This window comes from Sparus aurata, chromosome 8 (assembly GCF_900880675.1).
Source record: "Sparus aurata chromosome 8, fSpaAur1.1, whole genome shotgun sequence".
NCBI lineage: Eukaryota > Metazoa > Chordata > Actinopteri > Spariformes > Sparidae > Sparus > Sparus aurata.
Window position 1 is genome coordinate 33,885,500 of NC_044194.1, and position 71,557 is coordinate 33,957,056.

At 46.7% G+C, this 71,557-nt stretch overlaps 2 protein-coding genes, 5 long non-coding RNA genes and 1 pseudogene across 8 annotated transcripts; all 8 read right to left on the reverse strand.

Moving 5' to 3' along the window:
- Positions 1–5,322: 5,322 nt before the first annotated feature.
- LOC115586884 (uncharacterized) lies at positions 5,323–6,311 on the reverse strand. The gene is made up of 3 exons (XR_003984924.1): positions 6,204–6,311; positions 6,049–6,137; positions 5,323–5,444 (listed from the first exon to the last, which is right to left on the reverse strand). It is a non-coding gene; the product is annotated as an uncharacterized LOC115586884 (long non-coding RNA).
- Positions 6,312–6,494: 183 nt separating this feature from the next.
- Positions 6,495–17,442, reverse strand: LOC115586597 (uncharacterized). Its single transcript, XM_030425753.1, has 4 exons — positions 13,539–17,442; positions 10,756–11,535; positions 8,361–10,693; positions 6,495–7,514 (listed from the first exon to the last, which is right to left on the reverse strand). The coding sequence occupies exons 1-4, from the start codon at positions 17,440–17,442 to the stop codon at positions 6,495–6,497; spliced, it is 8,037 nt and encodes a 2,678-aa protein (XP_030281613.1).
- LOC115586882 (uncharacterized) lies at positions 12,121–13,403 on the reverse strand. Of its 2 annotated transcripts, none has more exons than XR_003984922.1 (3): positions 13,135–13,403; positions 12,980–13,068; positions 12,121–12,900 (listed from the first exon to the last, which is right to left on the reverse strand). It is a non-coding gene; the product is annotated as an uncharacterized LOC115586882 (long non-coding RNA). The 2 variants fall into 2 exon arrangements; XR_003984921.1 differs by having other exon boundaries at positions 12,124–12,375.
- A 2,246-nt stretch (positions 17,443–19,688) lies between the features above and the next one.
- Positions 19,689–20,172, reverse strand: LOC115586885 (uncharacterized). The gene is made up of 3 exons (XR_003984925.1): positions 20,065–20,172; positions 19,910–19,998; positions 19,689–19,830 (listed from the first exon to the last, which is right to left on the reverse strand). It is a non-coding gene; the product is annotated as an uncharacterized LOC115586885 (long non-coding RNA).
- A 183-nt stretch (positions 20,173–20,355) lies between these two features.
- On the reverse strand, positions 20,356–31,289 carry LOC115586598 (uncharacterized). The gene is made up of 3 exons (XM_030425754.1): positions 27,386–31,289; positions 24,617–25,396; positions 20,356–24,554 (listed from the first exon to the last, which is right to left on the reverse strand). The coding sequence occupies exons 1-3, from the start codon at positions 31,287–31,289 to the stop codon at positions 20,356–20,358; spliced, it is 8,883 nt and encodes a 2,960-aa protein (XP_030281614.1).
- Positions 25,883–27,089, reverse strand: LOC115586883 (uncharacterized). The gene is made up of 3 exons (XR_003984923.1): positions 26,982–27,089; positions 26,827–26,915; positions 25,883–26,222 (listed from the first exon to the last, which is right to left on the reverse strand). It is a non-coding gene; the product is annotated as an uncharacterized LOC115586883 (long non-coding RNA).
- A 1,577-nt stretch (positions 31,290–32,866) lies between the features above and the next one.
- On the reverse strand, positions 32,867–33,953 carry LOC115586886 (uncharacterized). The gene is made up of 3 exons (XR_003984926.1): positions 33,900–33,953; positions 33,745–33,833; positions 32,867–33,665 (listed from the first exon to the last, which is right to left on the reverse strand). It is a non-coding gene; the product is annotated as an uncharacterized LOC115586886 (long non-coding RNA).
- A 2,770-nt stretch (positions 33,954–36,723) lies between these two features.
- On the reverse strand, positions 36,724–52,619 carry LOC115586602 (uncharacterized; annotated as a pseudogene).
- Between the last annotated feature and the right edge of the window lie 18,938 nt (positions 52,620–71,557).

Genomic DNA, 71,557 nt, shown 5'->3' on the forward strand with positions numbered 1-71,557 from the left:
TGTGTGTGGAAGGTATATGAAAGTTGTGTGGTTCTGTAACAGAGAATAAAAAGCAGTTATCAGAACAGCAGGTACATGGTTAACTATACAGTACCAGGAATGGTAAACAACCAATAGAAATAAGAATGAATCATTCAGCTTAATTAACAACAGCCAATATGCAACAATAATACAAGCACATGTAGGAGAGTTCTTACTATTAGCAGCTAATAAGCATTAACGAGCTAACTGATTAGCAGCACTAACAATATAAATGTTCCACCTGCTGCATCAACCCACTCTGCGGAGGCTCTTTTCGACAGCAGGGAGCGCAGTTCTGGTGCTTAATACCTTATTATCTTGTCTAAGGCACAGAATGAGTTTTATGAACCCTGTTAAAAGGTTGAGTCTTGAGTTTTTTGCCCAAAATAAACGCTAGACTTTTAAAAATGAAACCCGTCTTAATCATCACCTGGCTTCTAGTCCTGTGTGGTGGCTTTGTGTAGCCCTCCCGTTAGCCCCACTAGCTGTCTCTGATGCCGCTGAGCGCTAGGCATGGATCTATTATAACAATACATCCATGGTGCTAGCACGTCTCTCTCTCTCAGCAGCAGCAGTCAGGACGGCAAAGAAAAAGAAATATAGCCTGAGTGCAGCGCTGGAGCCGCGGGCCGATTCCCATCACTGACAACTAAAGCCTAGACTGTAGACTGTTGTGAGGGTGAGCTAACTCGATGCTAACTTTGGCTAGCGGTAGCGGTTAGCATTCGCCGCTAATAACGTCTTTCCAGCTGACCACAACGGCAACATAACACCGGAGGCTCCCGGTGTTGGTGATGGAGGCACCAGCGCTTCTCTCGGACTGTATTTCCTTACCTTTGTGGTCCCGGTAACTGCTGCTGTCAGGGGCAGGAGGCTAACGTCATCGATTTACCGCCATACACACACACACATACACTGCGCATACACACACACACACACAGAGTGTGCTAAAAGTATGTACAATGTAGGAATGGGTCTAACATTAGAACGATGTAGGTAGGAACAGGTTGAACAAGTCTCTAGAACAAGGTAGGAAAAAAAAAAAACACACACACACCACAGAAACAATAAAAATCTTACAAATCTCTATCTGGGTCTTCTTCCACCTCACTCACAAGCAGATAGATAGATTTTCTATCTGAAGTAGGGGGAAGCCTTTTTGAAAAGTGTCCACTGTCTGTGCGTAGGTGAGTGGATCTTGGCTCGACACCCTTCTTTCTATTATTGTCCAGTGCCTTCTGGCAGGTTTCCATTATCTCGGACAGCCGTGCTGCTCGCCGCTTTGGTGAGGCAAATTTGTATACTGTTTTGTCCTCGTCACTATCCTCATCATTGACAAAGTTGGCATCTGCCCCACAGAGATACCCCCAGTCCTCTGGAGAGAGGATCCTCTGTCCCACTTTGACTAGTTTCTTGAAAAGCTGTGTGACAGATGTGAAGACGAGGTTAGCTTTTAAAGCGCTCAACAAAACATGTTGTATACGCAAGTTAATTTACAAAAGCAAAACACACGTGGGCAACTACCTTCACTTAATGTGGCCCACAGGTCAGTATCCTGACAATTTTTATTTCAGCTGTTACAATTCCTAACATGCACACATGACCCACTTGAATTACTTCAGTCTACATTAGTATTACAATGTATCCTCTTTTGTATCAAATGTGTTTATTTAAGTTTATAAAGTTAACATGACGAAATGCATTCGGAATTCAGCCGATCTACAAACACAAAACTTTTTGTATGACATAGAATGACGAAGAAGGGCATTCATTACCAAAAAAGTTAAAATATGGAGATAAGAGGTTTCTGCCTGACAGTACAGTATATGCAATGTGGCACTAGAGTGAGTGTGGAAATATAGTGACCCTCTTCATCATCAAAGTTGCACACCTCTGAAGTAGAATCTTGAATTATTCTGGTCCAGCTAAGACACTTATTCAAGGTCACACAGTAATCTGATACGGTTCTTGGCCAACACAATGTTACAAAACAATTATGGGTAATAAACTTATGACAGTAAATGATAACAGAAATGAATCCATTGCTGTTATAGATTGTTGCATCAGTTGGTTTACTGATGCATTAACCTCAGCTCAACAGGCGCAGGCAATTAAAAAGTCTTAAAATTTCTTAAATTGTCACTTTAATAATAATAGATTTAATAATAATAATAGATGTTATTTATATAGCGCCTTTCAGGGTACCCAAGGACACTTAACAAAGTGGAACAAACGTATATGAAAACAAACAAAACAGAGAATAAATGGAGCGCCTGTCAGTCAGGACGGAGGGGACAGCCGCACAGCCGTCAATACCACCGTCTGCACCGCAGGGAACAGCATCCTTCGTCTAGATGTGAACTTGCGTCTGGAGGCTCCGTGCACACAGCGGGGCGCGACACAGGAGACCCAGAGATCCAGTCCCAGCTACAGCGAAGCGACAGCAGAAGTCCAGGAGCTCCTGCGCTGAACACCCACAGACCCCACCAGCAACGGCGGAGCAGCGACCAAACAACATCGCCGCGAGCCGGGAGAGACCACAGCACCAGAGGAGAGCAACAACGGATCCAGGTGGTGAATAACCCCAAGGTTGTGGTGGAGGGAGGACCAGCGGAGCAGCGATGGACAGCCCACAGAACGTAGAGTATGTCTGCTTATAAGTTAGCGTTGTTATGCTAACAGCTGATCGGTGAGGCTAAAAGCTGAGCGGTGAAAGTGAGTCCATGGAGCCAGTTATTCAGGTGTGCGGGTTTCGAAGGTAGTAGCAAAGCCTTAGAGCTTGTAAAGACAACTTGGCTCTCTTCTTTTACCAGAAAAAAAAAATAGCCTGTATTTGTCTACAGTCAAATGAAAAAAACAATGTTGCTCTACTAAAGTTATCATGCAACCCTCCAAAATCATTTGGGACCCCCCTGGGAACCACTGAGTGTATGATAACTACACTTGAGTAAACTTAATAATTATTATAATCACTGAGAGGCAGTTTTCTGATGCTGAAAGCCTATTGCCTTTAGTGGGAATCCTCTCAGAACTCCACCTTTTTGTGTAAACTCTACTTTTTGGACATGAACTAAAATATTTCCAAACAGAGAATCTTTGATTCACAAGTGTGACACCTATCTGGACTGACAATAAAAAATTATATTGACCATATCTGTAGAATAGGCTTAAGATCATAAACCATGCCATTGTTTTGGTGAGAAGTGAAACTATATTGCTTAGTACTAAGCTCTGGACCACAGAGCTATATATGCTCTGCCTTGTCTCCTGCAGCACATTTTTCAGTAGTGACCACCTCTTATACCCCTTACATAAAAAAGGTAATTGATAATTATCATGATCAATAAATGCAACAGTATGGAGCAGGGCAATAACTCACTTGCCTCTTCACATCCTCCTTGATCCCCTCCAGGTCCTGCTTCTTATTGGCCTTGTAGGACTCAAAAGCCCTGTTGCAGGCTCCTAGTGAATGAAAATTACAACACAAATACCATTTCATGAACTCTGTTCCGTTTTCTTTCCGCTTATCCGTGAGGGCCGTGGGGATGCTATGTTGCCACTTTTTTTCCCCCCTAAGGGGTTGCGGGGCTTACTGGGGCCAAATCCAGTTTTTCTCAATGGGTGAAGGCCAGAGATAAGACGCCAGCTCATCGCAGGACCCTTACTGATGGCAGCTACTACCACACAAGGTGCCAACTGCACTTCGAACCAGCGACCTTCTGATCACTAGTCCACCAGCTCTACCCACTGAGCTACAGCCGCCCCTGCAGCTCAAAAGGATAGTGATCACTCAAAGACATTAGCAGACAATTACCTATTAGGTCCCCAGATTAACGTGATGAGACTTACTTCTAACTTGGCTTGTGCTCCAGTGTGCCTCAGCATCTTTAATGGCCCCCCATGTTACCAAAAAAAAACAAAAAAAAACTAACTGTGTTTTGTCATTTTCACAAACAGTGGCAATTCAGAGGGAAAGAGGCACAAAAAACATACATACTTGTCCTCTGGGTGGAACTGCCATTGCAGCTCTATGAGGCTTCTATATGTATGACGGACCAAGGCCTGTAGGGATATAAACACAGTGGTGTCCAAATGTGTGCAATGAAGAGGAGAGACAATAAATACATGCTTGGACATACAAGCTAGCCATAGTACATGGATTCTTGGACATACTGTACACCAGTGGTTCTCAGTCTGTGGGTTGGGACCCCTCCACATGATTTTGGGGGGTCCCCAGATGACAGTGAAGTGACAAAAAATACAATTACTGCATCAAAAGTAATCAACAAACTATACTATAATAAAAACTGGTCAAACATTGCCAAACTGGCCAAATTGTCAAGGAATATGAGAAAGAGGCAAAAGTTGTGAAAATAGCCGATCGATAGCCGATAGCCGAAAGCATTTGAGCTTCTAGATCAGCTATTTTCACAATATTTATCTGTGGAAACAAGTCAAGCGAAATGTAATGCCTCAACCCCTACAATTTCAAGTGTTTTTCAGGAGGTGGGGTCCCCCAATTCATTTATGATTATTTTGGGGGTCACAGACTGAAAAGGTTGAGAACCACAGCTGTATTCTAACCATAATACATGGGGGGTCTCCTGATTGTCTTTATGTGAATTGTGTTCTGTAATTTATTTCTCACTCAACAGTAAACAAACCAATGTACAGTATAAGTGTACAGGGTATCTGGTATTAAAAGGTCTTGAGAGTAACTTTATAAATGAGCAAATTATTGGCCAGCCTCCATCAGTGAAATCTATGGAAGTATAATCTGCAACACAATTTCATACAATATGTAGTGGGGGGTCCCTACTTCATTTCTCTCAGATAAAGTGTCGTTGGCCTAAAAAATGTTGGGTGATAGAAAAGTACATACCGTCAACTCTGGTGGGATCTTTGTGGTGTTGGTAGAGTTGGTAGAATTAGCCTCGATTTTTTTTCCTGCCTCTCCATCACGTCATCAAACTTAATATTTATGGTGTTGTGGCGAGCGATAGGCGAGAGAAAATTAAACGAAATAATCTAACAAAAAAAAACAAGAAACGGAAAACCAACAACGCTACCCTGGGAATTTCACCCAAGGAATTGATTTAAAGTGCAAAGGCACACAGGTAAGGTCACTCATTAAAAGGCATGAGACGTGGTTTAAATGTTGTAGAAAAATACAATTTTATTACATAAGTTCTCTTTTTAAAACAAAGTCTTTTTGACATTCATCCCAGGATAAATAAGGGCTTGGAGGCAAGTGAGTGGACAATGACTAGTGCAAGGGGGGGGGGCCACCAAAAAGAAAACAAAAATCACCCAACATGCGGGGCACACACACTGAAGACCCGCTCCCAGGACACAGCAAACGAGACAAAGGGGGGGGGACACCGCCACCAAGACACCAGCACGCCACCACCAGTCTCCAGCCACTAAAAAGAGAAACAAACAAATCAGTGGGCAAATGACCCAACAACATGAAACAAAATGATTTCAAAAATTAACAAAATTATAACTAGTGGGCAAATAAACTTAACCAATATCAACTGCCCACTATTAACTTATATGGTCATAAACAAAAGAATATGAAAACAAAAAGAAAAACACAGCCAGCTAAAATAATTACATAAGCTAGATAGGACTACATAAATAGTCAAACCAAAATAATTACCAAATCGTTCAAATAATCAGAACACACTTAACACACATTCACACATCGAGGGGAGGGGCAAGCCCCAGTTAAAACACACACACATACACACTGAATGAGCGCCCCTGGTAGGGCTACTCGGGAAGTGTGCGCCGCAAGAGACAGGCGGCTACGGACACAATGTGCCAGCCGGAGCAAAGCGCATGGGGCAAACAGCAGCGTCAAGCAGCAGCAAGGCAAAGCAGCGTGGAGACGAAGTATCGGCAAACAAAACAGCAGTGACCCCAATAAGCTGATTGCGTTAGTCCTAATCAGGAGAAAAGACTGTTAATGTCACTACGTTAGCAAGAAATGCTGCGATTGTTCGCTATGCTACAAACACATACCTGTTTACGACCAAACACGGACACACACACACACCCGTTCACACAGGAGGAGGGAAGGAGAGAGGACTCCGGCCGCTGTCGGCGTTCACCTGAGACCACACCAGCGTTAGCCATCGGACAGCATCAACTACATTGCCGAAAGAGAGAATACTTACCAAGCAAACAATGCACCATAGCGCACACAGGAAACCCAGATCAGCAACAAGCAGTCACCCTGTCGGACCAGACAACCTTTGGCCCGGAAGTGACGCACCAGTGACAGGTGCGCAAAAGGAAGAGATGGTGGAGGATGGCTGCTTTTATACCAGCCCACAGCATGACGGCCACTAGTGGCGCTAAACAAACAGTAGCACTAGACATGGATGGCACATCTATACTGCTACATTCTACCCCACCTTCTTAGATCGTCGTCCCGACGATCAACAAAGTAAGATAAATACAACAAGCTAACTCCAAGGTCTAAACAAAGCAGACACTGAGTTGGACAAAGAAGTAGGAGGGTTGGCCGCTTGCGCCTCTCCAGCAGGTCGTGGAAGATGATGCACATTCGGGTGCTGACCAGCCGTTTGACGTAGGGTCCGGCGTGGGCCCATGTTGCTGGAATCAGGGCAAGTGACCAAAGGAGGACATGAGGATGCCCCCGGAGCTGGAAAGGATGAAGGCACTTGGGACGTAGTTGGTCCAGCAGCTGGCGTGGCAGAATTGGCCACAGAAGGTTGTTGGTCAAGGACAAACAGATCATACTCAAATGAAGGCTCCTCTTCTGGGGGTGGTTCGTCCCTGGGGGACAAGTTGTGAGAAGAGGCATGACGAGGTGAGTCCACCCCTATGACCGCCTTCAGCATAGTACGGTGGACCTGTCTGGCCTTTGTCTCATCATCCACTGGCACAATAGTATACACTGAGCCACCCTCCTTAGGCATCCTCAATACTCGATACTTCACTGAGCTCCACCGATCGCGGGTCTTCTGGGGCCCCCTGGCTCTGAAGTCGCGCAAGTACACCAACTGCCCTTCCTGCAGTGGCAAATCTCTTACATGCTGATCATGGGCTCGCTTTCGCCGATCGGCAGCATGTTTCAAGCGCCCCTGTGCACCTTCAAAGGCCACCTGCAAGCGGGCTTGGTGCTCTTGCACCCACTCATGGATTGACCCACCAACCGGGTTCTCAACCCTACCCAACAAGAAATCGAGTGGTAGCCTTGGTTCCTGCCCGAACATCAAGAAAAAGGGAGACTCTCCTGTTGACTGGTGGGGAGTCGTGTTGTAACAATAAAGGACGTGAGGGAGACACACGTGCCAATCCCTTTTACGAGACACTGGCAGAGTTCGCAGCAGATTGTGGAGTGTCCGGTTGAACCGCTCGCATTGACCATTTCCTTCAGGATGGTATGGAGTGGTACGTGATTTTACGATGCCATACAGGTTACACAACTGTTGAATGAGAGAGCTTTCGAAGTTACGGCCCTGGTCAGAATGCAAACGAGCGGGGACACCAAACTTATAAAACCACTCTGACACCAAAACCCTGGCTACAGTGGCCGCACGCTGATCCCGAGTAGGGACCGCCATGGTGTACTTACTAAAAACATCAGTAAGCACCAAGACGTTCTCTACACCATTCTGGGCCGGCTCTAGAGACGTGTAGTCGATGGCAAGAATTTCATTAGGGCGGGAAGCCAAAAGATGTCCCATGACTCCGTGCGCCCTTGGGTGAACATCCTTGGCCACTTGACACCTCTCACATTGCTGACACCAACGAGCTACATCAGAAGACATAGCAGGCCAGTAGCATCGAGACCGGAGGAGCGCCAGTGTGCGCTCCACCCCCTGGTGACCATGCTCCTGGTGCACTTGGGTCAGGACCTCATCTCTCAGTACAGTGGGCAACAACAGCTGGTACATGGCTTCAGCGCCATCCGGTCGAAACACCTTTCGGAACAGGACACCATCCCTCTCAAGCAGGCGGTCCCACTGCCGCAACAACACTAGCGTAGTTTGGGAGAGCCGTGCCCGCTCCTCACGACTAGGACGCTGCCTCCTGCTCCAAAACACCAACAGCTCCTGTATCACAGGATCGGTCTGCTGAGCGAGACGAAGTTCAGATAGAGTGAGCTGTGGCATGGCGGCGATGGTAGCTTGGGTGGCCTCTGCCTTTCCCAAACCCAGCGCTTGCTGCAAAGACTTCGGCATGGCTGTACCTGGAAGCATTGCCACCACATCCTGGGGGCCAGATGGGTGCTGACGAGAGAGGGCATCGGCGTTAGTGTTGCTCTTCCCTGATCGATACTTGATCTCAAAATCGAAAGAGGCTAGCTGGGCTGCCCACCTCTGCTCAGTAGCAGCAAGCTTAGCAGAAGACAGATGACTGAGGGGGTTGTTATCAGTATACACGACACATCTATTACCCAACAAATACTCTCTGAACTTCTCTGTCATGGCCCACTTAAGGGCCAAGAACTCCAGTTTCATAGAGCTGTAGTTTGCCATGTTCCTCTCTGGGGGTCGCAGGCCCCTGCTAGCATATGCTATTGGCCTCACCTTGCCCGCCTGAGCCTGAGAAAGGACTGCGCCCAAGCCACCATAGCTTGCATCGACCTCCAGAATGAATGGAAGAGAGAAGTCTGCATAAGCCAACACCGGCGCGGTGGTGAGCTTAGCTTTCAGTGTGTCAAAGTTCTTGTTACACTCGTCAGTCCAACACCTGGAAAACCGCTGATCAGGCTTCTTGGTGCCTCCACATTCAGCCACAGCCCTATGCAGAGGAGCTGCCAACTTGGCAAACCCCTCCACAAACCGCCGATAATAGCTGGCGAAACCAAGGAAAGAACGAAGCTCCGAGGCAGTAGTGGGACACGGCCAATTGGCCACCACTTCAATCTTTCCTGGATCTGTGGAGACCCCATCAGCCGATATCACGTGGCCCAAGTAGTGCACCTCTTTACGAAAGAACGAGCACTTACTGAGCTTGGCTTTGAGGCCTTCACTTTGAAGCCACTCCAGCACCCCCTTAAGTCTCTCCAGATGCTGTTCAACAGTGGAGGAGAACACAACAATATCGTCAAGATATAACAATACAGACTGACACTGCTGGTCACCAAAGATGCGTTGCATCAACCTTTGGAAGGTGCTGGGCGCATTACAGAGCCCAAAAGGCATTCTGTTCCACTCAAATAAACCGAAAGGTGTACAAAATGCGGTTTTTGGCCGGTCGGCCTCAGTGACTGGCACCTGGTTATAGCCACTGGTCAAGTCCAAGGTCGAAAACCAGCAAGCACCGGACAATGCGTCCAAAGACTCTTCTATGCGTGGTAGAGGGAAGGCGTCTCTTCGGGTCTTACGATTGAGCAGCCGGTAGTCGACACACATGCGCAGGTCGCCACCCTTTTTCCGTACCAACACAATCGGGGACGCATAGGGGCTGCTACTCTCACGAATTACTTGAGACGAGAGCAGTTGTTTGATGTGCTCCTTCACAACCTCATACTCGGAGGGTGGAATGCGCCTATAGCGCTGCGCCACTGGAGTGTCATCAATCAAAGGAATATCGTGGGAGATGAGGTTAGTACAACCCAGATCGGTGTCACTGGTGGAGAAGACCGAAGCGTAATGTTCAAGTAGTGACCTCACCTGACCCTGTTCCTCCACAGACAATGGTGACAAATCCACACCCTCCACCTGCTGCTGCATGCTGGGGGAAGCTGTCTGGGAAGACACAGTGGCCACCTCTGATGGCACCTCGGTGACTCCTGCAGGAAGGCTGACCACGTTCACAAAATCCAGTGTGCCGACAACAGTGCGGGGGTACAACATAACATCGTTGCAGCCAACATTAATAACAGGTATATAGGCTGTGCCCCTTATAACACGAACTAAAGAAGGGGAGGCAAGCAACCCTGCAGGCAAACCAGCATTCAAAGGCTCAAACAATACTGTAGAACCTGAATACTGCTCAGAACATGTGGCGGCCACAATTCTCATCACACCACCAGGAATCTGCCAGCCCCTCTTACCCCTGACCTTCACTGTCCCTGGAGTGTCTGAAGAAGCTAGACCACTAGCATGGTGACACTGTTGCAGTGCCTGCACAACTGGCTTGGGGGCCTCAGAGATGCAAACCTGAGAAAACAAGGCTACACCATGTTGGCCAAAAAGGTCCTGGTAGCACTTACGAATCACGTTCATCCCCAGAACACCAGGCACTCGAGAAGGTACACCACCAGGCGGGTCCCTCACCACCAAAACACCGCATTGCGGCATTAGTTTGCCACAAAGCTGCACGTTAAGTTGCAAGTACCCAAGGTAAGGAATAGTCAGACCGTTGGCAGCTCTGAGCTCCAACCAATGACAAGAACGGAGGCGCTCCTGGCCCCAAGGCTCAAGATGTTGACGAAAGAAGCTCTCAGAAATGGTAGACACCATGGAACCGGTGTCTACCAGACAAGGGACCTTCACGCCACCCATGTCGACATCCAAATGGGGGCAGGACGAAATCAATCCAGAAGCATCCATATTGCGTGAAACAGCTTGCGAGCCAGTGTCAGCCCCACCCAAACTGTGGCTCTGCAGTTCGGTGGGCACTAGTTTTCCGACGTGGAATGAGAGCGAGGTTGTCGACCAGCATTCAAGGGGGGTCGTGAGGGAAACTGCGAACGAGAGGCAACACGCTCTCCATCACACTCATGTGCAAAGTGTCCCGGCTGGTTACAGCGCCTGCATATTAAAGGGCCAGGCCGTGGTGGACGACGGTACTGGTTGGAGCTTTGTAGCTGAGCAATGCTTCCCACAAGCTGGTCAAGCTGCTCTTGCTGACGCTTCAACATCTCCCTCATCTCACTCATCTCAGACACTGAAGTAGGTGAGACAATAGCCTGGGGGGCACCATGAACACCGTACTGGACACCATAGACTGAGGGGACTGATTGGCTGCGACCTCTCACACCACCAGGCAAACCCTCGCGCTCCCATCGAATTGCCTCAGCCCTCACCTCAAGCAAGGTGCAACCAGGCTGGCGACGCACCAACTGCTTCAACTCACGTCTCAAGGAACTATTCAAGATGTGCTCGACAAACTGGTCTCTCAAAAGGGCCCCAGCGTGTGGCATGTCGGCGGGGGCGCACCGCTTCACTTTCTCCATAAGGCCCATTAAAGCAAGGGAGAACTCCTGAAGTGTTTCTCCTTCTTGCTGACCTCTGGAAAAGAAAGCTTGCTGCACAGCAACATACGACTCAGAGCACCCATACAGCTCGTCTAAGATGGCAAGTATTCTAGCGGGGTCCTCCCTCTCAGCGGCAGAGCGATACTTTATTTCCTCTTTGGCCTCTCCCTCTAGGTGGTCGAACAGAAAAAACGCCTGGTCGAACCGGGACAGATGCCGAGCCCTCATACTCGCCTGCACCTCCTCCACCCACTCACTCAATCCCACGCCTGTCCTTCCCCGAAAGATTGTACATCTCCTATCTCTAGGCACAAAAATTAGTCTCTCCGCTACAGAGGGAACAGAAGTGGGAGAGGCAGCAGGTACTGCTGAAGAGGTAGACGGTAGACCACTTGGGCCAGCCTGTCCTTGTCGTAACCGCTCATTATCTGCTTTTAACTGTGCAATCAGCTCTCTAAGTTCCTGAGTTTCATCCTCCATGATTACTACAAACTCACTACACCAGTAATTACAATGATGCAAAAAGCACCACAAAAGTCAAATCTATAGTATGCACCTCACAAAGATCCACAAGGAGCCACTGCTGCTTTGTCCCCGATCTCTCCAATCTGCATGCACAAAAACAAAATTAGGTCACATCAATAAAGTGAGCAACACAAAACAATATGTATACAAGGGAACACACGTCTCAGCCGTTTGGAAAAGAGTGATCCTGCCAACAACGCCAAGTTTGTGGCGAGCGATAGGCGAGAGAAAATTAAACGAAATAATCTAACAAAAAAAAACAAGAAACGGAAAACCAACAACGCCACCCTGGGAATTTCACCCAAGGAATTGATTTAAAGTGCAAAGGCACACAGGTAAGGTCACTCATTAAAAGGCATGAGACGTGGTTTAAATGTTGTAGAAAAATACAATTTTATTACATAAGTTCTCTTTTTAAAACAAAGTCTTTTTGACATTCATCCCAGGATAAATAAGGGCTTGGAGGCAAGTGAGTGGACAATGACTAGTGCAAGGGGGGGGGGGGCCACCAAAAAGAAAACAAAAATCACCCAACATGCGTGGCACACACACTGAAGACCCGCTCCCAGGACACAGCAAACGAGACAAAGGGGGGGGGGACACCGCCACCAAGACACCAGCACGCCACCACCAGTCTCCAGCCACTAAAAAGAGAAACAAACAAATCAGTGGGCAAATGACCCAACAACATGAAACAAAATGATTTCAAAAATTAACAAAATTATAACTAGTGGGCAAATAAACTTAACCAATATCAACTGCCCACTATTAACTTATATGGTCATAAACAAAAGAATATGAAAACAAAAAGAAAAACACAGCCAGCTAAAATAATTACATAAGCTAGATAGGACTACATAAATAGTCAAACCAAAATAATTACCAAATCGTTCAAATAATCAGAACACACTTAACACACATTCACACATCGAGGGGAGGGGCAAGCCCCAGTTAAAACACACACACATACACACTGAATGAGCGCCCCTGGTAGGGCTACTCGGGAAGTGTGCGCCGCAAGAGACAAGCGGCTACGGACACAATGTGCCAGCCGGAGCAAAGCGCATGGGGCAAACAGCAGCGTCAAGCAGCAGCAAGGCAAAGCAGCGTGGAGACGAAGTATCGGCAAACAAAACAGCAGTGACCCCAATAAGCTGATTGCGTTAGTCCTAATCAGGAGAAAAGACTGTTAATGTCACTACGTTAGCAAGAAATGCTGCGATTGTTCGCTATGCTACAAACACATACCTGTTTACGACCAAACACGGACACACACACACACCCGTTCACACAGGAGGAGGGAAGGAGAGAGGACTCCGGCCGCTGTCGGCGTTCACCTGAGACCACACCAGCGTTAGCCATCGGACAGCATCAACTACATTGCCGAAAGAGAGAATACTTACCAAGCAAACAATGCACCATAGCGCACACAGGAAACCCAGATCAGCAACAAGCAGTCGCCCTGTCGGACCAGACAACCTTTGGCCCGGAAGTGACGCACCAGTGACAGGAGCGCAAAAGGAAGAGATGGTGGAGGATGGCTGCTTTTATACCAGCCCACAGCATGACGGCCACTAGTGGCGCTAAACAAACAGTAGCACTAGACATGGATGGCACATCTATACTGCTACATTCTACCCCACCTTCTTAGATCGTCGTCCCGACGATCAACAAAGTAAGATAAATACAACAAGCTAACTCCAAGGTCTAAACAAAGCAGACACTGAGTTGGACAAAGAAGTAGGAGGGTTGGCCGCTTGCGCCTCTCCAGCAGGTCGTGGAAGATGATGCACATTCGGGTGCTGACCAGCCGTTTGACGTAGGGTCCGGCGTGGGCCCATGTTGCTGGAATCAGGGCAAGTGACCAAAGGAGGACATGAGGATGCCCCCGGAGCTGGAAAGGATGAAGGCACTTGGGACGTAGTTGGTCCGGCAGCTGGCGTGGCAGAATTGGCCACAGAAGGTTGTTGGTCAAGGACAAACAGATCATACTCAAATGAAGGCTCCTCTTCTGGGGGTGGTTCGTCCCTGGGGGACAAGTTGTGAGAAGAGGCATGACGAGGTGAGTCCACCCCTATGACCGCCTTCAGCATAGTACGGTGGACCTGTCTGGCCTTTGTCTCATCATCCACTGGCACAATAGTATACACTGAGCCACCCTCCTTAGGCATCCTCAATACTCGATACTTCACTGAGCTCCACTGATCTCGGGTCTTCTGGGGCCCCCTGGCTCTGAAGTCGCGCAAGTACACCAACTGCCCTTCCTGCAGTGGCAAATCTCTTACATGCTGATCATGGGCTCGCTTTCGCCGATCGGCAGCATGTTTCAAGCGCCCCTGTGCACCTTCAAAGGCCACCTGCAAGCGGGCTTGGTGCTCTTGCACCCACTCATGGATTGACCCACCAACCGGGTTCTCAACCCTACCCAACAAGAAATCGAGTGGTAGCCTTGGTTCCTGCCCGAACATCAAGAAAAAGGGAGACTCTCCTGTTGACTGGTGGGGAGTCGTGTTGTAACAATAAAGGACGTGAGGGAGACACACGTGCCAATCCCTTTTACGAGACACTGGCAGAGTTCGCAGCAGATTGTGGAGTGTCCGGTTGAACCGCTCGCATTGACCATTTCCTTCAGGATGGTATGGAGTGGTACGTGATTTTACGATGCCATACAGGTTACACAACTGTTGAATGAGAGAGCTTTCGAAGTTACGGCCCTGGTCAGAATGCAAACGAGCGGGGACACCAAACTTATAAAACCACTCTGACACCAAAACCCTGGCTACAGTGGCCGCACGCTGATCCCGAGTAGGGACCGCCATGGTGTACTTACTAAAAACATCAGTAAGCACCAAGACGTTCTCTACACCATTCTGGGCCGGCTCTAGAGACGTGTAGTCGATGGCAAGAATTTCATTAGGGCGGGAAGCCAAAAGATGTCCCATGACTCCGTGCGCCCTTGGGTGAACATCCTTGGCCACTTGACACCTCTCACATTGCTGACACCAACGAGCTACATCAGAAGACATAGCAGGCCAGTAGCATCGAGACCGGAGGAGCGCCAGTGTGCGCTCCACCCCCTGGTGACCATGCTCCTGGTGCACTTGGGTCAGGACCTCATCTCTCAGTACAGTGGGCAACAACAGCTGGTACATGGCTTCAGCGCCATCCGGTCGAAACACCTTTCGGAACAGGACACCATCCCTCTCAAGCAGGCGGTCCCACTGCCGCAACAACACTAGCGTAGTTTGGGAGAGCCGTGCCCGCTCCTCACGACTAGGACGCTGCCTCCTGCTCCAAAACACCAACAGCTCCTGTATCACAGAATCGGTCTGCTGAGCGAGACGAAGTTCAGATAGAGTGAGCTGTGGCATGGCGGCGATGGTAGCTTGGGTGGCCTCTGCCTTTCCCAAACCCAACGCTTGCTGCAAAGACTTCGGCATGGCTGTACCTGGAAGCATTGCCACCACATCCTGGGGGCCAGATGGGTGCTGACGAGAGAGGGCATCGGCGTTAGTGTTGCTCTTCCCTGATCGATACTTGATCTCAAAATCGAAAGAGGCTAGCTGGGCTGCCCACCTCTGCTCAGTAGCAGCAAGCTTAGCAGAAGACAGATGACTGAGGGGGTTGTTATCAGTATACACGACACATCTATTACCCAACAAATACTCTCTGAACTTCTCTGTCATGGCCCACTTAAGGGCCAAGAACTCCAGTTTCATAGAGCTGTAGTTTGCCATGTTCCTCTCTGGGGGTCGCAGGCCCCTGCTAGCATATGCTATTGGCCTCACCTTGCCCGCCTGAGCCTGAGAAAGGACTGCGCCCAAGCCACCATAGCTTGCATCGACCTCCAGAATGAATGGAAGAGAGAAGTCTGCATAAGCCAACACCGGCGCGGTGGTGAGCTTAGCTTTCAGTGTGTCAAAGTTCTTGTTACACTCGTCAGTCCAACACCTGGAAAACCGCTGATCAGGCTTCTTGGTGCCTCCACATTCAGCCACAGCCCTATGCAGAGGAGCTGCCAACTTGGCAAACCCCTCCACAAACCGCCGATAATAGCTGGCGAAACCAAGGAAAGAACGAAGCTCCGAGGCAGTAGTGGGACACGGCCAATTGGCCACCACTTCAATCTTTCCTGGATCTGTGGAGACCCCATCAGCCGATATCACGTGGCCCAAGTAGTGCACCTCTTTACGAAAGAACGAGCACTTACTGAGCTTGGCTTTGAGGCCTTCACTTTGAAGCCGCTCCAGCACCCCCTTAAGTCTCTCCAGATGCTGTTCAACAGTGGAGGAGAACACAACAATATCGTCAAGATATAACAATACAGACTGACACTGCTGGTCACCAAAGATGCGTTGCATCAACCTTTGGAAGGTGCTGGGCGCATTACAGAGCCCAAAAGGCATTCTGTTCCACTCAAATAAACCGAAAGGTGTACAAAATGCGGTTTTTGGCCGGTCGGCCTCAGTGACTGGCACCTGGTTATAGCCACTGGTCAAGTCCAAGGTCGAAAACCAGCAAGCACCGGACAATGCGTCCAAAGACTCTTCTATGCGTGGTAGAGGGAAGGCGTCTCTTCGGGTCTTACGATTGAGCAGCCGGTAGTCGACACACATGCGCAGGTCGCCACCCTTTTTCCGTACCAACACAATCGGGGACGCATAGGGGCTGCTACTCTCACGAATTACTTGAGACGAGAGCAGTTGGTTGATGTGCTCCTTCACAACCTCATACTCGGAGGGTGGAATGCGCCTATAGCGCTGCGCCACTGGAGTGTCATCAATCAAAGGAATATCGTGGGAGATGAGGTTAGTACAACCCAGATCGGTGTCACTGGTGGAGAAGACCGAAGCGTAATGTTCAAGTAGTGACCTCACCTGACCCTGTTCCTCCACAGACAATGGTGACAAATCCACATCCTCCACCTGCTGCTGCATGCTGGGGGAAGCTGTCTGGGAAGACACAGTGGCCACCTCTGATGGCACCTCGGTGACTCCTGCAGGAAGGCTGACCACGTTCACAAAATCCAGTGTGCCGACAACAGTGCGGGGGTACAACATAACATCGTTGCAGCCAACATTAATAACAGGTATATAGGCTGTGCCCCTTATAACACGAACTAAAGAAGGGGAGGCAAGCAACCCTGCAGGCAAACCAGCATTCAAAGGCTCAAACAATACTGTAGAACCTGAATACTGCTCAGAACATGTGGCGGCCACAATTCTCATCACACCACCAGGAATCTGCCAGCCCCTCTTACCCCTGACCTTCACTGTCCCTGGAGTGTCTGAAGAAGCTAGACCACTAGCATGGTGACACTGTTGCAGTGCCTGCACAACTGGCTTGGGGGCCTCAGAGATGCAAACCTGAGAAAACAAGGCTACACCATGTTGGCCAAAAAGGTCCTGGTAGCACTTACGAATCACGTTCATCCCCAGAACACCAGGCACTCGAGAAGGTACACCACCAGGCGGGTCCCTCACCACCAAAACACCGCATTGCGGCATTAGTTTGCCACAAAGCTGCACGTTAAGTTCCAAGTACCCAAGGTAAGGAATAGTCAGACCGTTGGCAGCTCTGAGCTCCAACCAATGACAAGAACGGAGGCGCTCCTGGCCCCAAGGCTCAAGATGTTGACGAAAGAAGCTCTCAGAAATGGTAGACACCATGGAACCGGTGTCTACCAGACAAGGGACCTTCACGCCACCCATGTCGACATCCAAATGGGGGCAGGACGAAATCAATCCAGAAGCATCCATATTGCGTGAAACAGCTTGCGAGCCAGTGTCAGCCCCACCCAAACTGTGGCTCTGCAGTTCGGTGGGCACTAGTTTTCCGACGTGGAATGAGAGCGAGGTTGTCGACCAGCATTCAAGGGGGGTCGTGAGGGAAACTGCGAACGAGAGGCAACACGCTCTCCATCACACTCATGTGCAAAGTGTCCCGGCTGGTTACAGCGCCTGCATATTAAAGGGCCAGGCCGTGGTGGACGACGGTACTGGTTGGAGCTTTGTAGCTGAGCAATGCTTCCCACAAGCTGGTCAAGCTGCTCTTGCTGACGCTTCAACATCTCCCTCATCTCACTCATCTCAGACACTGAAGTAGGTGAGACAATAGCCTGGGGGGCACCATGAACACCGTACTGGACACCATAGACTGAGGGGACTGATTGGCTGCGACCTCTCACACCACCAGGCAAACCCTCGCGCTCCCATCGAATTGCCTCAGCCCTCACCTCAAGCAAGGTGCAACCAGGCTGGCGACGCACCAACTGCTTCAACTCACGTCTCAAGGAACTATTCAAGATGTGCTCGACAAACTGGTCTCTCAAAAGGGCCCCAGCGTGTGGCATGTCGGCGGGGGCGCACCGCTTCACTTTCTCCATAAGGCCCATTAAAGCAAGGGAGAACTCCTGAAGTGTTTCTCCTTCTTGCTGACCTCTGGAAAAGAAAGCTTGCTGCACAGCAACATACGACTCAGAGCACCCATACAGCTCGTCTAAGATGGCAAGTATTCTAGCGGGGTCCTCCCTCTCAGCGGCAGAGCGATACTTTATTTCCTCTTTGGCCTCTCCCTCTAGGTGGTCGAACAGAAAAAACGCCTGGTCGAACCGGGACAGATGCCGAGCCCTCATACTCGCCTGCACCTCCTCCACCCACTCACTCAATCCCACGCCTGTCCTTCCCCGAAAGATTGTACATCTCCTATCTCTAGGCACAAAAATTAGTCTCTCCGCTACAGAGGGAACAGAAGTGGGAGAGGCAGCAGGTACTGCTGAAGAGGTAGACGGTAGACCACTTGGGCCAGCCTGTCCTTGTCGTAACCGCTCATTATCTGCTTTTAACTGTGCAATCAGCTCTCTAAGTTCCTGAGTTTCATCCTCCATGATTACTACAAACTCACTACACCAGTAATTACAATGATGCAAAAAGCACCACAAAAGTCAAATCTATAGTATGCACCTCACAAAGATCCACAAGGAGCCACTGCTGCTTTGTCCCCGATCTCTCCAATCTGCATGCACAAAAACAAAATTAGGTCACATCAAATAAAGTGAGCAACACAAAACAATATGTATACAAGGGAACACACGTCTCAGCCGTTTGGAAAAGAGTGATCCTGCCAACAACGCCAAGTTTGTGGCGAGCGATAGGCGAGAGAAAATTAAACGAAATAATCTAACAAAAAAAAACAAGAACGGAAAACCAACAACGCCACCCTGGGAATTTCACCCAAGGAATTGATTTAAAGTGCAAAGGCACACAGGTAAGGTCACTCATTAAAAGGCATGAGACGTGGTTTAAATGTTGTAGAAAAATACAATTTTATTACATAAGTTCTCTTTTTAAAACAAAGTCTTTTTGACATTCATCCCAGGATAAATAAGGGCTTGGAGGCAAGTGAGTGGACAATGACTAGTGCAAGGGGGGGGGGGCCACCAAAAAGAAAACAAAAATCACCCAACATGCGGGGCACACACACTGAAGACCCGCTCCCAGGACACAGCAAACGAGACAAAGGGGGGGGGGACACCGCCACCAAGACACCAGCACGCCACCACCAGTCTCCAGCCACTAAAAAGAGAAACAAACAAATCAGTGGGCAAATGACCCAACAACATGAAACAAAATGATTTCAAAAATTAACAAAATTATAACTAGTGGGCAAATAAACTTAACCAATATCAACTGCCCACTATTAACTTATATGGTCATAAACAAAAGAATATGAAAACAAAAAGAAAAACACAGCCAGCTAAAATAATTACATAAGCTAGATAGGACTACATAAATAGTCAAACCAAAATAATTACCAAATCGTTCAAATAATCAGAACACACTTAACACACATTCACACATCGAGGGGAGGGGCAAGCCCCAGTTAAAACACACACACATACACACTGAATGAGCGCCCCTGGTAGGGCTACTCGGGAAGTGTGCGCCACAAGAGACAGGCGGCTACGGACACAATGTGCCAGCCGGAGCAAAGCGCATGGGGCAAACAGCAGCGTCAAGCAGCAGCAAGGCAAAGCAGCGTGGAGACGAAGTATCGGCAAACAAAACAGCAGTGACCCCAATAAGCTGATTGCGTTAGTCCTAATCAGGAGAAAAGACTGTTAATGTCACTACGTTAGCAAGAAATGCTGCGATTGTTCGCTATGCTACAAACACATACCTGTTTACGACCAAACACGGACACACACACACACCCGTTCACACAGGAGGAGGGAAGGAGAGAGGACTCCGGCCGCTGTCGGCGTTCACCTGAGACCACACCAGCGTTAGCCATCGGACAGCATCAACTACATTGCCGAAAGAGAGAATACTTACCAAGCAAACAATGCACCATAGCGCACACAGGAAACCCAGATCAGCAACAAGCAGTCACCCTGTCGGACCAGACAACCTTTGGCCCGGAAGTGACGCACCAGTGACAGGTGCGCAAAAGGAAGAGATGGTGGAGGATGGCTGCTTTTATACCAGCCCACAGCATGACGGCCACTAGTGGCGCTAAACAAACAGTAGCACTAGACATGGATGGCACATCTATACTGCTACATTCTACCCCACCTTCTTAGATCGTCGTCCCGACGATCAACAAAGTAAGATAAATACAACAAGCTAACTCCAAGGTCTAAACAAAGCAGACACTGAGTTGGACAAAGAAGTAGGAGGGTTGGCCGCTTGCGCCTCTCCAGCAGGTCGTGGAAGATGATGCACATTCGGGTGCTGACCAGCCGTTTGACGTAGGGTCCGGCGTGGGCCCATGTTGCTGGAATCAGGGCAAGTGACCAAAGGAGGACATGAGGATGCCCCCGGAGCTGGAAAGGATGAAGGCACTTGGGACGTAGTTGGTCCAGCAGCTGGCGTGGCAGAATTGGCCACAGAAGGTTGTTGGTCAAGGACAAACAGATCATACTCAAATGAAGGCTCCTCTTCTGGGGGTGGTTCGTCCCTGGGGGACAAGTTGTGAGAAGAGGCATGACGAGGTGAGTCCACCCCTATGACCGCCTTCAGCATAGTACGGTGGACCTGTCTGGCCTTTGTCTCATCATCCACTGGCACAATAGTATACACTGAGCCACCCTCCTTAGGCATCCTCAATACTCGATACTTCACTGAGCTCCACCGATCGCGGGTCTTCTGGGGCCCCCTGGCTCTGAAGTCGCGCAAGTACACCAACTGCCCTTCCTGCAGTGGCAAATCTCTTACATGCTGATCATGGGCTCGCTTTCGCCGATCGGCAGCATGTTTCAAGCGCCCCTGTGCACCTTCAAAGGCCACCTGCAAGCGGGCTTGGTGCTCTTGCACCCACTCATGGATTGACCCACCAACCGGGTTCTCAACCCTACCCAACAAGAAATCGAGTGGTAGCCTTGGTTCCTGCCCGAACATCAAGAAAAAGGGAGACTCTCCTGTTGACTGGTGGGGAGTCGTGTTGTAACAATAAAGGACGTGAGGGAGACACACGTGCCAATCCCTTTTACGAGACACTGGCAGAGTTCGCAGCAGATTGTGGAGTGTCCGGTTGAACCGCTCGCATTGACCATTTCCTTCAGGATGGTATGGAGTGGTACGTGATTTTACGATGCCATACAGGTTACACAACTGTTGAATGAGAGAGCTTTCGAAGTTACGGCCCTGGTCAGAATGCAAACGAGCGGGGACACCAAACTTATAAAACCACTCTGACACCAAAACCCTGGCTACAGTGGCCGCACGCTGATCCCGAGTAGGGACCGCCATGGTGTACTTACTAAAAACATCAGTAAGCACCAAGACGTTCTCTACACCATTCTGGGCCGGCTCTAGAGACGTGTAGTCGATGGCAAGAATTTCATTAGGGCGGGAAGCCAAAAGATGTCCCATGACTCCGTGCGCCCTTGGGTGAACATCCTTGGCCACTTGACACCTCTCACATTGCTGACACCAACGAGCTACATCAGAAGACATAGCAGGCCAGTAGCATCGAGACCGGAGGAGCGCCAGTGTGCGCTCCACCCCCTGGTGACCATGCTCCTGGTGCACTTGGGTCAGGACCTCATCTCTCAGTACAGTGGGCAACAACAGCTGGTACATGGCTTCAGCGCCATCCGGTCGAAACACCTTTCGGAACAGGACACCATCCCTCTCAAGCAGGCGGTCCCACTGCCGCAACAACACTAGCGTAGTTTGGGAGAGCCGTGCCCGCTCCTCACGACTAGGACGCTGCCTCCTGCTCCAAAACACCAACAGCTCCTGTATCACAGGATCGGTCTGCTGAGCGAGACGAAGTTCAGATAGAGTGAGCTGTGGCATGGCGGCGATGGTAGCTTGGGTGGCCTCTGCCTTTCCCAAACCCAACGCTTGCTGCAAAGACTTCGGCATGGCTGTACCTGGAAGCATTGCCACCACATCCTGGGGGCCAGATGGGTGCTGACGAGAGAGGGCATCGGCGTTAGTGTTGCTCTTCCCTGATCGATACTTGATCTCAAAATCGAAAGAGGCTAGCTGGGCTGCCCACCTCTGCTCAGTAGCAGCAAGCTTAGCAGAAGACAGATGACTGAGGGGGTTGTTATCAGTATACACGACACATCTATTACCCAACAAATACTCTCTGAACTTCTCTGTCATGGCCCACTTAAGGGCCAAGAACTCCAGTTTCATAGAGCTGTAGTTTGCCATGTTCCTCTCTGGGGGTCGCAGGCCCCTGCTAGCATATGCTATTGGCCTCACCTTGCCCGCCTGAGCCTGAGAAAGGACTGCGCCCAAGCCACCATAGCTTGCATCGACCTCCAGAATGAATGGAAGAGAGAAGTCTGCATAAGCCAACACCGGCGCGGTGGTGAGCTTAGCTTTCAGTGTGTCAAAGTTCTTGTTACACTCGTCAGTCCAACACCTGGAAAACCGCTGATCAGGCTTCTTGGTGCCTCCACATTCAGCCACAGCCCTATGCAGAGGAGCTGCCAACTTGGCAAACCCCTCCACAAACCGCCGATAATAGCTGGCGAAACCAAGGAAAGAACGAAGCTCCGAGGCAGTAGTGGGACACGGCCAATTGGCCACCACTTCAATCTTTCCTGGATCTGTGGAGACCCCATCAGCCGATATCACGTGGCCCAAGTAGTGCACCTCTTTACGAAAGAACGAGCACTTACTGAGCTTGGCTTTGAGGCCTTCACTTTGAAGCCGCTCCAGCACCCCCTTAAGTCTCTCCAGATGCTGTTCAACAGTGGAGGAGAACACAACAATATCGTCAAGATATAACAATACAGACTGACACTGCTGGTCACCAAAGATGCGTTGCATCAACCTTTGGAAGGTGCTGGGCGCATTACAGAGCCCAAAAGGCATTCTGTTCCACTCAAATAAACCGAAAGGTGTACAAAATGCGGTTTTTGGCCGGTCGGCCTCAGTGACTGGCACCTGGTTATAGCCACTGGTCAAGTCCAAGGTCGAAAACCAGCAAGCACCGGACAATGCGTCCAAAGACTCTTCTATGCGTGGTAGAGGGAAGGCGTCTCTTCGGGTCTTACGATTGAGCAGCCGGTAGTCGACACACATGCGCAGGTCGCCACCCTTTTTCCGTACCAACACAATCGGGGACGCATAGGGGCTGCTACTCTCACGAATTACTTGAGACGAGAGCAGTTGGTTGATGTGCTCCTTCACAACCTCATACTCGGAGGGTGGAATGCGCCTATAGCGCTGCGCCACTGGAGTGTCATCAATCAAAGGAATATCGTGGGAGATGAGGTTAGTACAACCCAGATCGGTGTCACTGGTGGAGAAGACCGAAGCGTAATGTTCAAGTAGTGACCTCACCTGACCCTGTTCCTCCACAGACAATGGTGACAAATCCACATCCTCCACCTGCTGCTGCATGCTGGGGGAAGCTGTCTGGGAAGACACAGTGGCCACCTCTGATGGCACCTCGGTGACTCCTGCAGGAAGGCTGACCACGTTCACAAAATCCAGTGTGCCGACAACAGTGCGGGGGTACAACATAACATCGTTGCAGCCAACATTAATAACAGGTATATAGGCTGTGCCCCTTATAACACGAACTAAAGAAGGGGAGGCAAGCAACCCTGCAGGCAAACCAGCATTCAAAGGCTCAAACAATACTGTAGAACCTGAATACTGCTCAGAACATGTGGCGGCCACAATTCTCATCACACCACCAGGAATCTGCCAGCCCCTCTTACCCCTGACCTTCACTGTCCCTGGAGTGTCTGAAGAAGCTAGACCACTAGCATGGTGACACTGTTGCAGTGCCTGCACAACTGGCTTGGGGGCCTCAGAGATGCAAACCTGAGAAAACAAGGCTACACCATGTTGGCCAAAAAGGTCCTGGTAGCACTTACGAATCACGTTCATCCCCAGAACACCAGGCACTCGAGAAGGTACACCACCAGGCGGGTCCCTCACCACCAAAACACCGCATTGCGGCATTAGTTTGCCACAAAGCTGCACGTTAAGTTCCAAGTACCCAAGGTAAGGAATAGTCAGACCGTTGGCAGCTCTGAGCTCCAACCAATGACAAGAACGGAGGCGCTCCTGGCCCCAAGGCTCAAGATGTTGACGAAAGAAGCTCTCAGAAATGGTAGACACCATGGAACCGGTGTCTACCAGACAAGGGACCTTCACGCCACCCATGTCGACATCCAAATGGGGGCAGGACGAAATCAATCCAGAAGCATCCATATTGCGTGAAACAGCTTGCGAGCCAGTGTCAGCCCCACCCAAACTGTGGCTCTGCAGTTCGGTGGGCACTAGTTTTCCGACGTGGAATGAGAGCGAGGTTGTCGACCAGCATTCAAGGGGGGTCGTGAGGGAAACTGCGAACGAGAGGCAACACGCTCTCCATCACACTCATGTGCAAAGTGTCCCGGCTGGTTACAGCGCCTGCATATTAAAGGGCCAGGCCGTGGTGGACGACGGTACTGGTTGGAGCTTTGTAGCTGAGCAATGCTTCCCACAAGCTGGTCAAGCTGCTCTTGCTGACGCTTCAACATCTCCCTCATCTCACTCATCTCAGACACTGAAGTAGGTGAGACAATAGCCTGGGGGGCACCATGAACACCGTACTGGACACCATAGACTGAGGGGACTGATTGGCTGCGACCTCTCACACCACCAGGCAAACCCTCGCGCTCCCATCGAATTGCCTCAGCCCTCACCTCAAGCAAGGTGCAACCAGGCTGGCGACGCACCAACTGCTTCAACTCACGTCTCAAGGAACTATTCAAGATGTGCTCGACAAACTGGTCTCTCAAAAGGGCCCCAGCGTGTGGCATGTCGGCGGGGGCGCACCGCTTCACTTTCTCCATAAGGCCCATTAAAGCAAGGGAGAACTCCTGAAGTGTTTCTCCTTCTTGCTGACCTCTGGAAAAGAAAGCTTGCTGCACAGCAACATACGACTCAGAGCACCCATACAGCTCGTCTAAGATGGCAAGTATTCTAGCGGGGTCCTCCCTCTCAGCGGCAGAGCGATACTTTATTTCCTCTTTGGCCTCTCCCTCTAGGTGGTCGAACAGAAAAAACGCCTGGTCGAACCGGGACAGATGCCGAGCCCTCATACTCGCCTGCACCTCCTCCACCCACTCACTCAATCCCACGCCTGTCCTTCCCCGAAAGATTGTACATCTCCTATCTCTAGGCACAAAAATTAGTCTCTCCGCTACAGAGGGAACAGAAGTGGGAGAGGCAGCAGGTACTGCTGAAGAGGTAGACGGTAGACCACTTGGGCCAGCCTGTCCTTGTCGTAACCGCTCATTATCTGCTTTTAACTGTGCAATCAGCTCTCTAAGTTCCTGAGTTTCATCCTCCATGATTACTACAAACTCACTACACCAGTAATTACAATGATGCAAAAAGCACCACAAAAGTCAAATCTATAGTATGCACCTCACAAAGATCCACAAGGAGCCACTGCTGCTTTGTCCCCGATCTCTCCAATCTGCATGCACAAAAACAAAATTAGGTCACATCAAATAAAGTGAGCAACACAAAACAATATGTATACAAGGGAACACACGTCTCAGCCGTTTGGAAAAGAGTGATCCTGCCAACAACGCCAAGTTTGTGGCGAGCGATAGGCGAGAGAAAATTAAACGAAATAATCTAATCTAATGGAAAACCAACAACGCCACCCTGGGAATTTCACCCAAGGAATTGATTTAAAGTGCAAAGGCACACAGGTAAGGTCACTCATTAAAAGGCATGAGACGTGGTTTAAATGTTGTAGAAAAATACAATTTTATTACATAAGTTCTCTTTTTAAAACAAAGTCTTTTTGACATTCATCCCAGGATAAATAAGGGCTTGGAGGCAAGTGAGTGGACAATGACTAGTGCAAGGGGGGGGGGCCACCAAAAAGAAAACAAAAATCACCCAACATGCGGGGCACACACACTGAAGACCCGCTCCCAGGACACAGCAAACGAGACAAAGGGGGGGGGACACCGCCACCAAGACACCAGCACGCCACCACCAGTCTCCAGCCACTAAAAAGAGAAACAAACAAATCAGTGGGCAAATGACCCAACAACATGAAACAAAATGATTTCAAAAATTAACAAAATTATAACTAGTGGGCAAATAAACTTAACCAATATCAACTGCCCACTATTAACTTATATGGTCATAAACAAAAGAATATGAAAACAAAAAGAAAAACACAGCCAGCTAAAATAATTACATAAGCTAGATAGGACTACATAAATAGTCAAACCAAAATAATTACCAAATCGTTCAAATAATCAGAACACACTTAACACACATTCACACATCGAGGGGAGGGGCAAGCCCCAGTTAAAACACACACACATACACACTGAATGAGCGCCCCTGGTAGGGCTACTCGGGAAGTGTGCGCCACAAGAGACAGGCGGCTACGGACACAATGTGCCAGCCGGAGCAAAGCGCATGGGGCAAACAGCAGCGTCAAGCAGCAGCAAGGCAAAGCAGCGTGGAGACGAAGTATCGGCAAACAAAACAGCAGTGACCCCAATAAGCTGATTGCGTTAGTCCTAATCAGGAGAAAAGACTGTTAATGTCACTACGTTAGCAAGAAATGCTGCGATTGTTCGCTATGCTACAAACACATACCTGTTTACGACCAAACACGGACACACACACACACCCGTTCACACAGGAGGAGGGAAGGAGAGAGGACTCCGGCCGCTGTCGGCGTTCACCTGAGACCACACCAGCGTTAGCCATCGGACAGCATCAACTACATTGCCGAAAGAGAGAATACTTACCAAGCAAACAATGCACCATAGCGCACACAGGAAACCCAGATCAGCAACAAGCAGTCACCCTGTCGGACCAGACAACCTTTGGCCCGGAAGTGACGCACCAGTGACAGGTGCGCAAAAGGAAGAGATGGTGGAGGATGGCTGCTTTTATACCAGCCCACAGCATGACGGCCACTAGTGGCGCTAAACAAACAGTAGCACTAGACATGGATGGCACATCTATACTGCTACATTCTACCCCACCTTCTTAGATCGTCGTCCCGACGATCAACAAAGTAAGATAAATACAACAAGCTAACTCCAAGGTCTAAACAAAGCAGACACTGAGTTGGACAAAGAAGTAGGAGGGTTGGCCGCTTGCGCCTCTCCAGCAGGTCGTGGAAGATGATGCACATTCGGGTGCTGACCAGCCGTTTGACGTAGGGTCCGGCGTGGGCCCATGTTGCTGGAATCAGGGCAAGTGACCAAAGGAGGACATGAGGATGCCCCCGGAGCTGGAAAGGATGAAGGCACTTGGGACGTAGTTGGTCCAGCAGCTGGCGTGGCAGAATTGGCCACAGAAGGTTGTTGGTCAAGGACAAACAGATCATACTCAAATGAAGGCTCCTCTTCTGGGGGTGGTTCGTCCCTGGGGGACAAGTTGTGAGAAGAGGCATGACGAGGTGAGTCCACCCCTATGACCGCCTTCAGCATAGTACGGTGGACCTGTCTGGCCTTTGTCTCATCATCCACTGGCACAATAGTATACACTGAGCCACCCTCCTTAGGCATCCTCAATACTCGATACTTCACTGAGCTCCACCGATCGCGGGTCTTCTGGGGCCCCCTGGCTCTGAAGTCGCGCAAGTACACCAACTGCCCTTCCTGCAGTGGCAAATCTCTTACATGCTGATCATGGGCTCGCTTTCGCCGATCGGCAGCATGTTTCAAGCGCCCCTGTGCACCTTCAAAGGCCACCTGCAAGCGGGCTTGGTGCTCTTGCACCCACTCATGGATTGACCCACCAACCGGGTTCTCAACCCTACCCAACAAGAAATCGAGTGGTAGCCTTGGTTCCTGCCCGAACATCAAGAAAAAGGGAGACTCTCCTGTTGACTGGTGGGGAGTCGTGTTGTAACAATAAAGGACGTGAGGGAGACACACGTGCCAATCCCTTTTACGAGACACTGGCAGAGTTCGCAGCAGATTGTGGAGTGTCCGGTTGAACCGCTCGCATTGACCATTTCCTTCAGGATGGTATGGAGTGGTACGTGATTTTACGATGCCATACAGGTTACACAACTGTTGAATGAGAGAGCTTTCGAAGTTACGGCCCTGGTCAGAATGCAAACGAGCGGGGACACCAAACTTATAAAACCACTCTGACACCAAAACCCTGGCTACAGTGGCCGCACGCTGATCCCGAGTAGGGACCGCCATGGTGTACTTACTAAAAACATCAGTAAGCACCAAGACGTTCTCTACACCATTCTGGGCCGGCTCTAGAGACGTGTAGTCGATGGCAAGAATTTCATTAGGGCGGGAAGCCAAAAGATGTCCCATGACTCCGTGCGCCCTTGGGTGAACATCCTTGGCCACTTGACACCTCTCACATTGCTGACACCAACGAGCTACATCAGAAGACATAGCAGGCCAGTAGCATCGAGACCGGAGGAGCGCCAGTGTGCGCTCCACCCCCTGGTGACCATGCTCCTGGTGCACTTGGGTCAGGACCTCATCTCTCAGTACAGTGGGCAACAACAGCTGGTACATGGCTTCAGCGCCATCCGGTCGAAACACCTTTCGGAACAGGACACCATCCCTCTCAAGCAGGCGGTCCCACTGCCGCAACAACACTAGCGTAGTTTGGGAGAGCCGTGCCCGCTCCTCACGACTAGGACGCTGCCTCCTGCTCCAAAACACCAACAGCTCCTGTATCACAGGATCGGTCTGCTGAGCGAGACGAAGTTCAGATAGAGTGAGCTGTGGCATGGCGGCGATGGTAGCTTGGGTGGCCTCTGCCTTTCCCAAACCCAACGCTTGCTGCAAAGACTTCGGCATGGCTGTACCTGGAAGCATTGCCACCACATCCTGGGGGCCAGATGGGTGCTGACGAGAGAGGGCATCGGCGTTAGTGTTGCTCTTCCCTGATCGATACTTGATCTCAAAATCGAAAGAGGCTAGCTGGGCTGCCCACCTCTGCTCAGTAGCAGCAAGCTTAGCAGAAGACAGATGACTGAGGGGGTTGTTATCAGTATACACGACACATCTATTACCCAACAAATACTCTCTGAACTTCTCTGTCATGGCCCACTTAAGGGCCAAGAACTCCAGTTTCATAGAGCTGTAGTTTGCCATGTTCCTCTCTGGGGGTCGCAGGCCCCTGCTAGCATATGCTATTGGCCTCACCTTGCCCGCCTGAGCCTGAGAAAGGACTGCGCCCAAGCCACCATAGCTTGCATCGACCTCCAGAATGAATGGAAGAGAGAAGTCTGCATAAGCCAACACCGGCGCGGTGGTGAGCTTAGCTTTCAGTGTGTCAAAGTTCTTGTTACACTCGTCAGTCCAACACCTGGAAAACCGCTGATCAGGCTTCTTGGTGCCTCCACATTCAGCCACAGCCCTATGCAGAGGAGCTGCCAACTTGGCAAACCCCTCCACAAACCGCCGATAATAGCTGGCGAAACCAAGGAAAGAACGAAGCTCCGAGGCAGTAGTGGGACACGGCCAATTGGCCACCACTTCAATCTTTCCTGGATCTGTGGAGACCCCATCAGCCGATATCACGTGGCCCAAGTAGTGCACCTCTTTACGAAAGAACGAGCACTTACTGAGCTTGGCTTTGAGGCCTTCACTTTGAAGCCGCTCCAGCACCCCCTTAAGTCTCTCCAGATGCTGTTCAACAGTGGAGGAGAACACAACAATATCGTCAAGATATAACAATACAGACTGACACTGCTGGTCACCAAAGATGCGTTGCATCAACCTTTGGAAGGTGCTGGGCGCATTACAGAGCCCAAAAGGCATTCTGTTCCACTCAAATAAACCGAAAGGTGTACAAAATGCGGTTTTTGGCCGGTCGGCCTCAGTGACTGGCACCTGGTTATAGCCACTGGTCAAGTCCAAGGTCGAAAACCAGCAAGCACCGGACAATGCGTCCAAAGACTCTTCTATGCGTGGTAGAGGGAAGGCGTCTCTTCGGGTCTTACGATTGAGCAGCCGGTAGTCGACACACATGCGCAGGTCGCCACCCTTTTTCCGTACCAACACAATCGGGGACGCATAGGGGCTGCTACTCTCACGAATTACTTGAGACGAGAGCAGTTGGTTGATGTGCTCCTTCACAACCTCATACTCGGAGGGTGGAATGCGCCTATAGCGCTGCGCCACTGGAGTGTCATCAATCAAAGGAATATCGTGGGAGATGAGGTTAGTACAACCCAGATCGGTGTCACTGGTGGAGAAGACCGAAGCGTAATGTTCAAGTAGTGACCTCACCTGACCCTGTTCCTCCACAGACAATGGTGACAAATCCACATCCTCCACCTGCTGCTGCATGCTGGGGGAAGCTGTCTGGGAAGACACAGTGGCCACCTCTGATGGCACCTCGGTGACTCCTGCAGGAAGGCTGACCACGTTCACAAAATCCAGTGTGCCGACAACAGTGCGGGGGTACAACATAACATCGTTGCAGCCAACATTAATAACAGGTATATAGGCTGTGCCCCTTATAACACGAACTAAAGAAGGGGAGGCAAGCAACCCTGCAGGCAAACCAGCATTCAAAGGCTCAAACAATACTGTAGAACCTGAATACTGCTCAGAACATGTGGCGGCCACAATTCTCATCACACCACCAGGAATCTGCCAGCCCCTCTTACCCCTGACCTTCACTGTCCCTGGAGTGTCTGAAGAAGCTAGACCACTAGCATGGTGACACTGTTGCAGTGCCTGCACAACTGGCTTGGGGGCCTCAGAGATGCAAACCTGAGAAAACAAGGCTACACCATGTTGGCCAAAAAGGTCCTGGTAGCACTTACGAATCACGTTCATCCCCAGAACACCAGGCACTCGAGAAGGTACACCACCAGGCGGGTCCCTCACCACCAAAACACCGCATTGCGGCATTAGTTTGCCACAAAGCTGCACGTTAAGTTCCAAGTACCCAAGGTAAGGAATAGTCAGACCGTTGGCAGCTCTGAGCTCCAACCAATGACAAGAACGGAGGCGCTCCTGGCCCCAAGGCTCAAGATGTTGACGAAAGAAGCTCTCAGAAATGGTAGACACCATGGAACCGGTGTCTACCAGACAAGGGACCTTCACGCCACCCATGTCGACATCCAAATGGGGGCAGGACGAAATCAATCCAGAAGCATCCATATTGCGTGAAACAGCTTGCGAGCCAGTGTCAGCCCCACCCAAACTGTGGCTCTGCAGTTCGGTGGGCACTAGTTTTCCGACGTGGAATGAGAGCGAGGTTGTCGACCAGCATTCAAGGGGGGTCGTGAGGGAAACTGCGAACGAGAGGCAACACGCTCTCCATCACACTCATGTGCAAAGTGTCCCGGCTGGTTACAGCGCCTGCATATTAAAGGGCCAGGCCGTGGTGGACGACGGTACTGGTTGGAGCTTTGTAGCTGAGCAATGCTTCCCACAAGCTGGTCAAGCTGCTCTTGCTGACGCTTCAACATCTCCCTCATCTCACTCATCTCAGACACTGAAGTAGGTGAGACAATAGCCTGGGGGGCACCATGAACACCGTACTGGACACCATAGACTGAGGGGACTGATTGGCTGCGACCTCTCACACCACCAGGCAAACCCTCGCGCTCCCATCGAATTGCCTCAGCCCTCACGTCAAGCAAGGTGCAACCAGGCTGGCGACGCACCAACTGCTTCAACTCACGTCTCAAGGAACTATTCAAGATGTGCTCGACAAACTGGTCTCTCAAAAGGGCCCCAGCGTGTGGCATGTCGGCGGGGGCGCACCGCTTCACTTTCTCCATAAGGCCCATTAAAGCAAGGGAGAACTCCTGAAGTGTTTCTCCTTCTTGCTGACCTCTGGAAAAGAAAGCTTGCTGCACAGCAACATACGACTCAGAGCACCCATACAGCTCGTCTAAGATGGCAAGTATTCTAGCGGGGTCCTCCCTCTCAGCGGCAGAGCGATACTTTATTTCCTCTTTGGCCTCTCCCTCTAGGTGGTCGAACAGAAAAAACGCCTGGTCGAACCGGGACAGATGCCGAGCCCTCATACTCGCCTGCACCTCCTCCACCCACTCACTCAATCCCACGCCTGTCCTTCCCCGAAAGATTGTACATCTCCTATCTCTAGGCACAAAAATTAGTCTCTCCGCTACAGAGGGAACAGAAGTGGGAGAGGCAGCAGGTACTGCTGAAGAGGTAGACGGTAGACCACTTGGGCCAGCCTGTCCTTGTCGTAACCGCTCATTATCTGCTTTTAACTGTGCAATCAGCTCTCTAAGTTCCTGAGTTTCATCCTCCATGATTACTACAAACTCACTACACCAGTAATTACAATGATGCAAAAAGCACCACAAAAGTCAAATCTATAGTATGCACCTCACAAAGATCCACAAGGAGCCACTGCTGCTTTGTCCCCGATCTCTCCAATCTGCATGCACAAAAACAAAATTAGGTCACATCAAATAAAGTGAGCAACACAAAACAATATGTATACAAGGGAACACACGTCTCAGCCGTTTGGAAAAGAGTGATCCTGCCAACAACGCCAAGTTTGTGGCGAGCGATAGGCGAGAGAAAATTAAACGAAATAATCTAATCTAATGGAAAACCAACAACGCCACCCTGGGAATTTCACCCAAGGAATTGATTTAAAGTGCAAAGGCACACAGGTAAGGTCACTCATTAAAAGGCATGAGACGTGGTTTAAATGTTGTAGAAAAATACAATTTTATTACATAAGTTCTCTTTTTAAAACAAAGTCTTTTTGACATTCATCCCAGGATAAATAAGGGCTTGGAGGCAAGTGAGTGGACAATGACTAGTGCAAGGGGGGGGGGGCCACCAAAAAGAAAACAAAAATCACCCAACATGCGGGGCACACACACTGAAGACCCGCTCCCAGGACACAGCAAACGAGACAAAGGGGGGGGGACACCGCCACCAAGACACCAGCACGCCACCACCAGTCTCCAGCCACTAAAAAGAGAAACAAACAAATCAGTGGGCAAATGACCCAACAACATGAAACAAAATGATTTCAAAAATTAACAAAATTATAACTAGTGGGCAAATAAACTTAACCAATATCAACTGCCCACTATTAACTTATATGGTCATAAACAAAAGAATATGAAAACAAAAAGAAAAACACAGCCAGCTAAAATAATTACATAAGCTAGATAGGACTACATAAATAGTCAAACCAAAATAATTACCAAATCGTTCAAATAATCAGAACACACTTAACACACATTCACACATCGAGGGGAGGGGCAAGCCCCAGTTAAAACACACACACATACACACTGAATGAGCGCCCCTGGTAGGGCTACTCGGGAAGTGTGCGCCACAAGAGACAGGCGGCTACGGACACAATGTGCCAGCCGGAGCAAAGCGCATGGGGCAAACAGCAGCGTCAAGCAGCAGCAAGGCAAAGCAGCGTGGAGACGAAGTATCGGCAAACAAAACAGCAGTGACCCCAATAAGCTGATTGCGTTAGTCCTAATCAGGAGAAAAGACTGTTAATGTCACTACGTTAGCAAGAAATGCTGCGATTGTTCGCTATGCTACAAACACATACCTGTTTACGACCAAACACGGACACACACACACACCCGTTCACACAGGAGGAGGGAAGGAGAGAGGACTCCGGCCGCTGTCGGCGTTCACCTGAGACCACACCAGCGTTAGCCATCGGACAGCATCAACTACATTGCCGAAAGAGAGAATACTTACCAAGCAAACAATGCACCATAGCGCACACAGGAAACCCAGATCAGCAACAAGCAGTCACCCTGTCGGACCAGACAACCTTTGGCCCGGAAGTGACGCACCAGTGACAGGTGCGCAAAAGGAAGAGATGGTGGAGGATGGCTGCTTTTATACCAGCCCACAGCATGACGGCCACTAGTGGCGCTAAACAAACAGTAGCACTAGACATGGATGGCACATCTATACTGCTACAGTGTCAAAGAGGGTGTCGACACTCTTCTGCAGTTGTACGATTGCGCTAAAAATGTGAGGGGGAAAAAATAGTTAACATTCCACTCTGATGTAGGCTGGGGCAAACACAGATGGTTAAACAAGTCACAAGACAAAATGATACATTGCTTCATAATGAATGTACACAAGAAATGGACAACAGTTCATGTTAAGTGTGTAGCTTACTGTTGGTTCACAGAATACATTATTCCATAATAAAGTACACCCCATTGGTATGTTGGCATTGTTGGATAAAGATTTTTTATTTTTTTTTTGTCACATTCTTAAACCAATAATGTGATGATAGTCATATTTGCCCCCAGTGTTTCCCTATGGAGACACAAAGGACTTTCAGTCTCCATACAACACACCTATGTCTCTGGCAATTCGAGAAATACTGAAATTCAGACATTGAATTTAAAATTTTAAAATGTGATTTGTTACATGTCACCTCACGCCGCGTACTGTTATTCCTTCACCATGTGTTTTGTTTGGGTCAGCACGTGTACACCGGGACTTGTCTCCATGCCAACGTTACAAAGACAGCTGGGTCACTCACCGCTGCGATCGCAACTTTTAACGTTCACTTTCGTTTTCGGAGCAGTTCGCGTATTCACATTTTGCCGGTGGCAAGAGATTGAAATGGCGTGTTCCAAGTGAACTGCTATAATAAAGTGGACAGTGAGAATCGGCAACTCATAGAAGTAGGAACTTAAAATTTCTATTCATTCTCCCTCCGACCAGGACAGAACCCACGGATCTGACAGTGCAGCAGTGACACACACTTATGTTGTTTAACATGTTTTAGCAAGTCTCATCATACATTATCGCCTGTAGCGTAACGGACGGGGAGTTCGTCCCGGCAAACACCCTTTCACTCACGGTGCCAAAATTTGTATCATCCTTGTTAAAACTCAACATCATTTAATCACAGAACAAATGACGTGAATTAACCCACAACCATCTTACATATCATCTTATTCACAAACACATTCACGAATCATAATTACACCAACATCAACAGAATACCCAAGAGTCATTGCGCCACAATCCACAAGGGGCGTTACAATATGCCAGGAGAAGCTGTGATGAAGATTTCCAGTTCGAAACGGCATTATGAGATGAAGCATAGGAATTTTGAAGAGACATTTCCTCAAAATTCAGAGATAAGCACAACACAAATAAATGCACTGAAATCGTCATATCAAGCTGCAAGCAGGATTCTTGTCACATCTATGTCACAATGAAATAAAATAATGCATGATGAACTGATGGACACAATGTCTGAAGGCAAACAAAAAGAGGAAATATTCAACTATGTATTTTGATTTATGTTAAAATGGAAATTAAATTTTATTTTAGTTCGTATTTTGTTGTTTAGAATGAAAAGGACATTTTGTTTTGAATATTACAGTATTATTGCATTTGGCCTGGCCGACCTCAATACATGGACCTTTGAGTCATTGAAAAAAATCTTTGTGGCCCTTTAAGATTTGTATTTGAGTACCCCTGCTATAGTGCATTAGGTCATACTTATACTTAGTATCTGTCAAGGAGATGAATACTTCATCCGTTTGATTAGATATTGTTTATGCCAAGAAAACACTGAATTTGCATCTGAGATTTTTTGTAATTCTTTAGTGGGTCCAGAGTCAATAATGACATAAAGTGATTGGCCCACATTTGGCATGAAGCTGGCACAGAAGCATGCAGTCGGCAGCTGGCATAAGGCATGTGAACCAAATATGGCCCAGGTGTGGCACAAGTGGCACTGGCTTGATATGGGCCAGTTGATGAGTGACGTATTTGGGCCTGTTACAACCCAGGCTGGGTGGGAAGCAACACAATGAGACTCCAGAACCCAAAAGCGAATGCTGAAACAAAAAACTACTTTAGTAGGCTGAAGCCTCACAGACAACAAAACAAAGGTGGATGGAAAAGGTCAAAAGGTTGCTGGTGCAGGGAAGCGTCAGCAAGGCCTGCAGCATGGACCTCAGCTGCCAGGCATAGAGAGAGAGAGTGAGGAAGGGGCTGACCGGTCTTTATAGCCTCTGCTGGGCAACCGCAGGTGTTCCTGATGACAAATCAAATCAAAATCAAATCAATTTTATTTATATAGCCCAAAATCACAATCACATTGCCTCAGTGGGCTTTACAATCTGTCCTTAGACCCTCGATTCGAGTGTGGAAGAACTTCACATGTTGATGGAAAAAAAACCTTTTAACAGGGTAAAAAAAAAAACAATGGAAGAAACCTCAGGAAGAGCCACAGAGGAGGGATCCCTCTTTCAGGACGGACAGACATGCAATAGATGTTGCTTGTACAGAAAAGAGCAACAAATCACAGTTTACAAGTTACATCAAATCAAATCAAATCAACTTTATTCATAGAGCACTTTAAATAAAATACATAAATAAAATACGTAAGATAATAATAAATAAAATAAAATAGTATCGAAGATAAATAAAAATAAAATTATTTAAGATGAAAATCTTTTTTTTTTTTTTTTAAACAAGATAGAAACAACAACATAAAATACAATAGAACCACATAAGAATGGAGTAAGAATTTAAAATATTAGTTAAAAGCCTGATTAAAAAGGTGTGTCTTTAACCTTCCCTTAAAAATATCAACAGTCTCTGCAGACCTGAGGTTCTCCTGCAGGCTGTTCCACAAGCGGGGGCCATAGTGGCTAAATGCCGCCTCACCGTGGGTTTTAGTTCTTGGTTTTGGTATGGATAAAAGGCCAGAGCCGGAGGACCTCAGAGTCCGCGAGGGTTGATATGGTAAAAGCAGGTCAGATAAGTAGGAGGGCACAAGGCCGTTAAGACATTTAAAAACCAGTAAAAGAACCTTAAAATCGATCCTGAAGAGGACGGGGAGCCAATGCAGTGACTCTAAAACTGGTGTAATGTGCTCCCGCCCTCTGGTCCTCGTCAGCACTCGTGCGGCTGAGTTTTGTAATAATTGGAGATTTAGAGTACTCTTTTTGGGAAGACCAGAGAGCAGGGCATTACAATAATCTAAGGACAGGAAATAGAAGCATGCATTAGCACCTCCGTACTTGCCTGGGAGAGAAACGGGCGGACTTTGGCTATGTTCTTAAGATGATAAAAACCTATTTTTGTCATATTTCTGATATGTGGAATAAAATTCAGCTCAGAATCAAAAATCACGCCCAGATTTTTTACTGATTGTGTTGGTTTAAGACCTTGTAGTTTTGGAAAAAGTTTTTCTCTCTCTGGCCTTCAGGACCTATAACTAAAACCTCAGTTTTGTCCTGGTTTAGCTGTAGGAAATTCACTGCCATCCATGACTTGATGTCTACAATGCAGTTAAGAAGGGCATCAATTTGCTCTGTGTCATCAGGAGACACGGCAATGTACAGTTGTGTATCATCAGCGTAACTATGGAAGCTGATGCCATGTCTCTATGGAAGTTAAATCAAGTGATTAATCAAGAGCATAGATTTTCAGTTTGAGAGCATGATTTCATTCCTTTTCAGTGACACAGCTCCTTCGCGTGCTCAGATTTTTTCTCCTCATGCTCACATTTTGTGCTTGCATTTAAATTTCTTATGCTTTCTTTCAAAATGTCTGCTTAAAGTAAAAAATCACATGCCTGTGTTCACATTTCTCCTTCTTGCAAACAAAAATGTCGCTCGCATTCAAATGTGCCCTCTGCGCGCTCAGATCTAAGTGCACGCGCTCAGAACACACACCTGCTCACAGGTCAAGTTCTGCTCTCGGATCTCTCCTCTGCTCACGGATTTTTCTTGTGTATCAACACTGTCAACCAATAGAAGGCCGGCTACTGTTGACCAATCAGATTATCCCTGCTTCTTTGCGGGTGCGTTCGTTGTACTTCAAGGAGCGTCGCACACGGACGGGCACTGTTTCTACCGGGTTTATCTACTTCCGTCCTCCAGGCTGTTAAATGTGGTGGTTCCCTTTATTTTATGACGACTTTTGGAATAAAATATCAGTTAATCAATACACGAGCGCCCGTGCTTTTCATTACAATAGCTACATACATCAACATAAAGAAGAACAATAGCGGCTCTACTTTCGCCATATTAGCCAATAGCCAGCTGCCCAGGCAGCGGGATATGTTATATAGTATAAATACTAAAAGGTTGGTATGATTGAGACGAAAGTACAGCAGTTAATAACATCAATTTATGATGCTTTTTGCATCATGGGACGCTGGTTCGCATCCCGGCCCGGCGTACAGAGTGGGGTGTAAATGTACCGTATATTACCAAATAATAGCCGTGTGTCAATTAAACGCAGGGTCCCTTTAAACACCGATGCAGGTGTATATTTTGATAAATAACCGCTGGTTCCAAATAAATGCTGGGTCTAATTCATTTATTCTTTTTTAATCAAGGAAGAAGACGTGACCACTGACACTGCACGTTTTTCTTCTTTGCCTTTTTCACACGTTGTGCTGCTTTCTGTCAGTCAGTATCACACTGATGATCGCCATGGCTCCGGTGCAGCAACAAAATAAAAAGTATGACTTGAAATTCAAACTTTCTGTTGAAAATATGCAGAGGAAAACTCGGGAAAACCGTGAGTGACAGACAGCAGAGATGAGGAGTTTGCAGCGAGTGCTAGTTGGATGAATCGTTTCCTCCGCCGCAACTTGCAGGAGGATGCCAGAGAATTCACCGAGAAGCTGGCGAAGTTTGTGACATTTTCATTCCGGATTTTGAGAGGAAGGAATTAAACGCCTGTCCCAAATAAACGCTTGGTCTGTTAAGTGATTGAAACAAATGGTATGATATCTCGCTCGGCCGGGGAGAGAGATATGGATCACAGTGCTCAGCTGCAGACACATCAGAGAGGTGACGAGACGCGACTCATCATGACTGACAGGCATCAAGGCCACTCAGCGTTACCTTACTGACCCGCCCCCAGATATTTCATTCACAAAAACAGGGCCTGTGGCAATTCTGGACAGCTGTTTTTTTTTTTTCTTCTTTTTTTCTTCTTCTTCCTTCATGGGCCCCCTGACAAACGCTTAACAAGAGATGGTGGGTAAACATACGTGTTTAAAAAGGTGTAATGAAAAATACGCTATGATAGAGTATTTTTCATTCATTACAAGAGCGAGGGTGCTGGCCGGGCCGGGATGCGAACCAGCATCCCATGATGCAAAAAGTAATATGAACAGGAGTTCTTAACCGCTGTACTATCATCACAGTCAAGCTCACTACTCACTATTTATACTATATAACATATCCCCCTGCCTGGGCAGCTGGCTATTGGCTAATATGGCGAAAGTAGAGCCGCTATTGTTCTACTTTATGGTGATGTATGTAGCTATTGTAATGAAAAGCATGGGAGCTCGTGTATTGATTAACTGATATTTTATTCCAAAAGTCGTCATCAAATAAAGGGAACCACCACATTTAACAGCCTGGAGGATGGAAGTAGATAAACCCGGTAGAAACAGTGCCCGTCCGTATGCGACGCTCCTTGAAGTACAGCGAACGCATCCGCAAAGAAGCGGGTATAATCTGATTGGTCAACAGTAGCCGGCCTTCTATTAGTTGACAGTGTTGATACACAAGAAAAATCCGTGAGCAGAGGAGAGATCCGAGAGCAGAACTTGACCTGTGAGCAGGTGTGTGTTCTGAGCGCGTGCACTTAGATCTGAGCGCGCAGAGGGCACATTTGAATGCGAGCGACATTTTTGTTTGCAAGAAGGAGAAATGTGAACACAGGCATGTGATTTTTTACTTTAAGCAGACATTTTGAAAGAAAGCAGAAGAAATTTAAATGCAAGCGCAAAATGTGAGCATGAGGAGAAAAAATCTGAGCACGCGAAGGAGCTGTGTCACTGAAAAGGAATGAAATCATGCTCTCAAACTGAAAATCTATGCTCTTGATTAATCACTTGATTTAACTTCCATATGTCTCCTGATGACATCCCCAAGAGGAAGCATGTAAAGATTAAAAAGAAGTGGACCTAAAGTTGACACTTGGGGAACCCCACATCCAATTTCATGGGTTCCTGAGGAGCATGTATCCATACTTACATAAAAGCATCGATCTGTGAGATAGGAACAAAACCAGTTGAGGACAGTACCAGAGAGGCCGACCAGATGGCTGAGTCTGTTTAATAAAATGTGATGGTCTACTGTATCAAAAGCGGTGCTTAGATCCAGTAGAACCAACACTGTGAGCTTTTTGTTATCTAAATTCCATCTGATGTCATTTAAAATCTTTAAAAGTGCTGTCTCGGTACTGTCGTTTCTCCTAAAACCAGACTGATGTTTCTCTAAGATGTTATTTCTGTTTAAAAAGTCATTAACTTGGTTAAAAACCAGTTTTTCTAAAATTTTACTTAAAAACGGTAAGTTGGATACAGGTCGGTAGTTATCAAAAACGTTGGGGTCTAAGTTGCTCTTCTTAAGAAGGGGCTTCACCACTGCCGTTTTATAGGCGGTGGGAAAGACACCCGTCTGAAGAGAGCAGTTCATGATGTTTAAAAACTGTTCCTCAAAGAATCCATAAAATGATTTTAAGAGTGATGTGGGAATTGGGTCTAAAAGGCAGGTTGTTGGGTTTACCTGGGAGAATACTCGACCAAGTGTACTTGCATCAACCAGGGCAAAACTCTCCAGTGTTTCCTCAGGCAAGGACAACAGTTCAGATGCGTTAACAGATAAAACTTTCGAGAGTCAAAACAGTGTCAATTATAACAAGAAGAAAAAATAATAATACAAAAAAATAAATAAATAAATAAAAATAAGCATCCCAGCATGCTACAAATTCACACAATACAAAACTCACAATTTGTAAACAATCAGGGTGGCTACACTGGAATAGCCGCAAAAATCAGTCCCTCAACATGTGCAAAAAATGGACCCCAAGTTTTATTAAACTTTGCAAGAGAACCATGTATCGAGCACCTAACTTTCTCCAACTTCACAGACTGAAGGATGTCCCTGATCCAAGACGAGTGAGAGGGCGGCGCAGGAGACTTCCACCTCAATAAAATCAAACGTCTAGCCAATAAGGAGACAAAGGCTACAAAGTCAGCTTTATAATTAGGAAGCTGCAAAGTAGGAGGTAAACCCCAAACAAAGCGGTGCATGCTCTTGGATCAAATTGAACCCCTGTACAAACAGAAATAGAGTTAAATATCTGCGTCCAAAAATTAAGTAGTGAAGGACAAGACCAAAACATATGGGCATGGGTAGCTGGAGCCTGATGACATCTGATGCACATGGGATCGACATCATTATACATTTTGGAAAGCCTAACTCGAGTGAGATGGGTACGATGTAGGATTTTGCACTGGGTCAAACCGTGTCTAGCACAAATAGATGAGGAGTGAACCCGACGCAAAATGGCATCCCACAGCTCCTCCGAGAACCCCTCCCCTAGATCCTCCTCCCACTGGGTTTTAATTTTATGCTGCGGGGTTAGCTGCAAAGAATAAATAAGATTATATAGACGTGAATTAGCACCCTTAATGGTAGGAAATGGGATTATGAAGGAGTCAATTAGAGAGGCCTCTGGGAGACTTGGGAAATTGGGGCTAAGACTGCGGATGAAACTACGAACTTGAAGATATCTAAAAAAATGTTACCTAGGCAAAAGGAATTTCTCGGAGAGTTGTTGGAAGGATGCAAATGTACCAGCAATATACAAGTCCCTAAATGCCTTGATGCCGTAGTTAGACCACAAAGAAAAAGCCCTATCAATTAAGGAAGGATGAAAAACAGGGTTAGCTGATAAAGGTGCTAGGAAAGAGAAGGTCTGTAAACCAAAATAGCGTCGAAATTGCTTCCAAATTTTAAAAGTGGATTTAACTAAAATATTATTGTAAAAAAGGGAGAGAGAAAAGCTAAGAGGAGCGTGGATAAGAGCAGTCAACAAAGCAGGTTTAGTTGAAAACATCACCATACTCAGCCAAGTAGGAGGAGCTGGTGTCCCCTCCAGAGAAATCCAAAGCTAAATTACTCAGGACGGAACTAAGGATGGAAGCCCAGTAATAAAACCTCAAGTTAGGAAGGGCCAAGCCCCCAAGAGTCCTAGGTCTCTGCAACAGCTCCTTTCGCAAACGAGGGACCTTCCTGTTCCATATAAACTCAGTGATTAATTTGTCTAATTTGTGGAAAAAAGACTGAGGGAGAAAGACAGGTATGCACTGGAAGAGATAAGACAATTTGGGGAGGATGTTCATCTTAACCGAATTAACCCTGGCCATGAGGGAGAGAGGCAACAGTGACCACCGTTGAAAGTCCTTCCGTATCTGATCTAACAAAGGGGCAAAATTATAATCAAACAGATCTTCAAATCGGTCTCTAACAATTTTGAATGGGAAAACCTGAGCCGCATCTTGGGCACCTTGATTTAAAGGAAACAGCTCACTTTTGTCCAGATTTAGTTTATAGCCTGAAATTTTACTAAATTAACTAAGGATGTCATAGAGGCATAGAGGGAGACTTTCTGTTCAAGACCATATCTAGTAATTCCAGTAATGCGTGGCTCTGAACGAAGCGCAATGGCCAGAGGTTCAATAGCAACAGCGAATAGAAGAGGACTCGGAGGACAGCCCTGACGAGTGGAGCGGTGCAAAGGGAAATAATCTGAATGGGTGTCATTAGTTCTGACTGAAGCCACAGGGGCTGAATAGAGCAACTTAATCCAAGAAATGAACTCCTGGCCAAAACCAAATCTCTCCAAAGCGTAAAAAAGGTAATTCCACTCCACTCTGTCAAAAGCCTTCTCCGCGTCTAATGAGATTACGGCTTCCGGCTCCATTGACGTAGAAGGATTATAAACAACATTAAGAAGTCTTCTGAGATTAAAAAACCTGTGTCTGTTCTGGACAAAACCTGTCTGATCAGGAGAGATTATCAAAGGCAGAACTGATTCCAGTCGCAGAGCTAATAATTTGGACAGAAGTTTTAGATCTACAGATAAAAGACTAATTGGACGGTAACTTGAGCAGGACAGAGGGTCCTTATTCTTTTTTAAGAGTAATGATATAAAGGCCTGATTTAGAGTCTGAGGTAATTTAGAAAGAATAAGAGATTCATTGAACATTTCGATCAAAACTGGTGCCAATTTGTCAAAAAAGGTCTTGTAAAACTCGGTCGGAAAACCATCCGGCCCTGGACATTTTCCAGACTGCATAGAAAATGTTGCCCGTTTAAGGTCATCTATGGCTCCTCTAACCGCTCGGCAGTATCAGCATCTACCCTAACGAGATCCAGTGAACCAAAAAAACAATCCAGGGCGGACAGATCAGACCCAGCCTCAGAAGTATATAAAGAGGAGTAAAACTGTTTAAACTGATCATTAATTTTTTTAGGATCGGTTGTGACGCCAGAAGGCGTATGAATTTGTGGAATCTGCTGAGAGGAGGAAGCCTGTTGAAGCTGATGGGCCAAAAGTTTGGTCACCTTATCCCCAGATTCATAATAACAATATTTAGCCTTAAATAAGAGCTCCTCAACCTCTTTAGTGGAAAGAACATCAAACTCAGCCTGAAGAGAGAGACGATCTTTATAAACGTTAGGGGACGGGGAGGAAGCATAGATATTATCAAGCTGGGAAATTCCTAACCTCAATTCGTTTAATTTTGTTTTCCTTTGTTTGTTTGCGTAACTGCTGTATGAAATAATTTCACCTCTAATGTACACTTTCAAAGTCTCCCAAAGAAGGGAGGCTGAGATCCCTGGAGTAATGTTGGTAGTAAGAAAAAAGTCAATTTGATTAGAAACAAACTTAACAAAATCCTCATTAGATAACAAGCGTGTGTTGAGACGCCAAGGGGGGCACGTACGTTCACGCTCCTGTATGAATAACTCCAGTGTGGTCGGAGCATGATCCGATATTAGAATTGTATCATAAGAGCAAGACTGAACAGAATGGAGAAATTGGTTGTCCAGGAGAAAATAATCAATACGAGAAAAGGAATGATGCACATGAGAGAAAAAAGAATACATTTTGCCAAGTGGATTAAGAAAGCGCCATGGATCAGAAACCGAGAACTCATTCATAAAGGATAAAATGGTCTTAGAAGACTTTGAGGGCACTCCTGGCCTGGTAGAGGAACGATCCAATACAGGATTAAGCCAACAAGTGAAATCACCCCCCATAATGAGTAAATATGTGGACATGTCAGGTAACTTGGCAAACAATTGGTGGAAAAAATTGCCGTCATCCCAGTTTGGACCATACACATTAGCCAGAATCACAGAATTACTATATAGCTGCCCAGTTACAAACACAAACCTTCCATTGGGGTCAGCTATTACATTAGAGCACACAAAAGGGACCGATTTGTGAATCAAAATTGCAACTCCCTTAGATTTACCATTAAAACTAGAATGAAATACTTGACTGACCCACCTCCCCTTTAATCTGAAATGGCAGGAAGATTTTAAATGAGTCTCTTGAAGGAAAACAATACGGGCACCTAATTGTTGAAGGTGATGAAGGACTTTGCTACGTTTAATAGGCTGATTTAAACCATTACAGTTCCAGCTAACAAATTTGAGTCCTGTCCCTGATTGTCGTGGCATCCTAGACTGCTGCATGCCAATCAAGTATTAATGTACACTGCAGCGTGGAATGTATAACAGTCAAAGAAATAAAATAAAACAAGGGCGACCTGACAAAACAAAACACAAAACACACAGCGAAAGAGGGAAAAACTCCTCACACACCCACCCACCCCCCCACTAGCTGAAGCGTCTTCCCAAACAAGACGCGAGCAAATCCCACAAACTACCAAAAACATCCTAACACGCTCCGTTAACAGCATAAACCAGTAGTGCTCATCCGAGTTTGTAATAAAGCATAAAATAAATATGTAAACAAACACAGTAGTAAAATATGAAAAGTGACTCAAGTCCAAGTGTCACAGGGCAGTAATTAACAACAGAAAATATAGTATACCAAACAAACACTGCATGAAAAGTGGGATTTTCGTCAGTATGCGGCACTGTAGATTGACGTGGAATTTAAGGTTTGCGGCTGCACGCGGCAATTTGCAGGCAACACTGAAAACTGACGTAAATTGTCGGAAATTGACGTGGGCCTTGCTTGGCAGTTGTCCCCCAATGACCCCCCTCCCCCTGATTCTAGGGGAGGCTTTAACATGTAAATGAAAATGCTGTGAGCTATACAAATGCAAATCAGGGTTGCAGGGGGAGTTTTACCCCAGGTGACCATTTTCTAAAAGGTGTTAACTTCATTTTAAGAACATCTCTGGTATAAATAGATCAGGCTCAGTATAGCCTAATTATAGACCTTATATTTGAGCTTGAATGGATTTATTTAATGAAAGTATGCTAGATTAATGACTGTGTATGTCATTAGCAATGGCCAATGTTATGTAAAAAAAGGTTATTTATTCTTTTCTCTCTCTCTCTCTCTCTCTCCTGGGAACAAGTTAAAGATAAAACGCCAGTTGTTAAGAAGTTAAAATTTGCATGAAATATTTTGAGATAACCAAGATATTAAAATGTAAAAAAAAAAAAGTATTTCTATAATTTCATGGGTCCTGAATGTTTTAAAAGCAGTTGAAAAGTAATTCTTATTGCGTGTGAGAGTTCATGACCTGTAAGAGTTTTTACACTTCCGGGTTGACCGGAGCGTGAGTGACGAGGAAGAAGGAGCGGAGATTTAATGGCGTCGAGCAGCTAACAGTGGACTGTGTGTGTCGTCAGTGTCGTGTTTTATCACTAACAGACCGTGAACTGTTGTCGGATGACGTGCTGTGAGTGTGTGAGTCGGACTCTCCATCGCAGTCGAAGTGTTTGTGTTTTATTGGACACGAAGCAAGTTCGGCTAAGCTAGCTAGCAGGAGCTAAGCTAGCTAGCAGGAGCTAGGCTAGCGGCCCAGCCATTGTCGAGAGGACGTCTGCGCGGACGGGAGAAGCTTTGCCGGGTCGCCACGAAGAATGTCGCCGACGGACGGAGCTTCGCTGCCGCAGAGGGACACGGAGGTTTATCGCTGCGAGCATTTTGTTTTCACAGACTAACCTCGCCTCATAACAAGGCCGCGACCTCCTGTTAGCGCGGAGCTGTCTGCAAGTCCAGATTTACACGATGCCGATAATGACGCCATTCTGCAAGTAACTGTTACTGTTTTCTCCCTCGCTTAATTTTACTGTGACTTACGTTTCTTTATTCATACCAGTCTTTTTAATTGTTTTCCAGCTGCCTGTAAGACATTACGAGACAGTACGCAGGACAACAAACAACCAGATCTTGCATCGCAGGCAGAAGCTGTGAGGAGTTCAGCTCGGAGCCGATCGAGGACAAAGAGGGTAAGATTTATTAGATTAGATCCGTTTTTGGTCAATGTGACTATTATTCTATTAAATAATAGATGTGTTGTGTCCATACGCAGTGCATCGCGCAGTAAAGATTGTCTTTATTGATTGAGACAGTGTGCTAGCTGAGGATGAGGTGGACCTTTGGAAGTGCGCCGCCATGGACCTGATGTCTGAGGAGGAAGACGGCACAAGATGGCGGGGTGTCTGGATGAATTGTGCGACCTCCGTCCTTTCGCAGCCGGGAGCTCACCGAGCTCTGTGCCACACTGCAGTCACATGAGAGGCGATTCCGAAGTACAGGGCAGCGCACCACAGACGTCTGCAAAAACAGACACTTGGCGGTGCTGTAGGATTTTGGGCCTCTTGTGCGCTTCCCGTTTGTTGTGTGGGCAGATTATGCTTTGTACATGCTGTGTGTTTGCGCTAATAAAACTCTTTCTTTGAATAAACAACTCCTCCCTGGCAAATGTTCCTTTCCTCCTCAGTAAATTCATTAATGTCATTGATGATATCATAAATATAAATGAATGAATAAATCATATAAATATAAATATATAAACATAATATATATATATATTCCCACCGGGGTTTACATTTATAATGACCCAGGGTGACCAATCACGAGTGATTTTGCTTGTTTATGAGAAGTGGTTTCATCCAATACTCCATCCATCCATCCATTTTCATCTGCTTATCCGGGGCTGGGTCGCGGGGGCAGCTGCCTGAGCAGGGACACCCAGACTTCCCTCTCTCCGGATACTGCCTCCAGCTCTTCCGGGAGGACCCCAAGGCGTTCCCAGGCCAGCTGGGCGACATAGTCACACCAGCGTGTCCTGGGTCTTCCTTGGGGTCTCCTCTCAGAGGGACATGCCAGGAACACCTCCCGAGGGAGGCGTCCCGGGGGCATCCGAAACAGATGCCCAAGCCACCTCAGCTGGCTCCTCTCGATGTGGAGGAGCAGCGGCTCTACTCTGAGCTCCTCCCGGGTGACAGAGCTCTTCACCCTATCTCTAAGGGAGTGCCCTGCCACCCAGGAAACTCATGACCCAAAGTTCATGGCCATAGGTGAGGGTCAGAACGTAGATTGACTGGTAAATCGAGAGCTTCGCCTTTCGGCTCAGCTCTCTCTTCACCACGACAGACCGATACAAAGACCGCATTACTACGGCCGCTGCACCGATCCGTCTGTCAATCTCATGCTCCATCCTTCCCTCACTTGTGAACAAGACCCCAAGATACTTAAACTCCTCAGCTTGAGGCAGGAACTCTCCTCCCACCTGGAGGGAGCAGGCCACCTTTTTCCGGTCGAGAACCATGGCCTCGGATTTGGAGGTGCTGATTCTCATCCCAGCCGCTTCACACTCGGCTGCAAACCACCCCAGGACATGCTGGAGGTCCCGGCTCGAAGGAGCCAACAAGACCACATCATCCGCAAAAAGCAGAGATGAGATCCATTGGCTCCCGAACCAGATCCCCTCTGGCCCGTGGCTGCCCCTAGAAATTCTGTCCATAAAAGTAATGAACAGAACCGGTGACAAAGGGCAGCCCTGCCGGAGTCCAACATGCACTGGGAACAGGTCTGACTTACTGCCGGCAATGCGAACCAAGCTCCTGCTCCGGCAGTACAGGGACCGTACGGCCCTTAACAGAGGGCCTCCGACCCCGTACTCCCGGAGCACCCCCCACAGTATGCCACGAGGGACATGGTCGAATGCCTTCTCCAAGTCCACAAAACACATGTGGACTGGTTGGGCAAACTCCCATGAACCCTCGAGCACCCTGCGGAGGGTATAGAGCTGGTCCAGTGTTCCACGGCCAGGACGAAAACCGCATTGTTCCTCCTGGATCCGAGGTTCGACTATCGGCCGAATTCTCCTCTCCAGTACCCTGGAATAGACTTTCCCGGGGAGGCTGAGGAGTGTGATCCCCCAATAGTTGGAACACACCCTCCGGTCCCCCTTTTTAAATAGGGGGACCACCACCCCGGTCTGCCAGTCCAGAGGCACTGTCCCCGACTGCCATGCGATGCTGCAGAGACGTGTCAGCCAAGACAGCCCCACAACATCCAGAGACTTGAGGTACTCAGGGCGGATCTCATCCACCCCCGGTGCTTTGCCACTGAGGAGCTTACGGACTACCTCAGTGACTTCGGCTTGGGTGATGGATGGGTCAACCTCTGAGTCTTCCTTCCACCTTCCACCGCCCGACAATGTCCCCAGTCGAGGTCAACAGCTCTCCACCTCCACTGTAAACAGTGTTGGTGGAGGACTGCTTCCCCCACCTGAGGCGCCGGATGGTTTGCCAGAATTTCTTCGAGGCCGACCGGTAGTCCTCCTCCATGGCCTCCCCAAACTCTACCCAGACCCGAGTTTTTGCTTCCGAGACTGCCTTGCTGCCGCACGCTTGGCCTGCCAGTACCCGTCAGCTGCCTCAGGAGTCCCCCGGGCCAGCCAGGCCCGGTAGGACTCCTTCTTCAGCTTGACAGCAACCCTTACTTCCGGGGTCCACCACCGGGTTCGGGGATTGCCGCCGCAACAGGCACCGGAGACCTTACGGCCACAGCCCCCGACAGCCGCGTCAACAATGGAGGTGGAGAACATGGTCCATTCGGACTCAATGTCCCCAGCCTCCCTCGGGATCTGGTCAAAGCTCTCCCGGAGGTGGGAGTTAAAGATCTCCCTGGCAGAGGGTTCTGCCAGACGTTCCCAGCAGACCCTCACGATCCTTTTGGGTCTGCCAGGTCTGTCCAGCTTCCTCCCCCGCCAGCGGATCCAACTCACCACCAGGTGGTGATCAGTTGACAGCTCAGCCCCTCTCTTCACCCGAGTGTCCAAGACATACGGCCGGAGGTCAGATGACACGACCACAAAGTCGATCATTGATCTCCGGCCTAGGGTGTCCTGGTGCCACGTGCACATATGGACACCCTTATGCTCGAACATGGTGTTCGTTATGGACAAACTGTGACTAGCACAGAAGTCCAGTAACAAAACACCACTCGGGTTCAGATCGGGGAGGCCGTTCCTCCCAATCACACCCCTCCAGGTAACACTGTCATCGCCCACATGGGCGTTGAAGTCCCCCAGGAGAACGACGGAGTCCCCCGGTTGGAGCACTCTCCAGTACTCTCTTGGCAATATCTTCCGCAAACATAACATCACTTTTCACTGCAAACATAACATCACTTTTCACTGTTACGCAGATGACACCCAGCTCTACCTCGCCAGCAAACCCACTTCCAACCTCCCTCCCTCCTCCCTTACCGACTGCTTAACTGAAATAAAATCCTGGTTCACTTCAAATCTACTAAAACTCAACTCTGACAAAACTGAGATCCTTCTCATTGGCACACAGTCAACACTTTCCAAAACCGACAGTTTCCCCCTCATCATTGATAACTGCTCCGTTTCCCCCTCCCCACAGGTTAAGAGTCTGGGTGTCATCCTCGACAGTACACTCTCCTTCCAATCTCACATCAATAACATCACCCGGTCTGCTTACTTCCACCTACGCAACATCAACCGCCTCCGCCCCTCCCTTACTTCCCATACCACTGCTATCCTCGTCCATAGTCTCATCACTTCCTGTCTGGATTACTGCAACTCCCTCCTCTCCGGTCTCACCCACAAATCCCTGCACAAACTTCAACTGGTCCAGAATTCAGCTGCCCGTGTCATCACCAGAACCCCCTCCATCCACCACATCACTCCCGTCCTACAGCAGCTCCACTGGCTCCCGGTCAAGTCCCGCATTGACTTCAAAATCCTTCTGCTAACATTCAAGGCCATTCACAATCTTGCCCCCCCATATCTTTCCAATCTTCTCCATATCGCCACTCCCTCTCGCACCCTCCGTTCATCCTCCTCCATTCTGCTGACTGTCCCCCCTGCCCGTCTCACCACCATGGGGAGCAGAGCTTTCAGCCGCTCTGCTCCCCGGCTCTGGAACTCTCTGCCACCCGAAATAAGGAACATCACTACACTATCTGATTTCAAGTCCAAACTCAAAACACACCTGTTTAAGATCCCCTTTCTTAGTTAAATGAATTTTCTGTCAATTTTTACTGTTTTCTTTTCTTGTGTACTTTGTGGCTTAAATTGTCTTTGTTTACTGTAAGGTGTCCTTGAGTGACAGAAAGGCGCCTATGAAATAAAATGTATTATTATTATTATTATTATTACCCCTCCCAGGGACTCCATGAAGGCCGGGTACTCTGCACCGCTGTTCGGCCCATAAGCCGAGACAACGGTGAGAGTCCTATCCCCGACCCGAAGGCGCAGGGAAACGACCCTCTCGTTCACCGGGGAGAACTCCAGCACATGGCGGCTGAGCTGGGGGGCTATAAGCAAGCCCACACCAGCTCGCTGCCTCTCGCCGCGGGCAACTCCAGAGTAGAAGAGAGTCCAGCCTCTCTCAAGGAGTTGGGTTCCAGAGCCCAGGCTGTGCGTGGAGGTGAGCCCGACTATTTCTAGCCGGTACTGCTCAACCTCCCGCACCAGCTCAGGCTCTTTCCCCCCCAGTGAGGTGACATTCCATGTCCCCATGGCTAGAGTCACCATCCGGGGATTGGGCCGCCGGGGCCCCCGCCCACGACCGCCACCCATATCCCTCTGCACCGGCCCTTTCTGAACCCTCCCGCGAGTGGTGAGCCCACGGGAGGGCGGGCCCACGTTGCTCGTTCGGGCTGCGCCCGGCCGGGTCCCGTGGGCAGAGACCCGGCCACCAGGTGCTCGCCTGCGAGCCCCAACCCCAGGCCTGGCTCCAGGGTGGGGCCCCGGTGACGCCGATCCGGGCGACGTGCACGTCCTTGGTATTCTTGCTTTCATCAGGGGCGAGTGAACCGATCTTAGTCTGACCCGTCACCTAGGACTTGTTTGCCTTGGGAGACCCTACCAGGGGCATTAAGCCCCGGACAACATAGCTCCTAGGATCATTCGGGTGCTCAAACCCCTCCACCACGATAAGGTGCCGGTTCAAGGAGGAGTCATCCAATACTGAGTGAGGATATTCAAACCAGCCCACACATTCTCTGGCCAGGCGTGGTTTCGCTGCTATTCATATGCAAATTAGAGGCGTTCGCACCTCCGGGAGCTCCGCTGACGTCATGGTTCGTTTCCGACAATTTTCGGCACAGACAAACGCCACGTTCACAGCCTGTAAATTGTCGTTAACTGCCGAAAATTAGGGAGATTTCCGGGCGTTTAAGGGGCCGAAAATCCCACTTTTCATGCAGTGAAACTGCCAGCCGCTTTCAAACTGCAGGTCCAGAAAAGACACCAGACTTTAAGTTCACCTTGACAAAGTCCATTGCAGTGGCAGGGTCCCCAAAGGTGTGTGTAGCTCCACCGGGAAGAGTGATCCTCAAAGTCGCGGGAAACCTCAATCCAAACTTCCATCCAGGACACGAATGTAACAGACGTTTAACGTCCGTGAATGCAGCACGTTTCTTCGCAACCGCCGAAGTATAGTCAGGAAAGAGGAACAGTCTTTTGCCTTGGTAGAGAAGAGGAGAGTCCTTGGAAGCCTCGCTGGCCCGACGTAAAAGGTCATTCCTCACGTGAAAAAAGTGCACACGAATCACAATGGGTCGGGGTGGTTTACCTTCACTGGGCTTGGGTCGGAGAGTGCGATGCGCACGGTCGAGCAGGGGCAATTCATCCAGGCCGAGGGAGTCCGTCAGCAGCTGGGCAATAACTTCGGTTGGACGTACAGCCTCGGCCCCCTCCGGCACACCCGCCAGCCGTATGTTGTTCCTCCTCGCTCTACCCTCCAAGTCCTCACATTTATCGGTCAGCAGTTTAACTTCGGCTTTCAGCGTGGAGACTGTTGAATCCAGTGAAGTTAGCAGGTCACTGTGGTCAGTGCACGCGCGCTGCAACTCCGTGATAGCTTGATCATGGGAGCTAAGTTTTTGTTGCATCGGTTCAATTGCGTGCCTGAGCTCCTCTCTTACTGAAGAAATGTCCGCTCGAAGCTCGCAAGACAGCGAGTCTATTTTGTCGCAAATGTCACCTTTCAACTGGTCTAACATAGCCCGGAGGTGATCCAAATTGGGCGCACACTCGGGGTCCGTGATCAGCTTCGGCGGAGATGTGGGCTCAGTCGAGGAAGAAGCCTTAGCACGGCCTGTGCGAGAAGAGTTTCCACGTGCAGCTGCCATTGTCGATTGAAATTCTCCAAAAACACACCAAATACTGACCAAATACTTGTCGCAATTGTGTACCGGCCATAGTAATGAACAGAAATTGTGTTAAAAAGTTAAAATAAACACAAACTCGCGGAGCAAAAGGGAGACACGTCCTACATGCTCAGTGTCCAACAGCGCCCCCTCAACAGATAAAACTTGATGGGATAAGAGGCAGGATCTGATGTCCTTGATTTTGGTTCTGAAGTGGTCTGCAAAGTTCTCGCAAAGATCGTCTGTGGGTGTCTATTAGAGTTAGAACCTGTTAAAATATTAAAGGTGGAGAAGAGGAATCGGGGGTTGTTTTTATGGTTGGTGATGAGTTGTGAGAAATGGGAAATTCGTGCCTTTCTGACTGCAGTATTGTAGGTTTTGAGTTGTTGACGTAAAATCTCGTAATGAACTGTCAGTTTACTTTTCCTCCATCTTCTCTCAGCACTCCTGCATTTTCTTTTCAGTTCATTGATTTTATATTTTTTTCTTCACGGGGGTGTAGGTTTTCTTTTTATTGTTTTTGTTAAAAGTGGAGTTACTGAGTCCAGAGTTGACTTCAGTCTACTGTTAAAATTATCAACGATAAAATTACAAGGTGCAGGTAAAATTTCAGCAGGAGTGCTCTGTAAAATCCCCATGAAATTTGCAGCCACTTCAGAAGTTAGATAGCGCCTCCTCACTGTTCTCACCGGGGCCTCCCCTTGGTTAAAACTGGTGATGTTAAAAAACACACAGTAGTGGTCAGACACAGCCAGGTCGGCAACAGAGGACACACCGATGGACAGGCCATGGGTTATGACCAGGTCCAGGGTGTGTCCTCTGTTGTGAGTCGGCTGCATGACGTGCTGCTTAAAATCAAGACAATTCAAAAGATTTAAAAACTCTCTGGATATTGGGTCCGAGGTAGCATCAACATGTAGATTAAAATCACCAGTTATTAAAATCCTGCTATAAGAGATGTGGATAATTGATAACAGTTCAGAAAATTCACTGATAAAGGAAGTAGAGTGATGGGGTGGTCTATATACATTAATGCAGAGAATCGGAGGGCTGCTAAAAGTAAAAGCATGGTGCTCAAATGACATGTAACTGTTAAAAAACACTCCATTTGAGGTTAGGGAGTTATGAGTAATGGATGCCGTCCCGCCCCCTCGTCTACCCTCTCTAGTAGAAAATAAAAAATTTAAATTTGGTGGGAAAGCCTCGGCGAGAGAAGCGGGTGCGTCAGTGCCAAGCCATGTCTCAGTTAAAAGAAGACAGTCTAACTTATTATCTAAAATCACATCATTCATTAAAAAAGTTCTATTTAAAAGAGAGCGAACATTAAAAAGTGCCATGATGATGGTGACAGGTGGCTTGTTGACTGGGGAGGTTGATTGATCTGTGAGCGGTCTGAGGTTATTAACTTTCACAGAGTGGGTGTGGCGGTGTCTGATGCGCTGATGGAGTGTAATGATTACAGGGATGGGTGAAATGTTGGTGAGACTATGAGGTCAAAGTCCGGTGTTGTGGATATTGTGGTCAGAGGTGGAACTGAATGAATAGGAGCAAGGACCTGGGAGCAAGGACCTGGGGGACATCAATCAGACATCAACAGAAAATCTGATACAAGTTATGTAAAGTTAGTGGATCCAGGAGACGACCGAGCAGGACGAGGCATCACCAAGCGGTGCCCGAGCCAGACGACCTCCTGTCCACCATGCTGACCTGGAAGAGGGCATACCACACAAGATCATTAGTCAGATGGACCCAGCCAAGGTCAGTGCAGTGGTGGATTGGCCCGTTCCCACTAGCCGCAAGCTGGTCCAACGCTTTCTGGGGTTTGCTAATTTCTATAGACGATTTATTCGTAATTTTAGCACGATTGCTGCTCCACTACATGCCTTAACCTCTCCACAAGTCCCGTTTCAGTGGAACCCCCAGGCGGACCTCGACTTTAAGAGACTACGAGAGAGCTTCACCTCGGCACCCATCCTCACGCTACCTGACGTCAGCCTTCAATTTGTGGTGGAGGTGGATGCTTCAGATCTGGGCATTGGGGCGGTCCTCTCTCAGCGGTCCAAGACGGACAACAAATTGCATCCCTGCGCCTTTCTGTCTAGGAGACTCTCACCTGCAGAACGAAACTATGATGTGGGCAATCGTGAACTCCTGGCAGTCAAAATGGCATTGGAGGAGTGGCGCCACTGGCTGAAGGGAGCGAAACTACCATTTCTGGTGTGGACGGACTACAAAAACTTGGAATATATTCGGTCCGCGAAGCGCCTGAACTCCAGACAAGCCAGGTGGGCCCTCTTCTTTAATCGATTTGACTTTTCCCTGTCTTACTGACCCAGATCCAAGAATGTCAAACCGGACGCTCTGTCCCACCTGTTTGACCCAGACTCCTGTCCCAAGGCTCCCAGCTGTATCCTGCCCCCTTCCTGCATGGTTGGGGCAGTCACCTGGGTAATCGAGGGGAGGGTCAGACAAGCTAACGTTAACTCTGTTGTACCTGATGTTTGCCCCCAGAATCGGCTGTTTGTTCCTGTCTCTCTCCGCTCTCAGGTGATCCATTGGGCACATACCTCCCTCCTGCCCTGTCATCCGGGAATCAAGAGAACCTGTTTCGTGATAAAACAATGATTCTGGTGGCCCGCTATGGAAAATGAGGTGAGTGACTATGTGGCCGCCTGTCAGGTGTGCGCCAGGAATAAGGTGTCGCGACAACCCCCGGCAGGGCTCTTATGCCCTCTCCCAGTGCCTCATCGCCCCTGGTCAGACATCTCCCTGGACTTTGTCACAGGATTGCCTCCTTCGAAAGGTAACACCACCATTTTAACTGTTGTGGATAGATTTTCCAAGATGTTGCACTTCATTCCCCTGCCAAAGCTACCCTCTGCCAAGGAGACAGCGGAGGTAATGTTGCGACAGATTTTTCGACTTCATGGGTTCCCGAAAGATGTGGTGTCGGACCGGGGGCCACAGTTTGCCTGCCGCTTTTGGAAAGCCTTCTGCTCCCTCCTGGGCGCCACTGTCAGCCTCACATCCGGGTACCACCCTCAGTCCAATGGCCAGACTGAACACCTGAATCAGGAACTGGAGACCGGCCTTCAATGCCTGGTCTCGCAGAATCCAGCTACGTGGAGCAAACATCTCATCTGGGTTGAGTATGCCCACAACACGCTACCCTGTTCTTCATCTGGTCTATCTCCCTTCCGGTGCACCTATGGTTATCAGCCACTGTTGTTCCCCATCCTGGAGGAGGAGGTCAGCATCCCGTCAGCCCAGGCTCTTATTCAACGTTGCCGCAGGATCTGGACCGGGGCACGTCAAGTGCTACTTTGGAGTTCGGCCCGGTTTAAGAGAGCAGCAGATCGCTGGAGAAGCGTGGCTCCCTCCTACAGGAAGGGACAGATGGTGTGGCTGTCGTCCAAGGACCTTCCCCTGAGGGTAGAATCACGTAAGTTGGCCCCTTGCTTCGTGGGCCCCTTCCCTGTCTCCAAGGTTATTAATCCAGCAGCTGTACGACTCAAGCTTCCCAGATCTCTGAGGGTGCATCCTACATTTCATGTGGCCCGGATCAAGCCAGTGAGGGAGAGCCCTCTGGTCCCAGCCTCCAGACCCCCACCGCCCCCCCGGTTCATCGATGGCGGCCCGGCTTTCACTGTGAAACGACTTCTAGCAGTTTGACGGCAAGGCCGTGGCCACCAGTACCTGGTTGATTGGGAAGTATATGGGCCTGAGGAAAGGAGTTGTGTCTCATCCAGTAATATTATGGACCCTACCCTCATCCAGGACTTCCACCGCCGCCACCCTGATCAGCCTGGGACGTCAGGTGCCGTCCCTAGAGGAGGGGGTACTGTTATGTCTCAACCTATGTGATAATTTTGCCCCTGTTTATCTGGTGTCTCACCTCTCCTCTCGTTTCAGATTCCCACCCTTCCCGCTCATTTGGTTTCGTCCTCCTCTCTGATTGTGCGCCCCGCCCTGATTACCTTCACTTGTTGTGTGTTTGTGTGTATATTTAGGTCCTGTGTTTCCCCTGGCAGTTTCCAGTTCGTCTTGTTTGCCCCCGTGCACAGCGTCCCAGCCTTTCGTTTCAAGAAGCCTTCTAGTGATTATTGTTACCGACCTCCGCCTGTTTACTCTTCGACCTGCCTCTGCCTGATGCCTGCCTGTTTTGTTCGCCTCCGCTGACTGACTACATGCCTGCCGACCCCTTCGCCTTGCCTGATCCCTGCCTGGTTTGTTTACCTCCGCTGACTGCTACACGTGTACCTATCTCTTTGTCCTGCCTGCCCCCTGTCGGATTTGTTTGCTGGCCTTGACTGATCAAGTGTTCTTGTTGGTGCTTTTTACAAGTAAAGACTATTGCTTGGCCTACATCCTGTGTCTGTCGTACTATTGAGTCCAAACCCTTGTTGTGGTTGCCATAGTTGTGATAAAAACCTTATATATACATGAAATGGTCTCTATTCTATAGCGGTTCCAGAGTTAATATATGACTTTAAGTGATATATCATCTTAATATAGACTGTATATGTAACACATTCAGATATGCCATACATTTGATCCATAATCCAGAAAAAATGTTGTGATCAGTCAGATATGTCCAGATATGATATGAGGTGATACTCTGAACACACACACTACAAAAATAAGATGTTGCTGGTATTCTTATATAAGATATGTCCCCATGATGTATATTGGGGTCATATTGTACCAAATATGGGATATCAATAAACTCAGGATATGAATCAGAAATGTTCTGTATTGTAAAGAAAATTCAATGACATATCAAATGAGATATTCTGGAATCCTGGCCATTTTTGCCCAGTATAAATCACCAGATTCTGTCCATTGTCATGACCTATCAATATTAGTTAAATATCTCACCTAAAACAGGCCTGACGGCAAAATCTGTAATAAATATATGTTTTATATGAGAAAAGGTGATGATATATGCTACAGATATTGGCATTAGTCTACTCAAAGTAGGGTGTCATTAATTTCCTATATTCTGCATTGCATCACATTCATACTTTGTATATGACAAGAAGATGTATACTTCATCATTATTTGATTAGATATTGTTCATGTTAACAAAACCATGAATATGCATTGGAAATTGTCTGTATATTCTAGCGGTTCCAGAGTCAAGATATGGCTTTGAGGGATATATGCAATCAATATATGACACATCCAGAAATGCCATAGACTTAATCAGTATTCTAGAAAAATATTGTGATCAGATATGACCTAATGTCATATATAGAACACATACATGATAAAATTTAAAATGTTGCTTGTATCCCAATACAATATTTTGTCTTCATGTTGCATACTGGGTTCATATTTGACCAGATGTGGTGCATATCAACAAAACTCAGGATATGCATCAGAGATCCGTATTCTAGACAGAATCCAAAAACGTACATTTAGGGATTCTGGGTATTTTCGCCCTGAGGACATTTACGGAATACATACATGACAAAATCAAAATATTGTTCGTATCCTAGTACAATATATTGTCTTCATGATGTATATTGGGTTAATATTTGACCAGATATTGTGCATCAGAAAAGTCTTTGGGATTCTCGCTCTTTTCGCCCAGTGATAGATCAGAGGAGGGCTTTTCTTTTACCAAAATGATCATCATATAAGCCTTCAATAATAATCAAACCTGTTACAAGTCTTATATTATCATAGTGATGGCCATATGGCCAAGCCTTTGAGCTGCAAAAAGGGTTAGAAATACATCTTTTCATTACAGATCCTGATGTGAGGGACAGTACAAAGCAAAGATTCATGTACAGAGGGAGGGAGGGATGGAGGAAGAGAGAAGGGAAGGTAGAGAATGAGGAGGGGGGTGGAGGAGGGAATGAAGAGATATCACCCTGTTACAGACTTGAATTTGAAGACATTAATAAGGCTGATAGAGAACACAGGACATGCGTTTAATGGTCAGGTCAGAGGCATCATACATTAGCCAGCTACATTGCTTAATTTTCATTCACAGCTGAAAATTAGGCAGCCATAAGATGAACATTTCTGAATGTGTGGCTGACATGAACTGGCTAAAATATGAAGACACTCACACCTACCAATTATAGTGATGCTTTTAACACTGCTGCTGTGAATTAAATTAATCACGGGGCCAACCCTGGCATATGTAAATGGTGTGCAAATTACTGTATAGAGCATCGAGACTGTGCTCCAAAGAAGAATGTTAAAATCAGTAGTCTCAGCAAAACAAGATAGCAAAGTTCTCTAGTGACTAAAGCATTTATGACGTGAACAAAGGGGGAAGTAATATGACATAATTACAGAGCAATAAAGTCCACATAGCAGAAGTCAATGGGGGATGAAAAGGTCATTAAAACATTCTTTAAAGCAAACTCTCACCAAAATGCAAGCTAGGCTTTTTTTGTGAATATATATTCATGTATAGTCAAACCTTCGTGTAAAAGCATAATTCTGATGAAAGAGGCACTTTTAAGATTTACCGTATTTTCATTTTCGGGCAAGCTTATTTTCAATGGAGGGCTTGTGTCGAGCCTTTTTAGTGTTTTAAAAATAGAGTTGCTAGCGTTAAGAGTGCCCCAGCACTCAATTGAAAATTAGCTTGACCCGAAAACGAATATACGGTAAATCTTAAAAGTGCCTCTTTCATCGTAATTATGCTTTTACATAAAGGTTTGAGTAAAATACATTCACAAAAAAAGCCTAGGTTGCAGTTTGGCGCGAGTTTTGCTTTAACATGGAAAAAATTGTGGACAGAGCCGCTCTGATATATCACTCATAGGTTCATCAAAAATGGGCATAGAGGAAAACAGAAGAGAGAAGAGAAAACAACAATAGACCGACTGAGAAAGAATCACCTGTAAAACGGTGGACAAACTCTTTTGAGAGTCACAACCCCTCGCAAAATCACTTTTTCCACTGTCATAATTTGAGCCATCCGGCCAAATAACATTTGGAAAGTTGAATAGAGCTGCGTGACTAAATTATTTCATCCCCCTTCAAGTTAGCCAGGCTCTAAACCACAAGTTAACCGGCGTTCCAGGTATTTTCATAGAAGACAAGCTTTTTTGACCTTTTGAAACACCATTGAGCAGCTTTCATAGGAATGAATGGGGATCTGCCTCCAACACTGTGTCCAGTAATAAAAAAAACATTAAAATAAACTAAATAAGATGTTGACAGTATTTACATGAGATGTAAAGTAGCATTGAGGTAGTTGGGTTGTGCATTAAGAAGCAGCAGCAGTTCTCAGCTGGTTTAAGTGGGATTTTTGACCAGTACCAGGGGTATAATAAGCAATACTGTTCAAACTTAAAAAAAGACATTTTTTCCATGCGTTTGATCCTAAGTTCATTTAGTTTTTTCAAGTTGCTTTTGTGTTTGAGTCTAGTTTATTTGTCTCAAACAAACAGGGTACTTGATGATAGCAATAACAGGCACATAGAGTGTGTGTGGATGTTATTTAGTTTAGCCTCTGACCAAATACAGCACTAAACTTATCTTTTCTTTTTCCCATACCTTCCCTTAACCCTTATGCAGTAAAGTTAATTTTCTCTCCAATCAGCAGTCAAATAAGGGAGAAGTACGGTATACTACAGTGGATTTCGGCACCTGCACTGGTTTGTTTCTGCAGAGCAGCGATAGTAAAGATAAATCCACTTTTTACTCTGAAAGTTTAAAAGCACACTCTGTTCTCTCCTCCAGGGCTTACCTGCTCAGTAGTTACTTGCAAGGTAACCTCTGCTGTCCTCCTGCTCTGGTTTGTTAGTCACGGCAAGCCATAAAACTTTCCTCTGGGCATCCACCCCAAGCATTTTTTACAATTTCACAAATATGCTGGAAAGGTTCAGCACAATGTGCTGCGGAGAACCAGAGAAAAATCCAAATGGTTTGTATACGGGCAGGAGACTGAAGGTGCGTTTAAGTGATGTTTTGTTGACCGCTGCATCTTCTTCATTTGCAGTTTTAGATCTTGTCTCTCTCCTTGTATACTTCATAGAGCTGTACAGATTTTTTCATTTCCCTACTTGTCCACCAGATGCTCTCAGAGTTTCCTCCCCACTGCCAGTTGACTGAGCCTTCTCCATTGTATACACCTGTAACATCACCTAATTTTCCTGTGCCCTCTGGCAAATTGCAAATGTTGCTTTACTACCACCGAGACGGTGGCTTTGACACCAGAGACTGGGTATCCAATGTATGACTAGGCCTAGGCAACAATAACATTTTTGGTATAGTATTGTAGGAACATGTCCTTTGTCTCATCTTAATATCACAGAGATGCGATCTTCATGTCCACACAGATCTCCCTCTGATCCACTTTCTCTGACACCCTAATGGCCTGACTCTCTCCCTCCCCCTCTCTCCATTCACACTCTGTTGCTGAAAGACAACATGGGCTGGGCAATAAACATTGCCAGCGAGAAGAAACGGTCTCCTGAGTTCACAGGGGGGGTCCACCAGACCCAAAGGGTTATCACGGAAAGGTGGAAGTCGACCATTTGTCACCTTAAGTTCTCCACTTCACTGACTTATATAGGCTCTGTGTTAACAAAACTCTGGACATCCGAGACTCAGAAAGGTCTCCTCTAACATCTGGTCTTTGTTCATCTGGACGGACTGTTTATAATTCAGTGCGCAGTGGTCACTTGGAAAAACAAGGTCCCAATCTGTTACACCAGGCCTGTCATCAACAGATAGCCTCCACATCTGGCATGAGCCATCAAAGTGCCACACGTGTGAATTATGACACTCATCCAGCCAAAGTGTCTCTACATTCCTAGCAGGAGAAAGGAAGAACCTTGATTTCTGTCTTACTGCTAAAATGTACTAAAATATAATTTCATTCTTTGCAGGACAACATATTCTTAATCAGCTTGATGAGAACCCAAACATACTTTTTCCCCCTGTTTTCTGAGTTCAAGGAAACTATAGTTAGTGATTTCAGATTTAACCATTGAAAGTGTGACGGAGCCACAGCTCCACCTAGTGGTAAGTCTGTGTATAGTTAAGAGGAGAGTTTCTGGAACAGATGGACTTTATATTTGTGCTTATGAATATGATCACCTACTTTCAACATATATACTTGTACCAAAAATTAAGCTAACCCTTTTTGAAATGTTTTTAAGCCATCAGTGCTGTTCAAAACGTATGTACTTGTGTGTGTGACTTGTTATAACCAATGACTTCCCTTTTACTTTATTAGGCAATTCCTGTCATGTCCTTTTTATGTTTTCATATAACAAAGGTTGATGTAAAGACCATGGTGGATTTAGGTGAATAAGTCGATCGTGATCTTAAAACATTAAACCGTTGATATATTTTATTAAGTAATAAGTTCGCAATATGAGCTGTAACATGAGCTGTGACGTCACCGGACGAAGTGACGCGCCAGTCCGCCCTCAACTCTGCCTTCAGCGTAAGTGTTAAAAGAGCAGACTTCACGTTGCCCACTCTCTTCTCCTCTTTTTCGTAACTCGTACCTGCTTAATCTTTTCTGCCACGCGTGTAACCTTATAATTTTTTTCAAACCTAATCTCCGTACTTTGCTTTGTTTGCGACTCCGGACTTTTCTCCGGACATTTTAGCTGCTTCAAGAGCCTAACCCAAACAACGCGTCGTTATTTTGAAGATAACTCCATTTGGAAACCGAAGCAAGAACGAGATTAATCCTCTTTTTATATTTCTTTATACCATCAAGTATTGCAACTCAATAAGCTAGAAGAAGCTATTTTTGTTCTTGTATTTAGTAACTAAGACAGATCGTACGGCCGGCGTTTCTTTCCCCGTTATTTTTATACAAGAACCTAATCGATATATGTTCGGAGCTCCGCAATAACCAGCTCAAGAAAGAGACTCTGACCAGAAGTCGTGATTATTATAAAGTCGGCGCAGTTGACTGCTCAAGAAGCCGTGAAGACATCCACAGCCTAGAGGAGAAAGAGCATCAAATCGTCTCCGACCGCCTCCAGCGCACACAAGCAAGAACACTGCTGGGCCAGGAGCTGTCCTCAGGTGAACCGAGACGGCATCGCTCTCCAGCGGCTCTGAAACCGCCGCCGCCTCCCTGCACAGAGACGAAGCTACTCCAGGCCGTCCAGAGTCCGGGACCCCGTTCTTCTTTCACCAAGTAGGCTAACATCCCACACGACAAGAGTCACACTCGAATGAGATCAGAGTTGGTGTTTTTGTAAGCTTCGAATATATATATATATAGACCTATATCACAAATTCAAAGCCCTCGCCATATCGCCTCGATAGGATAAGCATTAATTCTGTATTGGTAAATTATCGGTTACTTATACACTAAAACACACCATCGTTTAAAATTCATCTTGTCCTCATTTTATTTCATAATTCCACCATTTCTGTTAATGTTGTCACCCATTTGAATCATTACTTCACATCCTTTATTCTGCCTTTATTGCGTAAATAAACATATTTAACCGTATGTCGTTGTCTGTGCTCTTTTTTAATTTGAAGTGGGAAATCGATGGTATCGTGGAAAGAATTCATGACTTCAGAATAGGAGCAAATTGAAATTCAACAGATCAATTCGAGACTGATTTTTTTGTGTTCAAGCCAAACTTGGACAGTTAATATTCTGGCTAGTTTCCTCCGAGCTAGTCGCACAGAGAATCATCGGAGGTGGTGCCCCGTCTAAAGGTATAAGTGATTACCAGTAATTAATTAATTACCAGTAATTAATTATCCCTTTTTATCAAAGTAGTGTCTCCTACAGTATAAAACTTTTTTTTCCAAGTAGTAGATTCTTATTTCAAGCATGAAATAAGAAATCATGACTTTGACATAATTTTATCTCTTCACATAGTTAAAACAGATGGCAGCCAAATAGAATCAATTGTTTTATTATCAATGAAACAATATGTAGTCATATACTATAACAGTTGGCACAGTGCTGTAAATTGACACTTGATATTTAAACATGTAACATTTTAAACACATTCAAGCCAAAATAGTTTCCCATTATACATTCAGATAATTCACTGTATTGTATGTTTTCATCTGCTATAGACCTTCCTTAATTTGATCTCCCAAGGTGAAATTACCAGGCTACTAAAGCTAGTCATACCATATCTGGGGAACACACCATGAGTTATTTTCTAACTGTTGTACAACTCTATTACATCCCCAAGATGGTATTTTACCTGTACAAAAGTTTGGCTCTTGCTGCTAGTTGTGTAATACGATGTAAAATCCACCAGCTTTTCAGCATCGACTAACTCAGTAGCCTGTGCAAGGTGTGGGACCTCAACTTCATATGCCATGACATTTCTATCAAAGTGCATAGTTTGAAATGGTTGGTATTCCAAACAATGAAGACTAGAATCAACAAGATATATGTTTTTCACCAGTCCAAATTCTGGCATATTACCATTCACCACTTTGGCAAGGATCATTGACTTCTGAGTTATGTATTTATTGCCATTTATCATAAGCCATTTGACTGATACAGCGTGGTTTACTTCATCATAACCTAGGAAGTCTCTCAGTTTTCCTTGTAAATACTGTAGATCTTTAATCTCAGATACAGGTCCCATCTCCCTTTCATTTGAAAATATTGGGTGTAATAAAGGGTCAACATTTTGGCAGCTTTCATATATCTGGTTCTGATTTATCAAAGACTTGCAAATGTTTCTAAAATTGAGCTTCAAAGCCCATTGTTTAAAGAGGCAATGTTTAGATTCAAACCTCATACACATATGTCTAACCATTGGACCCAATGATTTAATCTGTGATGGCAAATGTATCAGATAATGCTGTTTAGGTGTAATATTGCATTCTGTGAAAAGCTTCTTCCAATGCTTCATATGATTTTCAATTAGTGACTTCAATCTAGAAACAGTTGTAATGGTAAGAATAGGTGCAAACACTATCTGCACAATCTCTGTTAGCTCATTTATCAGATGCACATATGCATTGTCTTCCAAACTTCCCAAAACAAATGGTAACATCCTTAGCAGAACAAGAATTTGCCCAGACGACTGTTTTAATTTACCATCACTTGACATTAATGTACTCAGTGAAATTGGGGATGGCCGATCTCTCATATCCAGAGGGGAATAAGGGAAACCCAGAATAGCAGAATTCACAGAGTCCAGATCTATCAGTCCTGACTGAACAAGATGGTGCCACACAATCTTGATTTCCAAAGGAGTTGTACCCTCCAGTATTACATGCATAATGTCTTGAGGAGTTTGTTGTATAATGTCAAAGGCAGGGAATTCGACTAATTTGCTCCTTCTATTGATCCCATATGTTGTTCTCAAGCTGTTGCGAAGGAAGTCTGTATCTGCCTTTTCTATTTCATCAGTCTGTCTGATATGCCTCTTTAAGGTTCTTTTAGTAAATACATCCTCGTTGAAGTGTGCCTGCATGTCCTCAAAAGAACACTCACAGTGTCTGCATTTACTGTAGGCAAAGCCAACACCCTCCTTGAACCGTGCCAGTTCATTCTGTGCCAGAGTGTCACCACAGACGGAGACCATGGCACCATAAATAGTTTTCTGTCCATGAATTGTTTGCATTTTAACACCATTGTACAATGCATTCATGTCTTCTTTGATTCTGTTCAATATTATATTATATAGCCTAATAGATGCAAGTTTAGAACTGTATTTTGGATTTATGTTTGCTAGGGTGTAATACACCATCAACAGCTTATTTTTTGATGCAAAGGATCCTATCGGATTACAGATCTCTATTTCATCTGTGTACAGAACAATTTGCAATGCATTTGGTTTCTCTGAAAATAAGGGATGTGATTTTAAAAGGGAGCCATCAACAATGTCCTGAAAAAAACCCTCCTTGCACTTTTGTGGTCCCTTTTCAATCATCGAACCCGAATATCTTCGGGTGTGATAAGAATTGCTCTAGACTTTTCACCAATGGTATGTAATGAAACACTTTATCTTTAATGAAAACGTCTTTTGATGCTCCATGTCTCCTCTTGCATACAGTTTGAGAAATAGGAATTTCCTCTGCATCCACAATGCTTAACTGCTTCTTCATAACACTGTTCTGTCGAAATGTTGTCGCAACACTTGTCGAACATGTGTTTTCCGAATGCTTCTTTAGCACCTGCTCTATCTGGCTCCTGAGGTTGCTCACCAGTGATGATTGGTATTGCTGCACTCCAGCAACAATGTCATTCATGCCTCTCTGAAAATGAGAAGAGTAACACAACTTCATGATACTTGTAACACACAGTTTTGCTTATGACATAGACATTATCATAGGCGGATGACTGTAGTGAATTGAAGAACATGGCATGACCATCAACCATAACAGGACCTTTTCAACAAGCTCTGTGTAACTGTAAATGAGCAAATAAAAACTGTGGTCTGTTTTGAAAAAGCATCTTACCTGTGAGAGACGGCACTTGGCCCGTGCATTTATCACAAAGGCAGTGGCCTGTGTGGTCAGGTCCTAAAAAATTTAAATTGTATTAATCCTGATGTAATGTGATCTCACATTCATAGTTACATAGTTACACAATGTTAATCACAGAATAAATTGTCCTTTTAAATAGTCCTTTAAATGTTAAATTATCTTTGCTCACTACATCTAGCATGTTTTAGCTGTCATTCAACATTTTGTCTTTTCATTCATAAATGAGGTGTCAAATCACACATTGCTGTAGTGTAGTTGGTATTTAGCTAATATATGCTCATACCAATACAGACAACAATGCATGGGACCTCAACCTGATATGCAATGGCTGGGAATTTACTGGCCTCAATATTATTTGTGATTCTTTAATGGTCAATTTCAGTAGACTATCACCAGGAGAATAACTTGGTTGTACTATGGCAGCTCTGTCTTGGCTAATGTCCATTTGCCCTTCATCTGTTTCAGTTGTACTGAGCAGTTGAGAGCTGGTGATGCTGGAATCCTGTGAAAGTTAATCAGGTTTAATGTTGTGCTGTGTCACATATAAAATTAACAAATTACTTGACATTTTACCTAAATTCCCAGGTGTATTTCATTCATTGTTATATTCAAATATTTCACACAAACCAAGCAGCACATTTTCATACAAGTCAAGCATAATTATAATACTTTGTATTATAATACTCTTTTTCATGACGTACCTGTAGGACCCTCTGACTTATTGACGATGCTAGTTTGTGCCAGATTAAACTAATGCTGACAAAGTGATATACGATCGGAAGTTTGTCCATTGTGTTTTATTTTGAAATTTAAAGGATGCACTGTGGGTTTGACTTCCTGTGTGGTGTGCTGTGGCCGGATCAAGCCAGTAATCACGCCGCCTTCACATGTCCATCCACGTCGATTAGATCGTCCAATACAGGAAGTCAAGCGCACAGGGCACCCGTTAAATTTCAAAATAAAATATAACGGACAAACTTCCGATAGTAAATTCTCACCTTGTCAACATTAGTTTCACCCACTGTAACAAGCACCAAATCATCAGTCAGTCAGAGGGTCCTAAAGCTAACAGGACGTCATGGATGGAAAAAGATGGTTGTAATGGTAGCAAAGTTAATGTAACGTTACCAGCGCCGTCGTACAGGGGGGAAAGGTGATGACAATTCTAAGGGCCCACAGTCCGCTATAGGGCCCACACACAGCCCCCAGTAGCCTCTATGACAAAATGGTTATGCATACACTGAACTAATATATATTCATACGAATGAATCCGAATTAAAACAAAGCCACAAGTCATATAATATTTTAATTTTAATTATTTCAATAACCCCCTTGGCCCCTTCTTAAAAAATGGTTTGGTCCATACCGCGGTTCGTTCTTCCCATAGTTCTTCCTCATCGGAATTAAGTGAGCGCGAGCGAACTCCAGTTGGGTTAGGATGCCCCCCAAAAAGCACAAGTCCGGACACCAGAGAAGAGTTGAGAAGGAGGCCAGGAGCAGGAGCAGCAGAGCAGGGGCCCAGGACATCAACAACTTATTTTCTAAGAATGGTGAGAGTAAAACTACCGAGGGCGGCTGAAACAATTAGCCTACTTGTTCATTAATCTAATGTCTGTAACATTACCTTTGACGGGGCGCAGGCTGGAGCCTACGTTAGCTGTCATCTGGCCGCGCTACACTCTGGACAAGTCGCCAGTTCATTGTAGAGCAACGGTTCCTAGAGTATCTATAACTGAACGTTACTAATTTAGGGGCTACTACAGTGACTGTGTGTTTCACACACAATCACTGTCGGACAGTGCTCCAGTATGCTCCCATTCAGAGGCTGCATTGAAATGTATTATGACGCATTCAAGTTCTACTCAGTAATTATGAGCATCTGACGAAGGTCAGTTACGTTATCATGATGTGTTCAATGTGGTCTTGTAAAATGTGTTATTAGTGGGACATTTGAATAGCCTAAATACAAAAAAGTTAAATGTTCAAAGATTTGTTTGTTTTCATAGCAATATAAAATAAAAGACACCATAATAGCTGACAACAACAAAGTAAAAAAGACTATTTAGAGTTGTGGACAGTTTACACTGACTTTTGAATGGTTTAAGAATATTTTTTGCCTGGGAAAGTGAAGCTGTCCACCTAGAGCTATGGTACTAAGAAGCCCATTTAGATTTTGTCCAAGAATAGGTTAGTTCTGCATCAGTTTCTCAATGAAACATAACATATAATGTTTACAATATATATAATGGAACAATAAACCTTTATGCCCTGCTGCTCCAGAATCAGCAGTTGCTGCTTCATCTGAGTTTGACCCCACAGCAGTCGCTCAGCCCAGCAGTCCAATGATGCCTTTGATGGTGAGTGAGTGATGTAGACACTAGTTGGCTGTTTTGGTTTATTAGTGACCCACTACCTATTTGTTGAGTGGTTAATTGAAAATGTATTTGCAATCAGAGGTGTAACGTGTTGCAAATCAGTGAAATTAGAATAAGACAACTAATTATACATAATTTACATAATAATACTCTGACTTGTTAAGTCGTTAATCGTAAAAAAAGGAAACAAATTGGGTGTATTACACCAGGCACCGTCAAGAATACTGAAAAACAAGAAAACTGAAGGTGGCAATGAATGGGGTAGAGGGGCCCACACCGATATTCTTTCAGGGGGCCCAGAATTCCTAGCAACTGCCCTGAACGTTACTCACCTGTGCCTGCAGCGGTTCTTGATGTTCCTCTTGTGGCCGATCATTTGCGTGGTTGCCATCTCCTGGTCTGGTGCTTTCAAGAAGATGTTTGGAGTGTCTTTTCTTTACATGATGATAGAATGAGTTATACACGCGATATTCCTCAGTGCATCCATCAATACCACACAGCAACCTGAAGTCAGGACTGCGGCTGTGCATTCGATTGATGTGGCTCAGTAAGAGTTTCAGCGAAATAGTGATGAAAACGAGGCAGATAACGCACCGCCAAATCATTTTGAAATTTAAAAAAATATATATTCAAAACCTACGAACAAGTAGAATTTCGCCTGCAGTCTCTGAAAAAGATGGGGGGGGGGGGGGGGGGGGGGTGAGTACGTGAAACGATATATTGCTGATGTACTTCACTACATTATCTAGCAAAATAGGGGAGTTCTGTGAATTAATCTTTTTTAAATTAGGATTTATAATGGCCTCTATGGGAGTATAACCGGTAACAGTGATACATTTTTAAATATTCTGCAGGAATTTCAAATTATAACTCTGTCTGTTAGTCATATTCTCCGTTTGTACAATATTTACAACATGTTTGTCACCCCCCGTTTTATAACATGGTACCTTCCAAATGGGAACGAGCCGAGAAGGGTCTAACCATAGACATATATATATGTCTATGGGTCTAACTGCACGCGCCAACTACCGGGGTCAGTCAGCGGCCAGTTCCGTTGCAGCGCCGTGGCGTTCCGTCCTCTAAAGTCGCAACGCCATGGATGAAGATGGAAGAGCTTTTTCGAGTATGGATCCTACAACAGTCGCAGTATTGAAAGGTAATGTTAACTTGCTAATTAGTTAAGTTAAGCTAATAGTGAAGTTGGCTAGCAAGTGTTAACATGCTTATTTTGACAAACTGGTTTACTTGCTGAGCTATTACATGTGGGCTATGAACAGCTAGTAACTACACTAACAGTCATCCCTTCAAAATGTTTTATTGCCCGTTTTAACCCTTATGTTGTGTTCCGGTCAAATCTGTCCGATTTAAAAGTTTTATCTCTGAAAAATGTACTTAATTTGATCAGACTGAAGTAAGAGTCCATGACTTTGTCCTAAAAGAGGATTTCAACACAAAAAATAAATAGTATTTATTTGCATACAATTTTGTGTATTTTATTCAACTTGTGTACACTCTTGGTTTTCCCGGTCAAAAATGACCAGTCATTAGAAATGAATGGGGGAGACTACAATTAGTGTAAAAAACTGATCTCAGGTACATCCTCATTTGTCATATGGACACACACACACATGCACACACACACACCCACACACACACACACACACACACACACACACCTTGGTTCCCAGGCAACCACCATGGGAACCTTAGCCCAGAAGAGTCTCTCTCCCGCGGGAACAACACCTGTTCTCAGAAAGTTGTTGGAACATTGTTTCAATAATACTGAACTTTGCTCGCAGCTTTGGTAGCCTATATAAGTGCTTTTTTGAGGCCTTGCTCACAGTTCATTGTGTGGCAGCACCATGGCACGTCGATATACCATAAGTGAGGCTATTGATTACATATGTGATCACCACAGTGGTGAGGAGGAGAGAGGCCAGGAAACTGACAGTGAGGATGGATTAGAGGAGGAAGTGTCAGAAGATGAAGACGACACAGAATATTATCCAGACCAAGAATTAACTGATGGGGAGGAATCCAGTGATGAAGAGGATGGCCATGCTGAGGCTGCTGTCACGTTCAGGTCAAAGAATGGGAACTTATCCTGGTCTTTATCCCCACCTGAGACCCACCTAACCCTTTGACCGGGAACACGACTAGTGTTACTTTATTTGACTGTATAAAAAAATTAAATGGTTTCAAAACAAATGTCCTTGGTAACTTTGACCCTAAGAAGTCTGTGATAAACAATATACTAAGTTTCATCTGATTATTTTTTATAGTCAAAATAATCCAGAAATTATGCTTTTTAGAACTCGAATTTAAGATGCATACACTCAGATCAGTGAGGTATACAGGCCATAAATAACAAATAGAAGTTCAAAACTTGTAATGTTCACAAGAACTGAAGATGATAAAAAGATCTAACACAACAAGTGGTGATAATATATGTATTATACAGTTTTATGATGAGTTTAAATGGAACGGTCATTTTTGACCGGGAACACAAAATTGTTTAACATGAAACGAACACAACATGAGGGTTAAGATACAAAATGCAGGGAGTTAGCTGAGTTTAGCTTTTGCCTAATTTGTTGGCTTATGTTAGCATGACTCATGCACCGTTTTCAAAGAGATATGGCGGGACGGTCTCGACCCTCTGCACAGTGGGGGTGGTGGGGGGGCATATTCGCGTGGCAATTGGAACACTGTACAATTAGCTCTTTGGCACGCTTAGCATTTATTAATGTTCCCGGCACGATCTGTGCATGTGTGTGGGCAAAAGAGAGACCTAGTCCAGCTGGGGAAGGGGATGACTGAAGGAGATGAGAGATGGCGGCCGCTAAGTCTCCTTAATTAATGGGAATCACTGGTTGATGTGCCTTTAGTGGAAATGGCTGGCAGACTTGACCTATTCCTGCTTGGATGTGTGCTTCCCTGCTGCCACCATCAGCACATGCTCACCCTTTGAAATACAGATTGTGACTTAACAACAAGTTTATTACATTTTACTGTATATTTACAGTGTGGTTGTATGTGTTTTTCAGCTGCTAATATCAGCACAGACATGCTCCCAAGTCTTTCTAAGGAGGACTTGCGTGATCTCTTTCCGGGGCCTGAGCACTT

What these genes read in the sequence shown, in the direction of transcription:
- LOC115586598 (XM_030425754.1), bottom strand. Translation starts at nt 31,289, where the DNA reads ATGGGTGGCGTGAAGGTCCCTTGTCTGGTAGACACCGGTTCCATGGTG. An exon ending in GACCCTACGTCAAACGGCTG is followed by an intron (nt 25,397 to 27,385) that starts GTCAGCACCCGA and finishes TTCCCTCTGTAG; the next exon opens with CGGAGAGACTAATTTTTGTG. An exon ending in CCCTTTAATATGCAGGCGCT is followed by an intron (nt 24,555 to 24,616) that starts GTAACCAGCCGG and finishes TCTCGTTCGCAG; the next exon opens with TTTCCCTCACGACCCCCCTT.
- LOC115586597 (XM_030425753.1), bottom strand. Translation starts at nt 17,442, where the DNA reads ATGGGTGGCGTGAAGGTCCCTTGTCTGGTAGACACCGGTTCCATGGTG. An exon ending in GACCCTACGTCAAACGGCTG is followed by an intron (nt 11,536 to 13,538) that starts GTCAGCACCCGA and finishes TTCCCTCTGTAG; the next exon opens with CGGAGAGACTAATTTTTGTG. An exon ending in AGAGGTGGGCAGCCCAGCTA is followed by an intron (nt 7,515 to 8,360) that starts GCCTCTTTCGAT and finishes CATTCTGACCAG; the next exon opens with GGCCGTAACTTCGAAAGCTC.